The sequence below is a fragment of the Cherax quadricarinatus genome, chromosome 67 (assembly GCF_038502225.1).
Source record: "Cherax quadricarinatus isolate ZL_2023a chromosome 67, ASM3850222v1, whole genome shotgun sequence".
Lineage (NCBI taxonomy): Eukaryota > Metazoa > Arthropoda > Malacostraca > Decapoda > Parastacidae > Cherax > Cherax quadricarinatus.
This window is the reverse complement of record NC_091358.1, coordinates 20,830,753-20,902,841: the sequence shown is the minus strand read 5'-3', so window position 1 is coordinate 20,902,841 and position 72,089 is coordinate 20,830,753. Positions and strand designations below refer to the sequence as shown.

General features: G+C 42.2%; 1 long non-coding RNA gene across 1 annotated transcript; it reads left to right on the top strand.

Moving 5' to 3' along the window:
* The first annotated feature begins 39,276 nt into the window (after positions 1–39,276).
* On the top strand, positions 39,277–68,896 carry LOC138854700 (uncharacterized). The gene is made up of 3 exons (XR_011393901.1): positions 39,277–39,310; positions 57,087–57,257; positions 68,804–68,896. It is a non-coding gene; the product is annotated as an uncharacterized lncRNA (long non-coding RNA).
* Positions 68,897–72,089: the final 3,193 nt, after the last annotated feature.

The window sequence follows — 72,089 nt, the reverse complement described above, 5'->3', positions numbered from 1 at the left end:
CAGCTCCTACAATGACGAACGGTCGAGCCTCAACCCTTGTTTATCAATCGCTGTATCTAGCTTTTCTAGTTTTTTTTCGTCTCCACCACAATAAATGCTATATTATCACTATAGTTGACTGGTGGAAATTTTGGAGGAAGGACGCTTTTTCTGTAGTAATAATTGCTTCTCGTTGTGTATATTGCGACCGCTGGTAACTACAGGTTACCCGAGAACCAGTCACTGGTGCCAGTTACTAGAGAACCAGACAGCGGTACCAACTACCAGAGAGCCAGTCAGTGGTACCAGTGACCAGAGAACCAATCAGTGGTACCAGTTACCAGAGAACCAATCAGTGGTACCAGTTACCAGAGAACCAGTCAGTGATACAAGATACCAGAGAACCAGTCAGTGGTACCAGTTACCAGAGAACCAGTCAGTGATACAAGATACCAGAGAACCAGTCAGTGGTACCAGTTACCAGAGAACCAGTCAGTGGTGCCAGTTACTAGAGAACCAGACAGTGGTACCAACTACCAGAGAGCCAGTCAGTGGTACTAGTTACCAGAGAGCCAGTCAGTAGTACCAGTTACCAGAGAACCAGTCAGTGGTACCAGTTATCCGAAAACCAGTCAGTGGTACCGGTTACCAGAGAACCAGTCAGTGGTACCAGTTACCAGAGAACTGGTCAGTGGTACCAGTTATCCGAGAACCAGTCAGAGGTACCAGTTACCAGAGAACCAGTCAGTGGAACCGGCTACCAGAGAACCAGTCAGTGGTACCAGTTACCAGAGAACCAGTCAGTGGTGCCAGTTACCAAAGAACAAGTGGTACCAGTTACCAGAGAACCAGCCGGTTTACCTGGAGAGAGTTCCAGGGGTCAACTCCCCCGTGGCCCGGTCTGTGGCCAAGCCTCCTGGTGGATCAGGGTCTGATCAACCAGGCTGTTACTGCTGGCTGCACGCAATCCAACGTACGAACCACAGTGGTGCCAGTTACCAGAGAACCAGTCAGTGGTACCAGTTACCAGGGAACCAGTCAGTATTGCTGGTTACCAGAGAACCAGTCTGTGGTACCAGTTACCAGAGAACAGTCAGTGGTACCGATTACCAGAGAACCAGTCAGTGGTACCAGTTACCAGAGAATAAATCAGTGGTACCAGTTACCAGAGAACCAGTCAGTGGTACCAATTACCAGAGAACCAGACAGTGTTACCAATTACCTGTGAAGGCTTACTCAGCCCTGTAACAACTTCAGTCAGTATTACCAAGGATGGCTCCTCCTCAGGAAAATTAAGGAATAGAAAAAGAAATAACAGACAATGATGAACACTATTATTTAGAAACGGAAAATGTAAAACAATTAAAAATTACATTTGAACTCAACGCTAATATAGGTATATCGTGGTAATGAGGCGTCAGGTGTTGGTGACACTGAGTGTTGTTGAAATCGTAGCCGTTGCTGATGTGTAATTACTTCAGATGACAGGAAAACAGGTTCGTTACCACTGCTATGATGAGAGGTTAGGTCCTGTGCTTGGCTTACATAACAGGTAAGTAGACTAAACATGGGACGTCTCAGGACGTTAGTCCGTCTCCTTCTATTCTTCTCGTTGGTTAGCAGGTGACCCTCTCTGTCATTCCAAGCTGTAAAGAGAGACAGGTTACACACTGCTTAAGAAATCACTCTCCATGATAAGTACAATACCTAAAAGATGTGATTATTAAAACATTTAACAGATAAAGACTGAAAGGACTAAGTTAATTATTGGTCAAAAGTGAAGCTTTCAACCAATAAGTCCACTAAAATATGATCAGGCGTGTACTTATAGTAGTGTTGGGAGCTGTGAGTTGAGTGATTTACTGTTTGACCGGAGCCCCACACGTCACCTTTCGGGGGGGGAAAGAGGGAGGGGAAGGGATAGCGGAAGCTGGACTTACCCTACCTTAACAAGTAGCCGGCAATGAAACTATTGTTACTATACACTCCCTCGCTACTCCTATCTATTGAACTTTTCCCTCATACTCCCCCATACCAAGACTTATAGTCAAGGAGTATAAGAAGAATAAGCGAGGAAAAAGTTTTAACATGTGGAAGCCATGTAAGGCAACAAATCTTCTACTGACTGTCACGACTTAACCAGTCAGAGAAATAATTGGATGAACCATTGATATACACAATATGGAACTTAAAAGCCTGGAGTGCCAATGTCCACCTCAAGAGGCGACTGTTGGTTCCCTTAAAAGTTTCTAGGTATATCAAAGGTTTGTGGTCCGTTTCTAAAATGAATTCTTTTCCCAGCAAATAAAATTTAAGCTTGGAGATACCCCACACAAGGGCCAAACATTCCATTTCTATGGTGGAGTATCTCGTTTCTGTGGGAAGGAGTTTCCGGCTTAGGAAGCATACAGGGAAGGGAGTACCATCATGGTATTGTAGTAGCACCGCACCTGAGCTAGTATTGGAGGCATCAGTTCTTAAACAAAATGTTTTATTAATATCTGGAATCTTAAGTATAGGGTCTTTCGAAAAGATACTTTTAATCTCATTAAACTTTTTCCGAGCTATGTCGGAAAGTTCAAGAGGTTCCTTCACAGACTTTTTAAGGAAGTCGGATAAGATGCCTGTAAGATCAGTAAGGTTCGGGATAAACTGTGCATAAAAATTTACAGAACCAAGAAAGCTACGCATGAGTTTCTTGGTTTTGGGGAATTTAAATTCTAATAAAGCTTTGATCTTACTGGGGAGAGGCTGCAGAGAGTTATTAGAAAGTATCAGTCCAAGATATCTAATCTTGTTATACCCAAGGAAGAATTTCTTCGGCTTGGCAGTGAGGCCATGCGAGCATAACCTACGCAAAACTGATGTTAATGTTTCGATATGTTCGTACCACGTAGATGTCATTACGTAAATGTTATCAAAATAAACTGAAACATTTGGCATATTACCCAAGACCTTTCTCATCAGTCTCACGTAGGTAGCACAGGCAGTTACCAAACCGAAGGGCATAGTTCTATACTGCATCAGTCCTTGGTGTGTAGGAAAAGCGGTGTACTGCTTAGAAGAAGGATCTAACATTACTTGATATGCCTGCACAATATCAATCTCTGAAAAGAAGGAAGCGTCATAAAATTTGTGTAGATCGCTATCTATTAAGGGCATATGTTCAGCATCCCACCGAGTTATAGCATTAAGGCCTCTGAAGTCAATAGCAAGTCTATATGAATTATCCTCCTTAACCATGACTACTGGTGAGCAATATGCAGATACTGAAGGTTCAATGATCTTTAGTTTTAATAATTTGTCTACCTCTCGGTCAAATGCATCCCTAAGGTGAACTGGAACTGGGTATAATTTCCGTTTGATAGGATTGTCCGTCACTAAGTCAATCTTATGGACTACCGTGGAGGTAACACCTGGAATATCAGTGAAGACGTCTGAAAAGTTACTCACACATTGAAGTAGTTCATGTCTCTTATGGTCATCCAAAGATTCATTAATATTAATGCTGGTTGCGCCCGAGTGGTCAAGAGTCACCAAGTCATGTAGTTCTTCATCATAGTCTAAGTTAGAGGTGTCAATTACGCACACTTTACATTCTTCAGTTGTCTTATCAAGTTCGTGTGGAAAAACTAAGTCAAAGTTATTAAGGCAGTTAACCGAATTTCTTCGGTAATATTTCTTAAGGATGTTGATATGATAAAGCTTAGGTTTCCCCTTGACTTCTATGAGGTAGTCAACTTTCCCACAAATTTTTAATACTTTATATGGACCTTTCCATGCTACTAATAATTTATTTGACTTGATAGGCAAAAGTAACAGAACTTCATCCCCTACTTTAAAACTTCTCCTCTGACTTTTGGAATCAAAATAGGTTTTGTACTGGTCCATTGACAAGCTTAGGTTTTTCGAAACTATGTCAGAGGTCTCCTCAAGTTTGGATCTAAGGTCAAGAAGAAACTGGTAAGAAGACTGAACCTCAGCATTTACTTCCTTATTAATCCATAAGTCATGAAGGATGGACAATGGGCCTCTGGCCTGTCTACCATAGAGAAGTTCAAAAGGTGAAAACCCCAAAGAGTCACTGAGAACTTCCATCATGGCAAACAAAGCACAGGGTAGGTAACGATGCCACTCCTTAGGTTTAAGGGAGCAAAGTTTCCTTAAAATGGACTTGAGAATCGAATGCTGGCGCTCAATCCTCCCATTACAGCTGGGATGATAGGATGTGGTGAAGAGAGGCTTCACTCCCAGAAGTTGGTAGAGATGTTTCATTAAGTCAGATGTGAATTGTGTCCCACGGTCAGACAAAATTTCTCTAGGGATGCCCACTCTGGAGAAGATGGACAAAAGGGCTTCAGCCACCTCTGTAGTAGTTATGGCCTTTAAGGGTACGGCTTCAGGGAAACTAAGCATAATCAACTAATGTTAATATATATCTATGTCCCCCAGATGAAAGTGGAGATAAAGGACCAACGATGTCAATAGCTACTCTTTCAAAGGGTACCGTAAAGACTGGCATTTTGACCATAGGTACTCGCCTGGTACCTCGGGAGGATGACAGTTGGCAAACTTTACACGATCTACAATAGGTAGTAACATCTGAGGACATTTTTGGCCAAAAATAGGTTTCCCTAATTTTATTTAAGGTTTGACGATGCGAGAAATGTCCGGCCACTGGCAGGTCATGAGCCATTTTAAGAACAGTCTCTCTGCATTGACTTGGAACAACTAAGATGGAATAGTCTATCTCATCTGAATTTAATTTGAATACTGACTTGTACAAGATACCTTTTATATATTCAAATTTATATGAAAAGTTTTTCCTTTGGATAACTTGATGGCAATTCTAAAGAGACGGGCAATTACGTTGTAAATTGACAAAGGAGTCCTTCGATATATCTAAAGGCTTAAAGTCAGGGAAAATCAAAGGATGGACAGTAGGAGAATCCTGGGCTTTGGTCCGAGCCCTAGTCAAGACATTTATGGTATCGGAGGTGATACCTTCACTTTCATCTAACAAGTGAACCGGTGATCCTACTTCCTCGCTTTCGAGAGTAGCATCACTGGTTTTTAATCCCACATGAATCTCGCGAGACATTGTCTTATCTGAACTTTTTGAGGGGCTTCTCTGACTCTACAGGAAGAGGATCTGAAAAGCTTATGTCGACCTTTGGTGATGAAAGGCCAACCTCAGAAGGAAGAATGGCACCTTTTACATTACCTATTAGTATGGAGCAAGAAGTGATGGGAGCTAGGACGGCTTCAGACCAACCTGTGAACCATTTAGACCTAATGTAACAACGGATGGTAGGAAAAGTGTCCGTACGGCCCAAGTAGTCTGAAAGTATAGCAGAGGAATGAGTTTAAGGTTAGGGAACACCTTATCAGAAATGACTATACATGTGCATCCAGTGTCTCGTAAAATGGTAGATACATTAAGTCCATTAACTGTTCCTGAACAGAAGGGTGCTTGGTCATTACAGTCTTTAAAACATCTTCCAACTTTTTGGACCTTTATAGAAGGGCAATCTGGACGTTTATGTCCCTTAACACCACACAAATGAGGCTTTGATTTCTTAAGGTCTGATGAACCCTTACCCTTAGGGTTCGATCCCTTTAGGTCTTCATAGGAATTGTGAGCCTCAGCATACAGGTCAGCAGCCTCAGCAACTTCCTCAGCTTTAATCAGATTACGTTCTCTGATGAATGCTCTTATCTGGTGAGGAAGAGCTGTCAGGAACTGGTCAGCAACCATGAAGTCTCTAAGAGATTCATAACTGTGATCAATTCCTGAACTCTCTATCCCAAGTCGAACAAACGAAAAAGTTTTACCTGTAACTGCTGAAAGTTCTGGCCAGGCTGTAAGGTGGCATACCTGAAATCTTTCCTGTAAGAATTAGTGGTTTTTTGATATGCTTTAAGGATTGCCTTCTTCAGTAGGTTATAATTACATATGATATCCTGCGACAAAGTTGCATAGATATTCAAGGCTGTACCAGAAAATAACATTCCTAACCTGGTAGCCCAGGTGTCAGCAGGCCATTCACAGAGGGTAGTGGTATTTTCAAACCTGATAATGTATGAAGTAATGTCTTCACCCTCTGTGAAGGGAGGTAAATTATGTGTTGGAATATGTGCACTAGCTGCATGATGTTCAATTACTCCTTCCTCTAATTGTTGTTGTGTAAGAGTTAACTTTTTATTCTCTAATTCAAGGCGAGATTTTTCGAGCTCGCGATCCTTTTCTCTCTATTAACTCATGTTCTCTAGCTTTTTCCTCACGTTCTCTATCCTTTGCTCTTTCCTCAAGTTCTCTTAATTTAACTTGTTCCTCACGTACTTTAGCTCTCTCCTCACGATCAAGTCTATCATGCTCCTTTTTATCCTCTGTTTTTCTTGATTCTCTCTCTCTATTCTTTCTCTCCTTATTCTCTTCTCTTTTGATTCTCTCTCTCTCTCTCTCTTTCTTTCAAGTCTTTCCTGGATCTTAGCACTAATGAAAGATTCTAAATTTTTCCCTGTTATTCCTAACTTCCAGCATTCATCCAAAACTGGTATTCCTCCATACTTGCAAGAATAACTTAAACTATCAGGGGAAATAAAATGGGTATTAAAGAAAATGGAGGGATCAATTCCTGCTCTGCTCAAACTGTAAATAAACCAGAGGGCTCGATCCCTACTTCAATTAAACAATATGTATTAATTAAAACGAAGGGTTCTATGCCGGCTCTGAGCAAACAATAAGTAGAATGGGGTCCCTTGACCATCCAATCTTCTCACCAACAAATCAAGAGTGTCCTACAACAGCTCGAAAAGGTGGCAGAATTAAATATTATATCGTGCCTGACTTGACTTACAATAAATTGAGATTATAACAATCACCAAATCTTTTAAATACCTGTACTGTAGTCCTACCACAGAGAATGATTACTCATGGCTGGTGGTAACCGTCTGTAGTATGCGGCGTTGAAGTTCCAATGGTAGATTCGAGATGGAGTTGAATCTTGATTCAGTAGAGTTGATCCTGGCAAGGTCACCACTTGTGAAGACTTACTCAGCCCTGTAACAACTTCAGTCAGTATTACCAAGGCTGTCTCCTCCTCAGGAAAATTAATGAATAGAAAAAGAAATAATAACAGACAATGATAAACACTATTATTTAGAAATGGAAAATGTAAAACAATAAAACATGAATGGGTATCCTAATTGAAAGAAAAATGAAACATGAAATGAAAAAAATTACATTTGAACTCAACGCTAATATAGGTATATCGTGGTAATGAGGCGTCAGGTGTTGGTGACACTGAGTGTTGTTGAAATCGTAGCCGTTGCTGATGTGGGGGGGGGTCGCAGGTGTTGGTGACCACCACTGGCTTGTTCTTCACAGAGTATAGCCGTGTGTAATTACTTCAGATGACAGGAAAACAGGTTCATTACCACTGCTATGATGAGGGGTTAGGTCCTGTGTTGGCTTACATAACAGGTAAGTAGACTAAACAAGGGACGTCTCAGGATGTTAGTCCGTCTCCTTCTATTCTTCTCGTTGGTTGGCAGGTGACCCTCTCTGTCATTCCAAGCTGTAAAGAGAGACAGATTACCCACTGCTTAAGAAATCACTCTCCATGATAAGTACAATACCTAAAAGATGTGATTATTAAAACATTTACCAGATGAAGACTGAAAGGACTAAGTTAATTATTGGTCAAAAGTGAAGCTTTCAACCAATAAGTCTACTAAAATATGATCAGGCGTGTACTTACAGTAGTGTTGGGAGCTGTGAGTCGAGTGATTTACTGTTTGACCGGAGCCCCACATATCACCTTTCGGATGGGGGGGGGAAGAGGGAGGGGAAGGGATAGCGGGAGCTAGACTGACCCTACGTTAACAAGCAGCCGGCAATGAAACTATTGTTACTATATACTCCCTCGCTACTCCTATCTATTGAACTTTTCCCTCACATTACCAAAGAACCAGTCAGTGGTACCAGTTACCAGAGAACCAGTCAGTTCAAATTCAAATTCAAATTCAAATTCAAAGTTTATTCTCTATAAGTATTACAATGCTGAGTTTACAGAAATTTGGTTATTGTGTGGTTTACATGTAGTAAAATAGTGATTACAGAGTGTACCACTAGAATGCTTAGCATGGCTAGGCATTTCGGGCAGACTTAGTTTTATTCTTAATTTTAAAATATTACAAATTATGAGGTAAGTTGGTATTATGACACTCTTCAGGTCACTTGTTCTATCTAGGCTGGAATATTGCTGCACACTTACAGCACCTTTCAAGGCAGGTGAAATTGCCGACCTAGAAAATGTACAGAGAACTTTCACGGCGCGCATAACGGAGATAAAACACCTCAATTATTGGGAGCGCTTGAGGTTCCTAAACCTGTATTCCCTGGAACGCAGGAGGGAGAGATACATGATTATATACACCTGGAAAATCCTAGAGGGACTAGTACCGAACTTGCACACGAAAATCACTCATTACGAAAGCAAAAGACTTGGCAGACGATGCACCATCCCCCCAATAAAAAGCAGGGGTGTCACTAGCACGTTAAGAGACCATACAATAAGTGTCAGGGGCCCGAGACTGTTCAACTGCCTCCCAGCACACATAAGGGGGATTACCAACAGACCCCTGGCAGTCTTCAAGCTGGCACTGGACAAGCACCTAAAGTCAGTTCCGGATCAGCCGGGCTGTAGCTCGTATGTTGGTTTGCGTGCAGCCAGCAGCAACAGCCTGGTTGATCAGGCTCTGATCCACCAGGAGGCCTGGTCTCAGACCGGGCCGCGGGGGCATTGACCCCCGAAACTCTCTCCAGGTAAACTCCAGGTATGGCTAAGTGACTAAATACTAGTTGTGAGTTTAGCAATGTAAATGTTTTTGTTTTGGCACAGTACATAGTTTCAGTATTGGAGTATCACAGGATTCATTATTTTAAGATTGAGATTAATATTTCTGTTTATGGTCAAATGAGTCAGTGAGTGTAAGTGTGAACCACCAGGAGGTATTCGTGTAGTTAGTTGACGGGGTGTATCAGGGAGATAAGATGTTTTCTAATAGTAGTTTTGAAGGTGATGAATGTGTCTGCAGTTCTAGAGTTCTCAGGTAGGGTATTCCAGATTTTAGGGCCTTTGACATACATTGAATTTTTGTAAAGGTTTAGTCGGACACGGGGAATGTCGTAGAGATGTTTGTGTCTGGTGTTATGCCTGTGGGTTCTGTCACAACTATCAAGAAAGCATTTTAGGTCAATGTTGATATTAGAGTTTAAGGCCCTGTAGATGTAGATTGCACAGTAGTAAGTGTGGATGTACTGAACAGGGAGTAAGTTTAGGTCTATGAAGAGTGGGGGGGGGTGTTGCCAGGGATGGGATTTAGTGATTATTCTTACTGCAGCTTTCTGTTGGGTTATTATTGGCTTTAGGTGTGTTGCTGCAGTTGATCCCCAAGCACAAATAGCATAGGTGAGGTATGGATAAATGAGTGGTATAGTGTGAGAAGGGCATTTTGCGGCACGTAGTATCGTATCTTCGAGAGGATCCCAACCGTTTTGGATACTTTTTTGGTTATATGCTGGATATGAGTGCTGAAATTCAGGTTGTTGTCAAGGTATAAGCCTAGGAATTTGCCCCCATTATTTCTGGTAATTAGAGTGTTGTCAATCTTAATGTTAATTTATGCATCTCCTGCTCTGCTACCAAACATAATATAGTAGGTTTTGTCAGTGTTAAGCGCAAGTTTATTGGCTGTCATCCAAGTCGATATTTTGATCAGCTCCTCATTCACAGTGGTGTTGAGGGTGGCAAGATTAGGGTGAGAGATGACATAAGTCGTGTCGTCAGCAAAGAGAATGGGTTTCAGGTGTTGGGATACGTTTGGAAGGTCATTGATGTATTTGAGGAAGAGCAGGGGACCAAGGACACTTCCCTGCGGAACTCCAGTATCAAGTGGCCGTGTTGCTGATGCTGTGTCTTTAATGGTGACATATTGATACCTATTAGTAATGTAAGATTTGAAATAAGCAAACGCATGGCCTCTTATACCATAATGATCAAGTTTGTGGAGTAGGATGTCGTGGTCTACTGTGTCAAAAGCTTTTCTTAGGTCAATAAAAATTCCTAGTGGATATTCCTTATTTTCCAATGCTGTGTAAAGCAGATCTAGCATTTTTATGATTGCATCATTAGTGCTTTTATTTTTCCTGAATCCAAATTGGCAGGGGTTGAGTATGTTTTGAGCCGTTATAAATGAATACAGTCTCCTGTGCACGAGTTTCTCAAAGATTTTGGATAGCAATGGTAAGTTAGATATTGGCCTATAGTTGTTTAAGTCTATAGGGTCACCACCTTTATGTATTGGTGTAACCCTTGCCATCTTGAGTAGTTTCGGGAAGGTGCTAGTCTCTAGTGACTTGTTAAAGAGTAATGAAATAGCATGCAGAAGGACATGGGCCGCTTGCTTGTACAGTAATGGTGGGACATGAGACAGATTCCCCGAGTTATTTTTAAGTGACTTTATAATCTCGGTGACTTCCGTGGGCTCAGTTGGTGCAAGATAGAAGGAACTAGGGAAATTCCCATTTAGGTAGTCCCCGGCATGGGCATTGGTATGTGGGATTTTACTGGCGAGATTAGATCCTATGGTTGAGAAGAAGTCGTTTATCTTGTTAGCTGTGTCAGTGGGATGTAGTGGTGTTTCATTAGGTTTAGTTAGGACAATATTCTTGGTTTTTCAGTTTGTGGGTGCCCAGAATCTGAGAGAGTGTTTTCCAGGTCTTTTTTATATCTCCTCTAGTGTCTGTGAATCTACTGGAGTAGTATAGTTGTTTGGCTTTCTTTATTACTTTAGTGAGAACTGATGAAAAGTGTTTAAGAATATCTTTGTGTATTAAGCCCTGTCTATATTGCTTTTCATATTGGTGTTTCTTGTCAATGGATTTCAGAATGGTGCTGGTTAGCCATGGGCAACCAACCCGTTTCTTTGTGATCTGTTTCGTTTTTATAAGACAATGTTTGTTGTATAGTCTAAGTAATTTGTTAAGAAAAATGTCTGTCTAGTCATCAATACCATTGGCAGTGGTATCAGTTACCAAAGAACTAGTCAGTGGTACCAGTTACCAGAGAACTAGTCAGTGGTACCGGTTACCAGAGAACCAGTCAGTGATACCAGTTACCAGAGAACCAGTCAGTGGTGCCGGTTGCCAGAGAACCAGTCAGTGATACCAGTTACCAGAGAACCAGTCAGTGGTACCGGTTACCAGAGAACCAGTCAGTGATGCCAGTTACCAGAGAACCAGTCAGTGGTACCGGTTGCCAGAGAACCAGTCAGTGATGCCAGTTACCAGAGAACCAGTCAGTTTACCTGGAGTTTACCTGGAGAGAGTTTCGGGGGTCAACGCCCCCGCGGCCCGGTCTGTGACCAGGCCTCCTGGTGGATCAGCGCCTGATCAACCAGGCTGTTGCTGCTGGCTGCACGCAAACCAACGTACGAGCCACAGCCCGGCTGATCAGGAACTGACTTTAGGTGCTTATCCAGTGCCAGCTTGAAGACTGCCAGGGGTCTGTTGGTAATCCCCCTTATGTGTGCTGGGAGGCAGTTGAACAGTCTCGGGCCCCTGACACTTATTGTATGGTCTCTTAACGTGCTAGTGACACCCCTGCTTTTCATTGGGGGGATGGTGCATCGTCTGCCAAGTCTTTTGCTTTCGTAGTGAGTGATTTTCGTGTGCAAGTTCGGTACTAGTCCCTCTAGGATTTTCCAGGTGTATATAATCATGTATCTTTCCCTCCTGCGTTCCAGGGAATACAGGTTTAGGAACCTCAAGCGCTCCCAATAATTGAGGTGTTTTATCTCCGTTATGCACGCCGTGAAAGTTCTCTGTACATTATCTAGGTCTGCAATTTCACCTGCCTTGAAAGGTGCTGTTAGTGTGCAGCAATATTCCAGCCTAGATAGAACAAGTAACCTGAAGAGTGTCATCATGGGCTTGGCCTCCCTAGTTTTGAAGGTTCTCATTATCCATCCTGTCATTTTTCTAGCAGATGCGATTGATACAATGTTATGGTCCTTGAAGGTGAGATCCTCCGACATGATCACTCCCAGGTCTTTGACGTTGGTGTTTCGCTCTATTTCGTGGCCAGAATTTGTTTTGTGCTCTGATGAAGATTTAATTTCCTCATGTTTACCATATCTGAGTAATTGAAATTTCTCATCGTTGAACTTCATATTGTTTTCTGCAGCCCACTGAAAGATTTGGTTGATGTCCGCCTGGAGCCTTGCAGTGTCTGCAATGGAAGACACTGCCATGCAGATTCGGGTGTCATCTGCAAAGGAAGACACGGTGCTGTGGCTGACATCCTTGTCTATGTCGGATATGAGGATGAGGAACAAGATGGGAGCTAGTACTGTGCCTTGTGGAACAGAGCTTTTCACCGTAGCTGCCTCGGACTTTACTCTGTTGACGACTACTCTCTGTGTTCTGTTAGTGAGGAAATTATAGATCCATCGACCGACTTTTCCTGTTATTCCTTTAGCGAGCATTTTGTGCGCTATTACGCCATGGTCACACTTGTCGAAGGCTTTTGCAAAGTCTGTATATATTACATCTGCATTCTTTTTGTCTTCTAGTGCATTTAGGACCTTGTCGTAGTGATCCAGTAGTTGAGACAGACAGGAGCGACCTGTTCTAAACCCATGTTGCCCTGGGTTGTGTAACTGATGGGTTTCTAGATGGGTGGTGATCTTGCTTCTTAGGACCCTTTCAAAGATTTTTATGATATGGGATGTTAGTGCTATTGGTCTGTAGTTCTTTGCTGTTGCTTTACTGCCCCCTTTGTGGAGTGGGGCTATGTCTGTTGTTTTTAGTAACTGAGGGACGACCCCCGTGTCCATGCTCCCTCTCCATAGGATGGAAAAGGCTCGTGATAGGGGCTTCTTGCAGTTCTTGATGAACACAGAGTTCCATGAGTCTGGCCCTGGGGCAGAGTGCATGGGCATGTCATTTATCGCCTGTTCGAAGTCATTTGGCGTCAGGATAACATCGGATAGGCTTGTGTTAATCAAATTTTGTGGCTCTCTCATAAAAAATTCATTTTGATCTTCGACTCTCAGTCTGGTTAGCGGCTTGCTAAAAACTGAGTCATATTGGGACTTGAGTAGCTCACTCATTTCCTTGCTGTCATCTGTAACTGAGGGACGACCCCCGTGTCCATGCTCCCTCTCCATAGGATGGAAAAGGCTCGTGATAGGGGCTTCTTGCAGTTCTTGATGAACACAGAGTTCCATGAGTCTGGCCCTGGGGCAGAGTGCATGGGCATGTCATTTATCGCCTGTTCGAAGTCATTTGGCGTCAGGATAACATCGGATAGGCTTGTGTTAATCAAATTTTGTGGCTCTCTCATAAAAAATTCATTTTGATCTTCGACTCTCAGTCTGGTTAGCGGCTTGCTAAAAACTGAGTCATATTGGGACTTGAGTAGCTCACTCATTTCCTTGCTGTCATCTGTGTAGGACCCATCTTGTTTAAGTAGGGGCCCAATACTGGGCGTTGTTCTCGATTTTGATTTGGCATAGGAGAAGAAATACTTTGGGTTTCTTTCGATTTCATTTATAGCTTTTAGTTCTTCCCGCGATTCCTGACTCCTAAAGGATTCTTTTAGCTTAAGTTCGATGCTTGCTATTTCTCTGACCAGTGTCTCCCTGCGCATTTAAGATATATTGACCTCTTTTAGCCGCTCTGTTATTCTTTTCCGTCGCCTGTAAAGGGAGCGCCTGTCTCTTTCTATTTTACATCTACTCCTCCTTTTTCTTAGAGGAATAAGCCTTGTGCATACATCGAGTGCCACCGAGTTAATCTGTTCTAGGCATAAGTTTGGGTCTGTGTTGCTTAGAATATCTTCCCAGCTTATATCGATTAGGACTTGGTTTACTTGGTCCCACTTTATGTTTTTGTTATTGAAGTTGAATTTGGTGAATGCTCCCTCGTGACTAGTCTCATTTTGTCGGTCTGGGGCTCCTCGCATACATGTCTGAACCTCAATTATGTTGTGATCTGAGTATATTGTTTTTGATATGGTGACATTTCTTATCAGATCATCATTGTTAGTGAAGATGAGGTCTAGTGTATTCTCCAGTCTAGTAGGCTCTATTATTTGCTGGTTTAAATTGAATTTTGTGCAGAGATTTAAAAGCTCGTGTGAGTGTGAGTTTTCATCAGAGCTGCCTCCTGGTGTTATTACTGCAACAATATTATTTGCTATATTCCTCCATTTTAGGTGCCTTAAGTTGAAATCCCCCAGGAGCAAGATGTTGGGTGCAGGAGCTGGAAGATTTTCCAGACAGTGGTCAATTTTTAACAGCTGTTCCTGGAATTGCTGGGATGTTGCATCCGGAGGCTTGTAGACTACCACAATGACTAGGTTTTGGTTCTCGACCTTTACTGCTAAAACTTCCACTACGTCATTTGAGGCATTAAGCAGTTCTGTGCAAACAAGTGACTCTGCAATGTACAGGCCAACCCCCCCCCCCCCTTTTGCCTGTTCACTCTGTCACATCTGTATAGGTTGTAACCTGGGATCCATATTTCATTGTCCAAGTGATCCTTTATGTGGGTCTCAGTGAAAGCCGCGAACATTGCCTTTCCCTCTGCAAGCAGTCCACGGATGAAAGGTATTTTGTTGTTTGTTGCTGGCTTTAGACCCTGTATATTTGCAAAGAAGAATGTTATCAGTGATATAAATTACCAGAGAACCAGTCAGTGGTACCAGTTACCAGAGAACCAGTCAGTGGTTCCGGTTACCAGAGAACCAGTCAGTGATATCAATTACCAGAGAACTAGTCAGTGGTACCAGTTACCAGAGAACCAGTCATTGTTACCGGTTACCAGAGAACCAGTCAGTGATACCAGTTACCAGAGAACCAGTCAGTGGAACCGGTTATCAGAGAACAAGTCATTGATATCAATTACCAGAGAACTAGTCAGTGATACCAGTTACCAGAGAACCAGTCAGTGGTACCTTTTACCAGATAACCAGTCAGTGATACCAGTTACCAGAGAACCAGTCAGTGGTACTGGTTACCAGAGAACCAGTCAGTGATACCAGTTACCAGAGAACCAGTCAGTGGTACCAGTTACCAGAGAACCAGTCAGTGGTACCAGTTACCAGAGAACCAATCAGTTTACCTGGAGTTTACCTGGAGAGAGTTCCGGGGGTCAACGCCCCCGCGGCCCGGTCTGAGACCAGGCCTCCTGGTGGATCAGAGCCTGATCAACCAGGCTGTTGCTGCTGGCTGCACGCAAACCAACGTACGAGCCACAGCCCGGCTGATCCGGAACTGACTTTAGGTGTTTGTCCAGTGCCAGCTTGAAGACTGCCAGGGGTCTGTTGGTAATCCCCCTTATGTGTGCTGGGAGGCAGTTGAACAGTCTCGGGCCCCTGACACTTATTGTATGGTCTCTTAACGTACTAGTGACACCCCTGCTTTTCATTGGGGGGATGGTGCATCGTCTGCCAAGTCTTTTGCTTTCGTAGTGAGTGATTTTCGTGTGCAAGTTCGGTACTAGTCCCTCTAGGATTTTCCAGGTGTATATAATCATGTATCTTTCCCTCCTGCGTTCCAGGGAATACAGGTTTAGGAACCTCAAGCGCTCCCAATAATTGAGGTGTTTTATCTCCGTTATGCGCGCCGTGAAAGTTCTCTGTACATTTTCTAGGTCGGCAATTTCACCTGCCTTGAAAGGTGCTGTTAGTGTGCAGCAATATTCCAGCCTAGATAGAACAAGTAACCTGAAGAGTGTCATCATGGGCTTGGCCTCCCTAGTTTTGAAGGTTCTCATTATCCATCCTGTCATTTTTCTAGCAGATGCGATTGATACAATGTTATGGTCCTTGAAGGTGAGATCCTCCGACATGATCACTCCCAGGTCTTTGACGTTGGTGTTTCGCTCTATTTTGTGGCCGAATTTGTTTTGTACTCTGATGAAGATTTAATTTCCTCATGTTTACCATATCTGAGTAATTGAAATTTCTCATCGTTGAACTTCATATTGTTTTCTGCAGCCCACTGAAAGATTTGGTTGATGTCTGCCTGGAGCTCTGCAGTGTCTGCAATGGAAGACACTGTCATGCAGATTCGGGTGTCATCTGCAAAGGAAGACACGGTGCTGTGGCTGACATCCTTGTCTATGTCGGATATAAGGATGAGGAACAAGATGGGAGCAAGTACTGTGCCTTGTGGAACAGAGCTTTTTACCGTAGCTGCCTCGGACTTTACTCTGTTGACGACTACTCTCTGTGTTCTGTTAGTGAGGAAATTATAGATCCATCGACCGACTTTTCCTGTTATTCCTTTAGCACGCATTTTGTGCGCTATTACGCCATGGTCACACTTGTCGAAGGCTTTTGCAAAGTCTGTATATATTACATCTGCATTCTTTTTGTCTTCTAGTGCATTTAGGACCTTGTCGTAGTGGTCCAATAGTTGAGACAGACAGGAGCGACCTGTTCTAAACCCATGTTGCCCTGGGTTGTGTAACTGATGGGTTTCTAGATGCGTGGTGATCTTGCTTCTTAGGACCCTTTCAAAGATTTTTATGATATGGGATGTTAGTGCTATTGGTCTGTAGTTCTTTGCTGTTGCTTTACTGCCCCCTTTGTGGAGTGGGGCTATGTCTGTTGTTTTTAGTAACTGTGGGACGACCCCCGTGTCCATGCTCCCTCTCCATAGGATGGAAAAGGCTCGTGATAGGGGCTTCTTGCAGTTCTTGATGAACACAGAGTTCCATGAGTCTGGCCCTGGGGCAGAGTGCATGGGCATGTCATTTATCGCCTGTTCGAAGTCATTTGGCGTCAGGATAACATCGGATAGGCTTGTGTTAATCAAATTTTGTGGCTCTCTCATAAAAAATTTATTTTGATCTTCGACTCTCAGTCTGGTTAGCGGCTTGCTAAAAACTGAGTCATATTGGGACTTGAGTAGCTCACTCATTTCCTTGCTGTCATCTGTGTAGGACCCATCTTGTTTAAGTAGGGGCCCAATACTGGACGTTGTTCTCGATTTTGATTTGGCATAGGAGAAGAAATACTTTGGGTTTCTTTCGATTTCATTTATGGCTTTTAGTTCTTCCCGCGATTCCTGACTCCTAAAGGATTCTTTTAGCTTAAGTTCGATGCTTGCTATTTCTCTGACCAGTGTCTCCCTACGCATTTCAGATATATTGACCTCTTTTAGCCGCTCTGTTATTCTTTTCCGTCGCCTGTAAAGGGAGCGCCTGTCTCTTTCTGTTTTACATCTACTCCTCCTTTTTCTTAGAGGAATAAGCCTTGTGCATACATCGAGTGCCACCGAGTTAATCTGTTCTAGGCATAAGTTGGGGTCTGTGTTGCTTAGTATATCTTCCCAGCTTATATCGGTTAGGACTTGGTTTACTTGGTCCCACTTTATGTTTTTGTTATTGAAGTTGAATTTGGTGAATGCTCCCTCGTGACTAATCTCATTATGGCGGTCTGGGGCTCCGCGCATACATGACTGAACCTCAATTATGTTGTGATCTGAGTATATTGTTTTTGATATGGTGATATTTCTTATCAGATCATCATTGTTAGTGAAGATGAGGTCTAGTGTATTCTCCAGTCTAGTAGGCTCTATTATTTGCTGGTTTAAATTGAATTTTGTGCAGAGATTTAAAAGCTCGCGTGAGTGTGAGTTTTCATCAGAGCTGCCTCCTGGTGTTATTACTGCAACAATATTATTTGCTATATTCCTCCATTTTAGGTGCCTTAAGTTGAAATCCCCCAGGAGCAAGATGTTGGGTGCAGGAGCTGGAAGGTTTTCCAGACAGTGGTCAATTTTTAACAGCTGTTCCTGGAATTGCTGGGATGTTGCATCCGGAGGCTTGTAGACTACCACAATGACTAGGTTTTGGTTCTCGACCTTTACTGCTAAAACTTCCACTACATCATTTGAGGCATTTAGCAGTTCTGTGCAAACAAGTGACTCTGCAATGTACAGGCCAACCCCCCCCCCTTTTGCCTGTTCACTCTGTCACATCTGTATAGGTTGTAACCTGGGATCCATATTTCGTTGTCCAAGTGATCCTTTATGTGGGTCTCAGTGAAAGCCGCGAACATTGCCTTTGCCTCTGCAAGCAGTCCACGGATGAAAGGTATTTTGTTGTTTGTTGCTGGCTTTAGACCCTGTATATTTGCAAAGAAGAATGTTATCGGACTGGTGGTATTGTTGGTACTGGGGGGGGATTTTTTTTCCGGCATTAGTATCTGTATCTGTTGGTTTGGAGTGGAGGCCATCGACTGTGGTTCCACTCCAGGAATGACTGGATTTGGTGTACGATTTCTGCCATTTCCTGCCAGTTTTTTTTCCTTCCTGGCACTAAAAAACCTCTCCCTCTTGAGTGGCTGTGGCTACCCAGGTTTTCCCATGGCCTGGATGTTTTGTATCTTTTTGTCCCCTTTAGATGGTATGCCTGGCAATTTAAGTTATAGCACAGTCTTTCCTGTACTGAAGAGGTACACAGTTCAGGGTGAAAAAGCTTACAGGAAGGGAGTTTGCATTTTCCTGTTGTCATATGGGCATGGCATTTCCTAGGGTGGTCATAGTTGCACGTCCCATCTGTTTTTCCAGATTTCCCATGCCAGCAGATACCGAGTGCATAGTATGTGCACAGGCTTGGTTTCCGTTTGCCTTGGGTTTCTGTGACTGTATTCCCTGTTGGTGCATGTTTCCCTGTCTTACTTCTATCCTCCCTAGCACCAACAATGGAGCTCCCACCAGTTGTTTTTGGTACCAGTGGTACCAGTTAGCAGAGAACCAGTCAGTGGTACCAGTTACCAGAGAACCAGTCAGTGGTACCAGTTACCAGAGAACCAATCAGTGGTACCAGTTACCAGAGAACCAGTCAGTGGTACCAGTTACCAGAGAATCAGTCAGTGGTACCAGTTACCCGAGAACCAATCAGTGGTACCAGTTACCAGAGAACCAATCAGTGGTACCAGTTACCAGAGAACCAGTCAGTGGTACCAGTTACCCGAGAATCAGTCAGTGGTACCAGTTACCAGAACAAGTTTTAATTCACTTTCCTCTCAACAGATGGAGCACCAATGCACTTCAGAGAATTAATTCAGGATGTTTATTTACCAATTTATCCTCATATTCAGTACATATACACTCCTCAGTATATGTATATATTGAGGGATACACATTTCAGTGTATATATGTGCTGAGAGATACGTATATTATTATTATTATTATTATTATTATTATTATTATTATTATTATTATTATTATTATTATTATTATTATTATTATTTGGTCTCTTCAGCCGTTCAAAGTAACCGGAAAAAATGTGTATTTATTTCCTGCTTTAAAAATTAATGAAAATACCAAAGGATAATGTAAATATATTTTTTTGTTTCATTGAATGTACTTATAGAACAATGAGCTGCTTCCCTGGTATATAATAAATCACAGACCACCATTGAAAGATTAAACTATTTCTCCTTAACACAATCGTGATGAATGATGATTTGTTGACAACTGTACAATTTTCTTAACGTTACATTTGCTATTACAATATGAATACAATTGGTAAATTATATTTCTAATAATTTTAGTTCAACTGTGAATGTTAAATAAATTTAAAAATTTCTGGCGTGTGGGAAGTCCTGTTGTTGTTGACTCAACTTTTGGGTTTCTGGCAGTCTAATTCAAATTCAAAATTCTTTTTACTTTGTACAAAATAATGTAGTTTATATGTTGTAAAACATTGTTAAGCATAAAAAAAGCCACTTGTAGTATGTATTGTATTCCTGGCAAACTAATTATATTGTTCCAAAGTTACTTTACGTTTAGACAGACTATTCAGTGGATTTCTTATGAAGTCAATTTGAGTCAAATTCAAATTTATTTTTGTTGTTAATAGCCCGTGGGCTAAAACTTAGGATATGTTTTATTGGCACGTTTCGCCCCTGGGATCAGGGATGAAACGTGTTCAGTGCTTACTGATGTACTGTTAAACACAACCTTCCTGTCTTATAAACTGGGTTTTATATACCTGGAGTATACCTGGAGTATACCTGGAGAGGGTTTCGGGGATCAACGCCCCCGAGGCCCGGTCTGTGGCCAGGCTTCATGGTGTCACTCTTCAGCTCAGGAAAGACTAAGTTATAACTTACAGTGCCAGGCACACCACCTCAAGGGGACACTACACAGAACATCCAGATTTTTTTTTTTATATTTTATTGAAAAGACATACATAGTACATAAAAATAAACGACAAATTACATAGTGAAAACAGTGATGAAAAATTCTGCATAGTACATGTACTTTCCAATTAACATATTACATCTGAAAAACAAATCTGTACAGTAAACAATGACCGCTCCAATCCTTGAAGTAATGACATTATGTCTGGAACACTAAATCTAACCTAAAGACTCCTTGGCAGGTACATCTCATTCCTGATTGTACATCATGCCACGGAATGTACACCTTACATTGTACATCCTGCCACGGAATGTACACCTTACATTGTACATCCTGCCCCGGAATGTACACCTTACATTGTACATCCTGCCACGGAATGTACACCTTACATTGTACATCCTGCCACGGAATGTACACCTTACATTGTACATCCTGCCACGGAATGTACATCTTACATTGTACATCCTGCCACGGAATGTACACCTTACATTGTACATCCTGCCACGGAATGTACACCTTACATTGTACATCCTGCCCCGGAATGTACACCTTACATTGTACATCCTGCCACGGAATGTACACCTTACATTGTACATCCTGCCACGGAATGTACACCTTACATTGTACATCCTGCCACGGAATGTACACCTTACATTGTACATCCTGCCACAGAATGTACACCTTACATTGTACATCCTGCCACGGAATGTACACCTTACATTGTACATCCTGCCACAGAATGTACACCTTACATTCTGAAAACACTACCCCCCTCCTTCTTGCATGTCAATCCACCTGACACGTAACAATCCACCTGACACGTAACAATCCACCTGACACGTAACAATCCACCTGACACGTAACAATCCACCTGACACGTAACAATCCACCTGACACGTAACAATCCACCTGACACGTAACAATCCACCTGACACGTAACAATCCACCTGACACGTAACAATCCACCTGACACGTAACAATCTTTATATATAACTGTATATTGTATGAAATACTTTCATTATTCCATATTGAACAACATGATACCTTCAGTATCACTCAGTATATTGATATAATATAAAAATCAATTCTACATGATTCATGTACAACGTATATCTACTAAACACCCAAACATATCACCTTCTCCAGGAAGGTATAAATATATACATATGTTACATACACTTTACAACACAACAAGTGAAACTACACAAACCTAATACTATGTCATCCATCAATTACCCTATAATATATATCAACTCAACGGTAACCTAAACCTACGGGCTCTATAGAGCTCCCATGAAAAAACAATATGTAATAAGAAAACAGGATAAGTCAAGCTTTCTAAAAATATTTCGCCCATATCATTAAAACCAGTACTAAGATGTAAGTCTGTTAGCACAAAACATAACAGTGCATGACCTTAACACGTCGATAAATACTGAAGCCTTCCTACCACACGCAATACTTCATGTGTATATATATATTTCACATTCACACAGTGCACCCACATTGTCATTACATTACACACATACCAATAATTTCGTTGCAGATATATAATATTCCATCACAATACGACGTCTGTCGTCCTTTGTCAATTACATAATTAATAATTAAATTGAAGAACTTGTATCGTTCACAACACACAACCCGCTCATCACACAGTCAAAGGCACTTATATCTCAGTACTATTCTCATTCTCTTCCACACTAAACCCTTTCACACTGTCCTCATCGGGAAGCCAGCCCGCCGCGACCCCTTACATTGCTAACATCCAGATTATGGAGACACCTGGGTAGCCACAGCCACTCTAGGAAGGTTTTTTACCGCCAGGAGGGAAAGCTGGCAGGTAATGACAGAAATCATACACCAACTCTGATCATTTCTGGAGTGGAGTCACAGTCAGTGACCTCCACTCCAACACAACAGATATTAGTGCCAGGGTAAAAAGATCTTCCCCCATACCACCGATACGACGATATTCATCTTTGCAAATATACAGGGTCTAAATCCAACAACAAACAACAAAATACCTCTCATCCGTGGACTGCTCACAGAGTCAAACGTAATGTTCGTGGTTTTCACAGAGACCCACATAAAGGATCACTTGGACAACGAAATATGGATCCCAGGTTACAACCTATACAGATGTGACAGAGTGAACAGGCAAAACGGGGGGGGGGGGGGTTGGCCTGTACGTCATAGAGTCACTTATTTGCTGGGAACTACTAAACATCTCAAATGATATGGTTGAAGTTTCGGCAGTAAAGATCGAGAACCAAAAACCTGGTCATTATTGTAGTCTACAAGCCTCCGGATGCAACTTCCCAACAATTCCAGGAACAACTTTTGAAAATTGACCACTGTCTGGAAAATCTTCCAGCTCCTGCACCCAACATCTTGCTCCTGGGGGATTTCAACTTTAGGCACCTAAAATGGAAGAATATAGCAAATAATGTGGTAGCAGAGATAACACCAGGAGGCAGCTCAGATGAAAGCTTACACCCACACGAGCTTTTAAATCTCTGCACAAAATTCAACTTAAACCAGCAAATAATAGAGCCTACTAGACTGGAGAATACACTAGACCTCATCTTCACTAACAATGATGATCTGATAAGAAATGTCACCATATCAAAAACAATATACTCGGATCACAACATAATCGAGGTTCAGACATGTATGCGCGGAGCCCCAGACCGACATAATGAGATTAGTCAGGAGGGAGCCTTCACCAAATTTAACTTCAATAACAAGAACATAAAGTGGGACCAAGTCAAGTAAGTAAGTTTATTCAGGTATACACAAATACAGTTGTGACCATGGCGTAATAGCGCACAAAATGCGTGCTAAAGGAATAACAGGAAAAGTCGGTCGATGGATCTATAATTTCCTCACTAACAGAACACAGAGAGTAGTCGTCAACAGAGTAAAGTCCGAGGCAGCTACGGTGAAAAGCTCTGTTCCACAAGGCACAGTACTCGCTCCCATCTTGTTCCTCATCCTTATATCCGACATAGACAAGGATGTCAGCCACAGCACCGTGTCTTCCTTTGCAGATGACACCCGAATCTACATGACAGTGTCTTCCATTGCAGACACTGCAAAGCTCCAGGCAGACATCAACCAAATCTTTCAGTGGGCTGCAGAAAACAATATGAAGTTCAACGATGAGAAATTTCAATTACTCAGATATGGTAAACATGAGGAAATTAAATCTTCATCAGAGTACAAAACAAATTCTGGCCACAAAATAGAGCGAAACACCAACGTCAAAGACCTGGGAGTGATCATGTCGGAGGATCTCACCTTCAAGGACCATAACATTGTATCAATCGCATCTGCTAGAAAAATGACAGGATGGATAATGAGAACCTTCAAAACTAGGGAGGCCAAGCCCATGATGACACTCTTCAGGTCACTTGTTCTATCTAGGCTGGAATATTGCTGCACACTAACAGCACCTTTCAAGGCAGGTGAAATTGCCGACCTAGAAAATGTACAGAGAACTTTCACGGCGCGCATAACGGAGATAAAACACCTCAATTATTGGGAGCGCTTGAGGTTCCTAAACCTGTATTCCCTGGAACGCAGGAGGGAGAGATACATGATTATATACACCTGGAAAATCCTAGAGGGACTAGTACCGAACTTGCACACGAAAATCACTCACTACGAAAGCAAAAGACTTGGCAGACGATGCACCATCCCCCCAATGAAAAGCAGGGGTGTCACTAGCACGTTAAGAGACCATACAATAAGTGTCAGGGGCCCGAGACTGTTCAACTGCCTCCCAGCACACATAAGGGGGATTACCAACAGACCCCTGGCAGTCTTCAAGCTGGCACTGGACAAGCACCTAAAGTCAGTTCCGGATCAGCCGGGCTGTGGCTCGTACGTTGGTTTGCGTGCAGCCAGCAGCAAAAGCCTGGTTGATCAGGCTCTGATCCACCAGGAGGCCTGGTCACAGACCGGGCCGCGGGGGCGTTGACCCCCGGAACTCTCTCCAGGTAAACTCCAGGTAATACATAGCAGCATATGTGTAGAGAACCTGGGATAACCCAAAAAAGTCAGAGTGACTTATTTCCATTGGGGTTCCTAAATGATGTAAACTGGGAAAATAACTTAACAACACGGATCCAAACTTATGTCTAGAACAAATTAACTCTGTGGCACTCGAGGTATGGTCAAGGGAAATGAAGAGAAGATGTAAACTAGAAAGAGAGAGGCGATCCCTATACAGGGAAAGTCAAAGAATAACAGAGCGGCTAAAAGAAGCCAATATAGCCGTAATGCAAAGGGAGACACTGCTCAGAGAAATAGCAAAAACTGAACTTAAGCCAAAGGAATCTTGCATGAGACAAGAAACGCGGGAAGAACTAAAAGCCATAAATGAAACTGAAAGAAACCCAAAATATTTATTTTCTTATACCAAATCAAAATCGAGAACAACGTCCAGTATTGGGCCCCTACTTAAACAAGATGGGTCCTACACAGATGACAGCAAGGAAATGAGTGAGCTACTCAAGTCCCAATATGACTCAGTTTTTAGCAAGCCGCTAACCAGACTGAGAGTCGAAGATCAAAATGAATTTTTTATGAGAGAGCCACAAAATTTGGTTAACACAAGCCTATCCGATGTTATCCTGACGCCAAATGACTTCGAACAGGCGATAAATGACATGCCCATGCACTCTGCCCCAGGGCCAGACTCATGGAACTCCGTGTTCATCAAGAACTGCAAGAAGCCCCTATCACGAGCTTTTACCATCCTATGGAGAGGGAGCATGGACACGGGGGTCGTCCCACAGTTACTAAAAACAACAGACAAATGTGACAATAAAACAATAGCTTAAAACTACAGACCGACAGCGCTAACATATAAAGTCTTTGAAAGGGTTCTAAGAAGCAAGATCGCCACTCAACTAGACACCTATCAGTTACACAACCCAGGGCAACATGGGTTCAGAGCAGGTCGCTGCTGTCTGTCCCAGCTACTGCATGTATATGTTTATACGCTCGTGTGCATGTGTCTGTGAGTGCGCTCTCGTGCTCACCTTTTTGTGGTTGCAGGGGGAGTCTTAGCTCCTGGTCCCGCCTCTTCACTGGTTGCTACTGGGCCCTCTCTCTCACTGCTCCATGAGCTTTATCTAACCTCGTCTTAAAACTATGTATGGTTCTCGCCTCCACTACGTCACTTTCTAGGCTATTCCACTGCCTGACAACTCTATGACTGAAGAATGTTAGAGCCCAGGAAGCAGAGCAGCCATGTTTTATCATCACACTTCTGGACTTGATGTGACTACTTGAAGAACATTACCACTTGTCAGGTCAAGCTGCTGTAGTACTCGAAAGTTTTAGGCTATGACTTGTTTATTACTTGACAAACTAGTATTTGGAAATTTTAACCCTTTCAGGGTCCATGCCATAGTTTTACGGCTTTGAGTTGAGGGTCCAAACTGTAGATCTACGCCATGAGCTCACCTCACTCTGATAAGCTGTGAGTGGTAAATTTGGCCTAGTGAGTGATGTGGAGCAGTGCCGCGTGCCTCGTGCCTCGTGCCTCGTGCCTCGTGCCTCGTGCCTCGTGCCTCGTGCCTCGTGCCGCGTGCCTCGTTAAACAAGATGGGTCCTACACAGATGACAGCAAGAAAATGAGTGAGCTACTCAAGTCCCAATATGACTCAGTTTTTAGCAAGCCGCTAACCAGACTGAGAGTCGAAGATCAAAATGAATTTTTTATGAGAGAGCCACAAAATTTGGTTAACAAAAGCCTATCCGATGTTATCCTGACGCTAAATGACTTCGAACAGGCGATAAATGACATGCCCATGCACTCTGCCCCAGGGCCAGACTCATGGAACTCCGTGTTCATCAAGAACTGCAAGAAGCCCCTATCACGAGCCTTTTCTATCCTATGGAGAAGGAGCATGGACACGGGGGTCGTCCCACAGTTACTAAAAACAACAGACATAGCCCCACTCCACAAAGGGGGCAGTAAAGCAACAGCAAAGAACTACAGACCAATAGCACTAACATCCCATATCATAAAAATCTTTGAAAGGGTCCTAAGAAGCAAGATCACCACCCATCTAGAAACCCATCAGTTACACAACCCAGGGCAACATGGGTTTAGAACAGGTCGCTCCTGTCTGTCTCAACTATTGGATCACTACGACAAGGTCCTAAATGCACTAGAAGATAAAAAGAATGCAGATGTAATATATACAGACTTTGCAAAAGCCTTCGACAAGTGTGACCATGGCGTAATAGCGCACAAAATGCGTCCTAAAGGAATAACAGGAAAAGTCGGTCGATGGATCTATAATTTCCTCACTAACAGAACACAGAGAGTAGTCGTCAACAGAGTAAAGTCCGAGGCAGCTACGGTGAAAAGCTCTGTTCCACAAGGCACAGTACTCGCTCCCATCTTGTTCCTCATCCTCATATCCGACATTGACAAGGATGTCAGCCACAGCACCGTGTCTTCCATTGCAGATGACACCCGAATCTGCATGACAGTGTCTTCCATTGCAGACACTGCAAGGCTCCAGGCAGACATCAACCGAATCTTTCAGTGGGCTGTAGAAAACAATATGAAGTTCAACAATGAGAAATTTCAATTACTCAGATATGGTAAACACGAGGAAATTAAGTCTTCATCAGAGTACAAAACAAATTCTGGCCACAAAATAGAGCGAAACACCAACGTCAAAGACCTGGGAGTGATCATGTCGGAGGATCTCACCTTCAAGGACCATAACATTGTATCAATCGCATCTGCTAGAAAAATGACAAGATGGATAATGAGAACCTTCAAAACTAGGGAGGCCAAGCCCATGATGACACTCTTCAGGTCACTTGTTCTATCTAGGCTGGAATATTGCTGCACACTAACAGCACCTTTTAAGGCAGGTGAAATTGCTGACCTAGAAAATGTACAGAGAACCTTCACGGTGCGCATAACGGAGATAAAACACCTCAATTACTGGGAGTGCTTGAGGTTCCTGAACCTGTATTCCCTGGAACGCAGGCAGGAGAGATACATGATTATATACACCTGGAAAATCCTAGAGGGACTAGTACCGAACTTGCACACGAAAATCACTCACTACGAAAGCAAAAGACTTGGCAGACGATGCAACATCCCCCCAATGAAAAGCAGGGGTGTCACTAGCACGTTAAGAGACCATACAGTAAGTGTCAAGGGCCTGAGACTGTTCAACTGCCTCCCAGCATACATAAGGGGGATTACCAACAGACCCCTGGCAATCTTCAAGCTGGCACTGGACAAGCACCTAAAGTCGGTTCCTGACCAGCCGGGCTGTGGATCGTACGTTGGTTTGCGTGCAGCCAGCAGCAACAGCCTGGTTGATCAGGCTCTGATCCACCAGGAGGCCTGGTCACAGACCGGGCCGCGGGGGCGTTGACCCCCGGAACTCTCTCCAGGTAAACTCCAGGTAACCTCCCTTTGATTCATCTGAGTCTTCAACTTCCAATTGTGACCTCTTGTTTCTGTCCCCTCCCTGGAACATCCTGTCTTTGTCCACCTTGTCTATTCCATGCAGTATTTTATATGTCGTTATCATGTCTCCCCTGACCCTCCTGTCCTCCAGTGTCGTCAGGCCGATTTCCCTTAACCTTTCTTCATAGGACATTCCCCTTAGCTCTGGAACTAACCTTGTCGCAAACCTTTGCACTTTCTCTAGTTTCTTGACGTGCTTTATCAAGTGCGGGTTCCAAACAGGTGCTGCATACTCCAGTATGGGCCTGACGTACACGGTGTACACTGTCTTGAACGGTTCCTTACTAAGGCATCGGAACGCTTTTCTCAGGTTTGCCAGGCGCCCATATGCTGCAGCAGTTATCTGATTGATGTGTGCTTCCGGAGACATGCTCGGTGTTATACTCACCCCAAGATCTTTCTCCTTGAGAGAGGTTTGCAGTCTTTGGCCACCTAGTCTATACTCCGTCTGCGGTCTTCTGTGCCCTTCCCCGATTTTCATGACTTTGCATTTGGCGGGGTTAAATCTGAGAAGCCAGTTGCTGGACCAGGTGTCCAGTCTGTCCAGGTCTCTTTGAAGTCCTGCCTGATCCTCATCTGATTTAATTCTCGTCATTAACTTCACATCATCTGCGAACAGGGACACTTCTGAGTCTAACCCTTCCATCATGTCGTTCACATATACCAAAAATAGCACGTGTGTGTATGTGTGTGCGCGCGCGCTCGTGTGGGTGTATGACCCACTTAATATTTGTATTTATAACTCATTACAATTGTGACCAGGTGTGGACGTATCAGTGGTTCATTACTTTGTAATTTGTTCATGACTGTAACCATGTATAGGAGTGAGGCTGATTCATTACCTCTGTAACTTGCCGTGACTGTGACCAGATCTACCCGGAGTTCATTACCTTTGTAACTAGTTCAGCTATCATAACTTTGGGGTCCAGTCACTGGACCCATTATGTACCTTTGTAAACTTCTGACTACCACCCACAGGATGGGTATGGGGTGACTACCACCCACAGGATGGGTATGAGGTGACTACCACCCACAGGATGGGTATGGGGTGACTACCACCAACAGGATGGGTATGAGGTGACTACCACCCACAGGATGGGTATGGGGTGACTACCACCAACAGGATGGGTATGGGGTGACTACCACCAACAGGATGGGTATGGGGTGACTACCACCCACAGGATGGGTATGGGGTGACTACCACCCACAGGATGGGTATGGGGTGACTACCACCAACAGGATGGGTATGAGGTGACTACCACCCACAGGATGGGTATGGCGTGACTACCGCCCACAGGATGGGTATGGGGTGACTACCACCCACAGGATGGGTATGGTGTGACTACCACCCACAGGTTGGATATAGTGTGACTACCACCCACAGGATGGGTATGGTGTGACTACCGCCCACAGGATGGGTATGGTGTGACTACCGCCCACAGGATGGGTATGGTGTGACTACCGCCCACAGGATGGGTATGGGGTGACTACCACTCACAGGATGGGTATGGGGTGATTATACCACCCACAGGATGGGTATGGGGTGACTACCTGGAGTTTACCTGGAGAGAGTTCCGGGGGTCAACGCCCCCGCGGCCCGGTCTGTGACCAGGCCTCCTGGTGGATCAGAGCCTGATCAACCAGGCTGTTACTGCTGGCTGCACGCAAACCAACGTACGTACCAGCTGATACATGGCAGCCGCAGCAAGCAACAACAAGGCTGCTCCTATATCTTGCCGTTCCCTGGGCCTATCCAAACTCCAGTGATGGCCAAATTTGCAAGTACTGCTGCAACAACATGCAAGTAACCTATAGTGACATAAAAACTGACGGTGACGACAACGAAATGGACTAAATATGACAAAAGAGGGACCGGCATTCAAGTACCAGACCTGCTGCCAGACGTGAACCAGACATGAGACGTTTTCCACTACAATGAAATAACTGAGCTCCATATCAACTGCTCCAGTGTTTAACGGGAAGACAACATGGCAGAAAACCTGATCAACTAAATCTCCAAGGAAATGACAGGTCTGTAGGACTTTTTTCTTCAGTGCCAAACGAGGGAAAGAATTGAGCCTTTAAACATGGCTGACCGGCATCCAAACACCAGCTACTGCCAGACGTACAACTAGCGAAGTGAAATTCTCATCTTTACTGACGTTCATCTGTTGACAGTAGCATCATATCTGTACCACCATCATATCACCTGTACCAGTGCTAACGAGAGGGAAACACAGGAGACATCGTCAAATCAACAGTACAAAACTCCAAGGTTATAGGTCGGATATCCCTCAGTGCCAGCCGTGAGAAAGAAGTGAATAGTTAAACAGTCAAGGTTAATGTTTTAGTAGCTGACCTATATTCAGCTGACCAGTGTACAGTGAGAGAATCATAGCAGAAAACGCCAAATATATATATAAACTCAAGGAAAGTCAGGTTGTAGGTGGCGTTACTCCCCTCAGTGTTTTAAAAATGGCTGAGTCAGCAGATCAGGTCAGGCAGACAACAACACCACACAACCCCCGATAAATGGAATTGAGGGGGATTTGGAAGGATAAAACCATGGATTAAACCTTTCTGATCTACCAGAATGGAAAGGAGTTAGAAGTTAATTGGTGAAGCCGGACTGTGAAGTGAGATGGGAAGGGGAGTGTGTAATAAGGGGTTAACTGTAAGGGTTTTGTGAAGTTAAGGGAAAAGTGAGCAGTGAAGAGGGTTTTGAAGAGGAAATTTTACTAGTAATTCAGTGGTGATTGCTAAAGCAGATACTAAGTGTACTAGGGTATATGAGTAAAAGAGCGAAGAGTGAAAATGGCAGGCATTAGGGGGGTACAGGCTGCCATAATTATATTTATATTTCTTCTTCAATTCCATGAAGAAAGAAATCAGTCATGGGGGCTGGAAAAGGTGAATGGAGTAACAGCGCCCTGGACAGTAAAAGCCCAACAGCTGCCATCCTACCAGAAAAGTAAATGTCACTATCGCCGCAAGGTATGGCAACACCGCATACCCAAACAAAAACAGTGGCACACAGCTCTTATTGTAGCGCTCTTAAGTGGTGATATCCAAATTAATCCAGGACCTCAAACTATTGTGCAGAGGCAAAACAGACAGATAAATGACGGCGATAATGACGGTCTAGTAGCTAGGGATGATAACCTTAACTCCATATGTAATGCATACATAGGTCAATGTGAGCCAATACAGCCATTATTATCTCAAACACTACCAAACAGGTGCATACACTGTACTAAAGTACGCATGAAAAACAGAAAAGGCACCTATGTAAAATGTGTAAGGGGTGGGTGCATGATGGATGTATGTACAATTATAACAACGGTGCCAGAATTCATTTTGTGTGTAACAAATGCACTTTGGCACAGTTACCCTTTAGCAGTGATGACGTTGATTTACCTAATTTTAATACAAATGACCCATTGCCATATATTGATGATTATGATTGTTTTATGAAAACAGGCCTTCACTTTATTCATGTCAATGCAAGATCACTTCTTCCTAAATTGGCAGAGATTAGGATTCTAGCTAACAAAATTAGGGCGGCAGTTATAACCATCTCTGAATCTTGGTTGGATGATACGGTGACTGACGACGAGGTCAAAATAGATGGTTACAATATAAAACGCTTAGATAGGAACAGAAAGGGTGGTGGAGTATGTGCCTACATTAGAAATGACTTAGCTTACAACCCAAGACCTGATTTAAATAACAATAAACTGGAGATTCTATGGTTTGAAGTGCTGCTTCCTAAGACCAAACCCATCTTAGTAAGAACTAGTTACCGCCCTCCCACCCAGGACCAGTTCTTAGAAAACTTTTCCAGTCTTGTCCGGAGTTGAAAACAATTGCGAGACAATAATACTGGGCGACTTCAATATCTGTTTTCAGCAACAAAATAACGGGCTATGCAAAAGGTATAAGCAAATTCTAGGATTAAATAGTTACACTCAACTAATTAATACTCCAACCCGGATCACACAGTTCTCAGCCACCCTAATTGACCACATACTTTGTAACCGCTCTGAGAACATTAGTCAGTCAGGCGTCATTACCACAGGTCTTAGTGATCATTTCATCATTTACTGCATCAGGAAAATCACTAGGGATAGGATAGGCCTACACAGGACAATAAAAATGAGGTCAACTAGAAACTACAGTAAAGAAACACTGGTAAATAGGCTACACAATTGTGACTGGACAGAGATAACAAGTTGCACGGACGTAAACGATGCCTGGGAAAAATTCAAAACAATGTTCACTACCATCCTTGATAATATTGCACCAGTTAAAGAGGTTAGAATTAAACGAAGAACTGAACCCTGGATGAATACTGAGATATTAGATAATATGAAATTCAGAGACCAGCTGCTAAAAAGATTTAAAGCAAACAGACAGGATATTGCAGCACTAAATGAATTCCAAAGGGTGAGGAACAGAGTACAGAGACTTATAAAAGGAGCAAAGGCAAAGCACTACTGCTCAAAAATTGAAGAGTATAAGCATAACCCCAGAAAGCTCTGGCAACAACTAAAACAGTTGGGGTATAGCCATAAGCCAGTAGATAGGTCTAACATAGTACTCACTGTCGATAATGAGGTATGCCACGAAACATCTAAGGTGGCAAATTGCTTTAATTCCTACTACACATCTGTTGCATCAACACTAGTAAGTAAACTACCAGCTGCATCAAATACCTTTAACACAGACTCTGATAAGTTTCAAACATACTATACCAATAAAGGGGTAACCCCAAACAGTTGTCAACTAGTAAGTGTATCTCATGACTTTATTCAAAAAGAACTAAGCAGGTTAAACCCAACTAAGAGCACAGGCCCTGATAACATCCCGTCTAAGTTCCTAAAAGATGGTGCTTCTGAACTGTCAATCCCTATTGCTCACATAATAAATCTATCAATCACCACTAATACCGTATCGGAGGGGTTCAAGGAGGCCAGAGTTACTCCTATCTTCAAGAAAAATAGTAGGTCTGATGTCAGCAATTATAGGCCTGTTAGTATACTCAGTATAATATCTAAAATTCTAGAGAGGGCGGTGTATTCTCAAGTAGTTAAGTACCTTAATGACAACAACATTCTCCATAGCTATCAATCGGGCTTTAGAAGATCCTACTCAACCGACACCTCCCTTATTAATCTGATGGGTTACCTGAGAACCGAAATGTCAAAGGGGAACCTCATAGGTATGGTAACCTTAGACCTGCAAAAGGCCTTCGATACTGTCAGCCACAATATATTATGTAATAAACTTCAAGCTATCGGTATAGGTTCTGTAGACTGGTTTAAGTCCTACCTTAGCAACAGGAGACAAATAGTCAAAATCAACAAAACAGAATCAGAACCCCTGCCGATAACATGTGGAGTTCCCCAAGGTAGTATTCTAGGTCCCTTATTATTCTTATGTTATGTCAATGATATGCCTATCAGTGTCAAGTACAAACTCCTCCTGTATGCAGATGACAGTGCTCTGTTAGTGTCAGGTAAAGACCCACAAGATATTGCTAATGTTTTAACACTGGAACTGGAGTCCTGCAGCAAATGGTTAGTAGACCACAAACTATCATTACACCTAGGGAAAACTGAAGCCATTCTCTTTGGCACGAAACATAAACTGAGAAGGGTAAATAATTTTAATGTTCAATGTAATGGGGAGCCCATCACTTTGGTTTCCTCAGTAAAATATCTGGGAATCCCCTTTGACCCATGCATGTCAGAAGAATTGATAGGGAACAGTGTAGTAAAGAAAGCGAATGCCAGACTGAAGTTCCTATATAGACAAGCAAAGTGTCTACCTACTGAGGCTCGCAGGACCCTATGTCTAGCCCTTATACAATGCCATATGGATTACACTTGCTCTTCTTGGTACTCTGCCTTGACAAAAAAACTGAAAGATAGACTGCAAATCATCCAGAACAAAATCGTAAGATTCATCCTGGGGCTGGGACCAAGAGAACATGTAGGCCAGGATGAATTACAGCAGTTGGATATGCTGAATGTTGAAGACAGAGTAAAACAACTGAAGCTAAATCATGTTTATAAAATTGCTCACAAACAATGTCCAGAATATCTTGCTGTCAATTTTGTCAAGGTTGGGAACCAAAGCAATCATAGTACTAGGGGGGGAGAGCACAACTTTGTAGTAGCCACAGTCAGTGGCCAGGCGTCAAACACCTTTTATTGTACAGCAATAAAGGAATGGAACAGACTACCCGCACATGTCAAAGCCAGTCATAGCATGAACCAGTTCAAGAAGAGTGCCAAAAGGAGTCTGATGAATGTAGCTACGGAAAGGGAGGGGAATGGTTTTCTATTTTTTAGCTAACATACGTGTAAATTTTACCATATTCCTAGTAATGACCCTCGTATTGTAGATAGTCTTAATGACCCTCGTGTAGTAGATAGTCTTAATGACCCTCGTGTAGTAGACAGTCTTAATGACCCTCGTGTAGTAGATAGTCTTTTTAGTATGATAATAAGATGTTATCTTCATTGTAGAATAATAAGAAAATATTATAACCTTTATATTATAATAATAAGGTAAAAGGACCACAATGGAAATAAGTCACTCTGTCTGACTTTTTTGGGTTATCCCAGGTTATCCCAGGTTCTCTACACATATGTTGGGTTATCCCAGGTTATCCCAGGTTCTCTACACATATGCTGCTATGTATGATAATTCTATGTAACTCTTATACCTGAATAAACTTACTTACTTACTTTACTTACTTACTTACTTACTTACTTACGAGCCACAGCCCGGCTGGTCAGGAACCGAGTTTAGGTGCTTGTCCAGTGCCACCCACAGGATGGGTATGGTGTGACTACCACCCACAGGATGGTTATGGTGTGACTACCACCCACAGGATGGGTATGGTGTGACTACCACCCACAGGATGGGTATGGTGTGACTACCACCCACAGGATGGGTATGGTGTGACTACCACCCACAGGATGGGTATGGTGTGACTAACCCCCACAGGTTGGATATGGTGTGACTACCACCCACAGGATGGGTATGGTGTGACTACCACCCACAGGATGGGTATGGTGTGACTACCACCCACAGGATGGGTATGGTGTGACTACCACCCACAGGATGGGTATGGTGTGACTACAACCCACAGGTTGGATATGGTGTGACTACCACCCACAGGATGGGTATGGTGTGACTACCACCCACAGGATGGGTATGAGGTGACTACCACCCACAGGATGGGTATGGTGTGACTACAACCCACAGGTTGGATATGGTGTGACTACCACCCACAGGATGGGTATGGTGTGACTACCACCCACAGGATGGGTATGAGGTGACTACCACCCACAGGATGGGTATGAGGTGACTACCACCCACAGGATGGGTATGAGGTGACTACCACCCACAGGATGGGTATGGTGTGACTACCACCCACAGGATGGGTATGGTGTGACTACCACCCACAGGATGGGTATGGTGTGACTACCACCCACAGGATGGGTATGGTGTGACTACCACCCACAGGATGGGTATGAGGTGACTACCACCCACAGGATGGGTATGAGGTGACTACCACCCACAGGATGGGTATGGTGTGACTACCACCCACAGGATGGGTATGGGGTGACTACCACCCACAGGATGGGTATGGTGTGACTACCACCCACAGGATGGGTATGGGGTGACTACCACCCACAGGATGGGTATGGTGTGACTACCACCCACAGGATGGGTATGGTGTGACTACCACCCACAGGATGGGTATGGTGTGACTACCACCCACAGGATGGGTATGGTGTGACTACCACCCACAGGATGGGTATGGGGTGACTACCACCCACAGGATGGGTATGGCGTGACTACCACCCACAGGATGGGTATGGTGTGACTACCACCCACAGGATGGGTATGAGGTGACTACCACCCACAGGATGGGTATGGTGTGACTACCACCCACAGGATGGGTATGGTGTGACTACCACCCACAGGATGGGTATGGGGTGACTACCACCCACAGGATGGGTATGGTGTGACTACCACCCACAGGATGGGTATGGTGTGACTACCACCCACAGGTTGGATATGGTGTGACTACCACCCACAGGATGGGTATGGGGTGACTACCACCCACAGGATGGGTATGGTGTGACTACCACCCACAGGATGGGTACGGTGTGACTACCACCCACAGGATGGGTATGGGGTGACTAATAAAGATATTAAACTAACTAAAAACTAAAACTATTGGATCACTACGACAAGGTCCTAGATGCACTAGAAGACAAAAAGAATGCAGATGTAATATATACAGACTTTGCAAAAGCCTTCGACAAGTGTGACCATGGCGTAATAGCGCACAAAATGCGTGCTAAAGGAATAACAGGAAAAGTCGGTCGATGGATCTATAATTTCCTCACTAACAGAACACAGAGAGTAGTCGTCAACAGAGTAAAGTCCGAGGCAGCTACGGTGAAAAGCTCTGTTCCACAAGGCACAGTACTAGCTCCCATCTTGTTCCTCATCCTCATATCCGACATAGACAAGGATGTCAGCCACAGCACCGTGTCTTCCTTTGCAGATGACACCCGAATCTGCATGACAGTGTCTTCCATTGCAGACACTGCAAGGCTCCAGGCAGACATCAACCAAATCTTTCAGTGGGCTGCAGAAAACAATATGAAGTTCAACGATGAGAAATTTCAATTACTCAGATATGGTAAACATGAGGAAATTAAATCTTCATCAGAGTACAAAACAAATTCTGGCCACAAAATAGAGCGAAACACCAACGTCAAAGACCTGGGAGTGATCATGTCGGAGGATCTCACCTTCAAGGACCATAACATTGTATCAATCGCATCTGCTAGAAAAATGACAGGATGGATAATGAGAACCTTCAAAACTAGGGAGGCCAAGCCCATGATGACACTCTTCAGGTCATTCTTCTATCTAGGCTGGAATATTGCTGCACACTAACAGCACCTTTCAAGGCAGGTGAAATTGCCGACCTAGAAAATGTACAGAGAACTTTCACGGCGCGCATAACGGAGATAAAACACCTCAATTAATGGGAGCGCTTGAGGTTCCTAAACCTGTATTCCCTGGAACGCAGGAGGGAGAGATACATGATTATATACACCTGGAAAATCCTAGAGGGACTAGTACCGAACTTGCACACGAAAATCACTCACTACGAAAGCAAAAGACTTGGCAGACGATGCACCATCCCCCCAGTGAAAAGCAGGGGTGTCACTAGCACGTTAAGAGACCATACAATAAGTGTCAGGGGCCCGAGACTGTTCAACTGCCTCCCAGCACACATAAGGGGGATTACCAACAGACCCCTGGCAGTCTTCAAGCTGGCACTGGACAAGCACCTAAAGTCAGTTCCGGATCAGCCGGGCTGTGGCTCGTACGTTGGTTTGTGCGCAGCCAGCAGCAACAGCCTGGTTGATCAGGCTCTGATCCACCAGGAGGCCTGGTCACAGAGCGGGCCGCGGGGGCGTTGACCCCGGAACTCTCTCCAGGTAAACTCCAGGTCCAGGTAATAGGAATATCTCCCAGGAAATAGAAATATTTCCCAGAAAATCGGAATATCTCCCGGGAAATAGGAATATTTTACTAGGATATAAGAATATCTTCCAAGAAACAGAAATATTTCCCAGGAAATAGGAATATCTAACAGGAAATAGGAATATATGCCAGGAAAAATTAATATTTCCCAGGAAATAGGAACATTTCCCAGGAAATAGGAATATTTCCCTGGAAAAATTAATATTTCCCAGGAAATAGGAACATTTCCAAGGAAATAGGAACAAGTGCCAGAAAAAGGAATATTTCCCAGGAAATAGGAATATTTCCCAGGAAATAAAAACATTTCCCAGGAAATAGAAACATTTCCCAGGAAATTTGAATATTTCCCAGGAAATATAAATATTTCCCAGGAAACAGAAATATTTCCCAGGAAATAGAAATATTTCCCAGGAAACAGAAATATTTCCCAGGAAACAGAAATGTTTCCCAGGAAACAGAAATATTTCCCAGGAAATAGAAATATTTCCCAGGAAACAGAAATATTTCCCAGGAAACAGAAATGTTTCTCAGGAAACAGAAATATTTCCCAGGAAATAGAAATATTTCCCAGGAAACAGAAATATTTCCCAGGAAAGAGAAATATTTCCCAGGAAATAGAAATATTTCCCAGGAAATAGAAATATTTCCCAGGAAACAGAAATATTTCCCATGAAATATGAATGTTTACCAAGATATAGAAATATTTCCCAGGAAACAGAAATATTTCCCAGGAAACAGAAATATTTCCCAGGAAATAGAAATATTTCCCAGGAAATAAAAATATTTCCCAGGAAACAGAGATATTTCCCAGGAAACAGAAATATTTCCCAGGAAACAGAAATATTTCCCAGGAAACAGAAATATTTCCCAGGAAACAGAAATATTTCCCAGGAAATAGAAATATTTCCCAGGAACCAGAAATATTTCCCAGGAAACAGAAATATTTCCCAGGAAACAGAAATATTTCCTAGGAAATAGGAATATTTCCAAGGAAACAGAAATATTTCCCAGGAAACGGAAATATTTCCCAGGAAACAGAAATATTTCCTAGGAAATAGAAATATTTCCCAGGAAACAGAAATATTTCCCAGGAAATAGAAATATTTCCCAGGATACAGAAATATTTCCCAGGAAATAGAAATATTTCCCAGGAAACAGAAATATTTCCCAGGAAATAGAAATATTTCCCAGGAAATAGAAATATTTCCCAGGAAACAGAAATATTTCCCAGGAAACAGAAATATTTCCCAGGAAATAGAAATATTTCCCAGGAAATAGAAATATTTCCCAGGAAGCAGAAATATTTCCCAGGAAACAGAAATATTTCCCATGAAATATGAATGTTTCCCAGGAAATAGAAATATTTCCCAGGGAACAGAAATATTTCCCAGGAAATAGAAATATTTCCCAGGAAATAGAAATATTTCCCAGGAAATAGAAATATTTCCCTGGAAACAGAAATATTTCCCAGGATACAGAAATATTTCCCAGGAAACAGAAATATTTCCCAGGAAATAGAAATATTTCCCAGGAAATAGAAATATTTCCCAGGAAACAGAAATATTTCCCAGGAAACAGAAATATTTCCCAGGAAACAGAAATATTTCCCAGGAAATAGAAATATTCCCAGGAAACAGAAATATTTCCCAGGAAACAGAAATATTTCCCAGGAAATAGAAATATTTCCCAGGAAATAGAAATATTTCCCAGGAAACAGAAATATTTCCCAGGAAATAGAAATATTTCCCAGGAAACAGAAATATTTCCCAGGAAACAGAAATATTTCCCAGGAAATAAAAATATTTCCCAGGAAATAAAAATATTTCCCAGGAAATAAAAATATTTCCCAGGAAGCAGAAATATTTCCCAGGAAATAAAAATATTTCCCAGGAAGCAGAAATATTTCCCAGGAAATAAAAATATTTCCCCTGGAGATAAGGTTAATTAAGGTTGGAGAGTTTTTGTTGCCCTTAACAACCACAACAATCAGGGGTGAGAATTTCTTTTCAGTTGGTTTTTTGTTTTTTCTGTCAAAAATATGGTTTAACAGGTTTATTATCTTGGTTTAACATGTTAATTAACTCGTGGTGGAGGAGCCTGAGTGGTTTAATTTGCAGTTAAAACATTTAATAAGTAGATAATGTTACTGTTTTGTGAATTTTTTGGTTTATCTTAAAAATGTGGTTTAGCGGGCTTATTAACTTGGTTTAACGTGTTAATTAACATGTTGGAAAGTAGTCTTAGTGGTTTATTTAGTAATTTATGTTAATTGTGACGTGTTAGTCGAGTATTGGGAATTTTTGACTTAGTATTTAATGTGGTTTAACATGTGTAAGATATATTAACTTGGTTTATCGTGTTAATTAACGTGTTTATGTAGTAGCCTGAGGGGTTTAATTAGTAATTAAGACGCAAATAAGTAGATAATTAAATCACTACAACTACATAAAATTATCGGGTTTAAAAAATATATGGTTTAAATTCTTAATGTGGTTTAACATGTTAATTTACACGTTCATGGAGGAGCCTGAGTGGTTTAATTAATAATTAAGTCGTTTATTAAGACTTGCTAATCAAGAACTTATTTATAAATTTTTGGTTTGGTGTTAAAACTGGTTTATTAAAGTGTTTTTTAACTTGGTTTAACGTATTAATTAAATGTTTATTGAGCATTGCGAGTGGTTTAATTATTTAAGATGTACTAGTCAAGAAGTTATTGTAATTTATTGGTTTGGTGTTAAAACTGGTTTAAAATGGTTTATAACGTGGTTTAACGTGTTGATTAACCTGTTTTGATGGTATATGAGCCACTAGATATCTGATAGTGGTGTTCAACGAGCCACTGTAACTGATAGTGGTGTTCAGTAAGCCACTATAACTGATAGACGTGTTCAGTGAACCACTAGATAACGCATAGTGGTGTTCAATGAACCACTAGATAACTGATACTGGTGTTCAATGAACCACTAGATAAGTCATAGTGGTCAATGAACCACTAGATAACTGATAGTTGTGTTCAATGAACCACTAGATAACTGATAGTGATGTTCAATGAACCACCAGATAACTCATGGTGGTGTTCAGTGAACCACTAGATAACTCATAGTGGAGTTCAATGAACCACTAGATAACTGATAGTGGTGTTCAGTGAGCCACTATAACTGATAGTGGTGCTCAGTGAGCCACTATAACTGATAGTGGTGCTCAGTGAGCCACTATAACTGATAGTGGTGCTCAGTGAACCACTAGATAACTGATAGGATGGATAATGAGAACCTTCAAAACTAGGGAGGCCAAGCCCATGATGACACTCTTCAGGTCACTTGTTCTATCTAGGCTGGAATATTGCTGCACACTAACAGCACCTTTCAAGGCAGGTGAAATTGCCGACCTAGAAAATGTACAGAGAACTTTCACGGCGCGCATAACGGAGATAAAACACCTCAATTACTGGGAGCGCTTGAGGTTCCTAAACTTGTATTCCCTGGAATGCAGGCGAGAGAGATACATGATTATATACACCTGGAAAATCCTAGAGGGATTAGTACCGAACTTGCACACGAAAATCACTCTCTACGAAAGCAAAAGACTTGGCAGACGATGCACCATCCCCCCAATGAAAAGCAGGGGTGTCACTAGCACGTTAAGAGACCATACAATAAGTGTCAGGGGCCCGAGACTGTTCAACTGCCTCCCAGCACACATAAGGGGGATTACCAACAGACCCCTGGCAGTCTTCAAGCTGGCACTGGACAAGCACCTAAAGTCGGTTCCTGACCAGCCGGGCTGTGGCTCGTACGTTGGTTTGCGTGCAGCCAGCAGTAACAGCCTGGTTGATCAGGCTCTGATCCACCAGGAGGCCTGGTCACAGACCGGGCCGCGGGGGCGTTGACCCCCGGAACTCTCTCCAGGTAAACTCCAGGTAAACTATAGCTGATAGTGGTGTTCAAAGCCACTATAACTGATAGACGTGTTCAGTGAACCACTAGATAATGCATAGTGGTGTTCAATGAACCACCAGATAACTCATGGTGGTGTTCAGTGAACCACTAAATAACTCATAGTGGTGTTCAATGAACCACTAGATAACATAATGGTGTTCAGTGAACCACTAGATAACTGACAGTGGTGTTCAGTGAACCAGTAGATAACTGATAGTGGTGTTCAATGAACCACTAGATAACTCATAGCTGATAGTGGTGCTCAGTGTAGTTCATGAAGCGCTATAACTGATAGTGACGTTCAGTGTACCACTAGATAACTCATAATGGTGTTCAATGAACCACTAGATAACTGATAGTGGTGTTCAATGAACCACTAGATAACTCATAATGGTGTTCAATGAACCACTAAATAACTGATAGTGGTGTTCAATGAACCACTAGATAACTCATAGTGGTGTTCAATGAACCACTAGATAACTCATAATGGTGTTCAATGAACCACTAGATAATGGATAGTGGTGTTCAGTGAGCCACCATAACTGATAGTGGCATTCAATGAGCCACTATAACTGATAGTGGTGCTCAATGAGCCACTAGATAACTGACAGTGGTGTTCAATGAACCACTAGATAACTGATAGTGGTGTTCAATGAACCACTAGATAACTGATAGTGGTGCTCAATGAGCCACTATAACTGATAGTGGTGTTCAATGAACCACTAGATAAATGATACTGGTGTTCAATGAACCACTAGATAACTGATAATGGTGTTCAATGAGCCACTAGATAACTGATAGTGGTGTTCAGTGAACCACTAGATAACTGACACTGGTGTTCAATGAACCACTAGATAACTGATAGTGGTGTTCAGTGAGCCACTAGATAACTGATAGTGGTGTTCTGTGAACCACTAGATAACTGATAGTGGTGTTCAATGAACCACTAGATAACAGATAGTGGTGTTCAGCGAGCCACTAGATAACTGATAGTGGTGTTCAATGAACCACTAGATAACTGATAGTGGTGTTCATTGAACCACTAGATAACTGATAGTGGTGTTCATTGAACCACTAGATAACTGATAGTGGGGTTCAGTGAGCCACTATAACTGATAGTGGTGTTCAATGAACCACTAGATAACTGATAGTGGTGTTCAATGAACCACTAGATAACTGATAGTGGTGTTCAATGAACCACTAGATAACTGATAGTGGTGTTCAATGAACCACTAGATAACTGATAGTGGTGTTCAGTGTACCACTAGATAATTGATAGTGGCATTCAGTGTACCACTAGGTAACTGATTGTGGTGTTCAGTGAACCACTAGATAACTCATAGTGGTGTTCAGTGAACCACTAGATAATGGATAGTGGTGTTCAGTGAACCACTAGATAACTCATAGTGGTGTTCAGTGAACCACTAGATAATGGATAGTGGTGTTCAGTGAACCACTAGTAACTGATAGTGGTGTTCAATGAGCCACTAGATAACTGACAGTGGTGTTTTGTGAACCACTAGATAGTGGTGTTCATTGAACCACTAGTAGCTGATAGTGGCGTTCAATGAGCCACTAGATAACCGATAGTGGTGTTCAATGAACCACTAGATAACTGATAATGGTGTTCAGTGAGCCACTATAACTGATAGTGGTGCTCAGTGTACCACTAGATAGCTGATATTGGCGTTCAGTGTACCACTAGATAACTGATAGTGGTGTTCAATGAACCACTAGATATCTCATTGTGGTATTCAATGAATCACTAGATAACTGATAGTAATGTTCAGTGAACCACTAGATAACTGATAGTGGTGTTCTATGAACCAATAGTAACTGATAGTGGTGTTCTATGAACCACTAGATAACTGATAGTGGTGTTCTGTGAACCACTAGATAACTGATAATGGCATTCAATGAACCACTAGGTAACAGATAGTGGTGTTCAGCGAGCCACTAGATAACTGATAGTAATGTTCAGTGAACCACTAGATAACTGATAGTGGTGTTCTATGAACCAATAGTAACTGATAGTGGTGTTCTATGAACCACTAGATAACTGATAGTGGTGTTCTGTGAACCACTAGATAACTGATAATGGCATTCAATGAACCACTAGGTAACAGATAGTGGTGTTCAGCGAGCGACTAGATAACTGATATTGGTGTTCAATGAACCACTAGATAACTGATAGTGGTGTTCAATGGGCCACTAGATAACTGATAGTGGTGTTCAGTGAGCCAATATAACTGATAGTGGTGTTCAATGAGCTACTAGATATCTGATAGTGGTGTTCAGTGAGCCAATATAACTGATAGTGGTGTTCAATGAACCACTATAACTGATAGTGGTGTTCAGTGAGCCACTATAACTGATAGTGGTGTTCAATGAACTACTAGATATCTGATAGTGGTGTTCAGTGAGCCAATATAATTGATAGTGGTGTTTGATTAACCACTAGATAACTGATAGTGGTGTTCAGTAAGCCAGTATAACTGATAGTGTTCAGTGAACCACTAGATAACCAATTGTGGTGTTCAATGAGCCACTAGGTAACTGATAGTGGTGTTCAGTGAACCACTAGATAACTGATAGTGGTGTTCAGTGAGCCACTATATCATATAGTAGTGTTCAGCAAGCCACTATAACTGATAGTGATGTTCAGGGAGCCACTATAACTGATGGTAGTGTTCAGTGAGCCACTATAACTGATAGTGATGTTCTATGAGCCACTTTAACTGATAGTGATGTTCTATGAGCCACTATAACTGATAGTAGTGGCCAGTGAGCCACTATAGCCGATAGCAGTGGTCAATGAGCCACTATAACTGATAGTGGTGTTCAGTGAGCCACTATAACTGATAGTAGTGTTCAATGACCCGCATTTTAAGAATCACAGTGGCATACACAGTGTGGTAAGGCATGGTGAGGCTGCCAGTTCGGACAAAAAAAGCAGCTGAAAAATATGTGCAGGAATTCAAGGAGTACATAGACACTGAAAAATTAGAACCCCAACAAGTGTTTAACTGTGACAAAACAGGCCTGTTTTGGAAGAAAATGCCAAATAGGACCTACATTACTCAGGAGGAAAAAGCACTCCCAGGACACAAGCCTATGATAAAAAGGCCAACTCTAATGTTTTGTAGTAATGCTAGTGGGGATTGCAAAGTGAAGCCTCTACTTGTGTATCACTCTGAAACTCCCAGAGTGGTCAAGAAAAACAATGTTGTCAAGGCTAATTTGTGTGTGATGTGGAGGGCGAACAGTAAGGTATGGGTCACTAGAGACATTTTCTATGAATGGTTCTATCGTGTGTTTGGCCCCACTGTGAGAAATTACCTCCTGAAAAATAAATTGGACCTCAAGTGCCTCCTGGTATTAGACAATGCTCCTGCTCATCCTTCAGACTTGCTGGAGCAAGTTGAGCTTCATAAAAGTGAAGTTTTTGCCTCCTAACACCACTCCTCTCCTCCAGCCCATGGACCAGTAGGTCATTTCAAATTTCAAAAAACTGCACACCAAAGCAGTGTTTCAAAATTGCTTTGATGTGACCTCAGACACTCAATTGACCCTAAGAGAGTTTTGGAAAGATCACTTTAGTATCTTCATTTGCATAAACCTTATAGGAAAGGGTTGGGAGGGAGTGACTAACAGGACCTTGAACTCTGCTTGGAGGAAATTGTGGCCAGAATGTGTACAAGAGAGGTATTTTGAAGGGTTTGGGGCTAACCCTCAGCAGCCTATGCCAGTTGTGGAATCTGTTGTGGCATTGGGGAAGTCCTTGGGGTTTGAAGTTAGTGGGGAGTATGTGAAAGAGTTAAGATAAGATTTCGTTCAGATTTTTAACCCCGGAGGGTTAGCCACCCAGGATAACCAAAGAAAGTTAGTGCGTCATCGAGGACTGTCTAACTTATTTCCATTGGGGTCCTTAATCTTGTCCCCCAGGATGCGACCCACACCAGTCAACTAACACCCAGGTACCTATTTGCTGCTAGGTGAACAGGACAATAGGTGTAAGGAAACGTGTCGGAATTTCCACCAGCCGGGAATCGAACCCGGGCCCTCCGTGTGTGAAGCGGGAGCTTTAGCCACCAGACCACCGGTGGAGGACGACGATGAGGAACTAACCACTGATGAGCTGCAAGAGCATCTGCAACAGCAAGAGACCCCAACTGAGGAAATTGCTTCAGAGGAGGGGAGAGAGAGATGGAGGAAGTTGCCTTCTTCAACGATTAAGGAAATTTGTGCAAAGTGGATTGACGTGCAAACCTTTATGGATGAAAATCACCCTGACACAGCTATTGAAAGCCTTGCTGGTGACTTTTACAATGACAATGTTGTGGCCCATTTTAGGAAAATCTTAAAGGAATGCCAGGTACAGAGCTCTATGGACAGATTTTTGGTATGACAGAGGTCCTGTAACTGTCAAGTTGTTTCCAGTGGCATTAAAAAATGAAGGGAAGTAACCCCAGAAAAGGACTTGGTACCTAAAGTCCTTATGGAAGGGGATTCCCTTTCCAAACAATAATACACCTCCATCTCCCCTCCTCCCATCTGATCACTCACCAGTAAATCTTCAATAAAGGTAAGTGTCATTTTTTCTTCATGTAGAATTTATTATGCATGTATCCTTGTTTTTCTGTGTAGGAAAATGTATATTACATGTGAATTTTTTTTTTTATTTCATACTTTGGGGTGTCTGGAACGGATTAATTGGATTTCCATTATTTCTTATGGGGAAAATTAATTCGTCTAACGATAAATTTGGCTAAGGACAAGCTGTCTGGAATAGATTAACCCTTTGACTGTTTACGCCGTATAAATACGTCTTATGCGCCACTGTTTCTGATGTATTTATACGCACAAACTCTAGCGGCTTCAAATCAAGCGGGAAAGGCCTGGTAGGCCTACATGAGAGAGAATGGGTCTCAGTGGTCGGTGTGCACCCTGTGAAAAAAATCTGGGACCCAGCGGTGCATTGTGGGAACGCCATCTTGGTAGTCCATTTTCACCATGCCTCTCGGTAAGATGTTCCTCACTCCTCAGCGGATTGGAGGTCTTTTGTTCCCAAGTGATAGCTCAAACAGCGATGAAAATGTCAGTGACAGTGAATTCCAGGGTTTTGAAGTGAGTGTGACAGGAAAAAGTGCCCAGGATAACGTAATTAGTGATGAAAACCCAGATGACCCACAACCTTCCACCTCTGGTGCTGGGCCGGCTTGTTCACGTTCACGTTCGCCTGTACCAGGACCAAAGAGGAAACTATTTGGTCGTATACAACACCCAAATGTTAGCAGTGAATGTGATAATGATAGTGATAGTGATTTCAAGGTCATTGAAAGCAGTTCTAGTGACAGTCAGGGTGAATATTCCCCAGTGAAGTGGCAGTATGTACGACGTAGCATGCGGTCTGGTAGTGTTTCATATGCTGTTCCAAGGGGAAGGAGAAACTCTGGGAGTACATCCTGTGGCCCTACACCACGTTCTGATAGTGAAGATGACGATATTGTTACGATGGGTATGAATGATGTGAGTGAGGGAGCAGGCAGTGGTGGTGATAGTGATGGTGGCACGGCCCATGTGGCACCAGCAGCGGGCCACGCTACTACCCACGCTGCTGACTCTGCACAACAACCAGCCTCACCCGACCCCACACTCCCACAACCTGCACAACCACAACCACAACCACAGTACAATATCCAGAACCCACCAGCAGACCACATCTGGGATTGGCAGGACGGTGACGAGTTTGTTCCCAGTCCCCATGACTTTGATGAAACACAAAGTGGAATAAAGCCATCATGTCCACTTGGGAGCAATGCTAGTGAACTGGACTGCTTTGAGTTATTCTTCGATGAACCCCTGATGGACATCATTGTCAGGGAAACCAACTCATACTATGATTACACCATGGCAAATACAATTCTCTCACCAAAATCACGGCTACACCAGTGGAAGGAGACAACTGTGGCAGAGATGTACCTGTTTTTTGCCACAATAATGCTTATGCCACATGTGTATAAGCACATTGTCACCACATACTGGGCAACAGAACGCCTGATTTCAACTCCAGGTTTTAGTGATATTGTAGGTGTCAATTGTTTCCTGATACTGTTATGTATGTTACACTTTTCAGACAAAACCAGGCCTGACAGAACCGACAGGTTATATAAGATCAGGCGTGTGTTTATGTACATGAAACAAAAGTGCTGCATGTATTTTTTTCCCTTCAGGAAGCTTTTTATTGACGAGTCCTTGATTTTATTCGAAGGAAGACTCTCATTCAAGCAATATATACCAAGCAAGAGGAAACGCTTTGGTATAAAGTTATTTGTACTGTGTGATTGCAGAAGTGGTCTAGTTTTGGATATCATTGTGTACACTGGCAGTAATACTTTGAGAGATACCATGAAGTTATTGGGTGTCTCTGGTGATGTGGTTAGAACAATGATGGAACCATATCTTGGTAAGTGGCATATGTTATTTACTTATAACTGGTACACAAGCCCCTTACTCAGTGTTTTCTTGCGAGTGAACTTGACAGACGTGTGTGGCACAGTGCATGGTAATCGTAAACATATGCCAAGGTTCGACGCTGGCACTCGCAGAGGTGAGGTGCAAGCCTTTGCTGCCAGTGACATCATGGCATTTCGGTGGCATGACAAACGTGATGTCACATTGTTGACATCAGTTCACCCAAACGAAATGGCACACAGTGGCAGGCACAACAGAGAGACCAATGAACCCATTCTAAAGCCTGCAGCTGTCATGGACTACAACCTCAATATGCGCTTAGTGGACAAATGTGGCATGCAGATTGGGTTTGCAGATTGTGTACGCAAGAGTTTTAAGTGGTATATAAAACTTTTTTTTCCATCTTGTTGATATCTCCATGCTAAATGCTTATAACATATACAAGTTGAGGACCAACAAAACACCAAAATAGGGTGAATTTTGTTTGTCAGTCATCAGACAAATAATCGCAAAGTACCAAGGAGCAACACCTGCAATAGACCAGCACCCACGAAATTACCAACACACGTCATCTCGTTTCAGGCCTGGTGATCACTACCCCATACAACTGCCTCCTACTAATGCCAAGAAAAATGCTCAGAAGAGGTGTTATGTATGTACACATACCACAAAACGCCCACAAACATGCAGAGACACTCGTTTTATGTGTGAGGAGTGTCAAGTGCCACTCTGCATATACCCATGTTTCAAAGAGTTCCACAAGCTGCAGCAGTTCTAGGAACGTGTTTGGTGACTGTACATATGTATATATATTATGGAACAATAGTAATAAACATTGTTTTGTATTGTTTGTTTGTGTAAACAAAGTGTATACACAAACTAATAGTGATAAAGTGTGTTCAGTTATTGTATTGTAAACAATGAGTGTATATTTGAACAATGCACCTTACACTGGTCTCACAGGCCACATAAGTTACTTGGAAAAGAAAAATATTGAAAAATGCAAGAAACTTTTGAATTAGAGTAAATAAAAGAATACCGGGTGGGCGTCAGTCGCCGCTGTTGCCGTACGCACCTCACTTTCTGCAAACTTTGCGGCTCTATATCTCGGTAAGTACTGATGGCAAAAAATTTTTTTTAGGCTTGAAACACTCAGAAAAATATTCCTAACATTTTCATAAGAAAAAATAATTTTTTTTTTTCAAATATTTTGCGACATAGAATGACAGTTTCAGAAAGGGGCCTACGACAGTCAAAGGGTTAATATCGTTGGTCAAGGGTCCACTGTAATTTACGTGTAATAAAGATAGGGGATTTCAGGCAAACTATTTCTAAGGCTTAAAGATCGCTAGCGCATTCAGCTCACACACCAAGGACCATGGTTCAGTTTCCAATCTGGGTGGAAACACTAGGACGTGTTTCTTTAAGATACCTGCTGTCCATATTTGCCTAGCTGTAAAATGGGTACCTGGGTGTTAATGGACTGGTGTGGGCCACATCCTGGGTGTTAGTGGACTGGTGTGGGTTGCATCCTAGGTGTTAGTGGACTGGTATGGGTTGCATCCTGGGACAAAACTGACCTAATTTGCAGGAAATGCTCAGCATAACAAGGGACTTTCTATATAGTAGTATGCCACTGATGTCAGCTTTGGTCTGTATACCTTGTACATATACTGGTATACCTTGTACAAGTACTTGTATATCTTGTACATGTACTTGTATACCTTGTACATGTACTGGTAGTAAATAAAGATATTATTATTATTATTATTATTATTATTATTATTATTATTATTATTATTATTATTATTATTATTAACTAGACATAAACTGTTAAGTAGATGTTAAGCAGTTATCTTGGGTCTGCATTTAACTTAACTAGAGGTGTAAGTTCAGTAAGAAAGGAAGTTAATGAACAATGGTAGTTACCAAAAAAAATATGTACATATGCATTACAAAATGATTCACTGATCTTCAGTTTTGTTGAGTGATTGTGATGGTGTCAAATGCAATGTTTGCAGCATTCACAGAGACCCACATTAAGGATCATTATGACAACGAAATATAGATCCCAGGTTATAACCTATTCTGATGTGACAGACTAAACAGGCAATAAGGGGAGGTTGGCTTGTATGTCACAGAGTCGCTCATTTGCACTGAACTACTAAACACCTCAAATGATGTAGTTGAAGTTTTGGTGGTAAAGATTGAAAACCAAAACCTTGTCATTGTGGTGGTATACAAGCCTCCAGATGCATCTTCCCAGCAATTCCAGGAGCAGCTTGAGAAAATTGACCACTGTCTGGAAAATCTCCCAACTCCTGCCCCAAACATCTTATTACTAGGAGATTTCAACCTGAGACACCTAAAATGGAGGAGTATAGCAAACAATGTTTTTAGCAGAGATCACCCCGGGAGGCAGCTCAGATGAAAATTCACACACATGTGAACTATTAAATCTCTGCAACAAATTCACCTTAACCCTTTCAGGGTTTGTGCCGTACTAGTATGGCTTACGCACCAGGGTTGGTGCCATACTAGTATGCGTAAATTCTAGCTGCTTCAAATTAAGCAGGAAACAGCTGATAGGCCTAGATGTGAGAGAATGGATCTGTGTGGTGAGTGTGCACGGTAGGAAAAAATTTTGGGACCCAGTGGCACATTGTGGGAACGCCATTTTAGTACACCTTGTTCACCATGCCTTGTGGTAAGAAACTCCTCACTCCTTGGCGAATTGGGGCACTTTTGTTCCCCAGTGACAGTACTAATACAGATGGAAGTGCCAGTGAAGATGAGTTTCAAGGTTTTGATGAGGTTGTGACCGAAACTAATGACCATAATACCGGTAATAGTGAGGAAAACCCAGATGATCCTCAGCCTTCCACCTCTAATGCTGGGCCATCTTATTCACATTCAGTTGTACCAGAACCAAAGAGGAAACTCCAATTTTCCCATATCTTGGACTCAGTTCCAGTAGCGATAGTGAAGTGGAATATTCTCTAGTGAAGCGTCAGTATATACTACGGTATATGTGCTCTGGTAGTGTGCCATATGCTATTCCAAGGGGAAGGAGTACATCTTGGAGTACATCCCATGGCTGTACAACAGGGACAGATAGTGAAAATGAAGATGATAGTGTTGCAGTGTGCATGTGGTGGTGGTGCCAGCTGTGAGGCACCAGCAGTGGGCCATGCTGCCACCCACGCCACTGCCTCAACTGGTCTATAACAAAGGCCACCATCCCCACCCACCCACCACAGCAGCCTCCACAACCACAACCTCTACAACCACAACCACCTGTCCATATCCAGTACTCACCAACAGACGGCACCTGGGATTGGGAGGAAGCTGCCAATTTTGTTCCAAATCCTCATCAGTTTGATGAAAGCCAAAGTGGAATACAGCCATCTTGTACACTTGGGAACAATGCCACTGAACTGGAATGTTTTGAGTTATTCTTTGACGAACCCCTGATGGAAATTATTGTCAGGGAAAGCAACAGATACTTCGAGTACATCATTGCAAACACAATACTGTCGCCAAACTCATGCCTACACCAGTGGAAGGAGACAACTGTGGTTGAGATGTATCTTTTGTTTGCCACAATAATGTTTATGCCACATGTGTATAAGCACAGAGTGATATCATACTGGTCAACAGACCACCTGATTGCAACCCCAGGTTTAAGTGATATAATGTTAGGTTAACCCAGGATAACCACAGATAGTTACCCAGGATGAACAATAAAATGGTATAAAATACCGACAGGTTGTTAGGTAAGACACATATGCAACAGTTAGGTATCTTTATTTCGAAACGTTTCGCCTACACAGTAGGCTTCTTCAGTCGAGTACAGAAAAGTTGATAGAAGCAGAAGAGACTTGCAGACGATGTAATCAGTCCATCACCCTTGAAGTTTTGAGGTGGTCAGTCCCTCAGTCTGGAGAAGAGCATTGTTCCATAGTTCAGACTATGGAACAATGCTCTTCTCCAGACTGAGGGACTGACCACCTCAAAACTTCAAGGGTGATGGACTGATTACATTGTCTGCAAGTCTCTTCTGCTTCTATCAACTTTTCTGTACTCGACTGAAGAAGCCTACTGTGTAGGCGAAACATTTCGAAATGAAGATACCTAACTGTTGCATATGTGTCTTACCTAGCAACAGTTACCCAGGATAACCACAGATAGTTACCCAGGATAACCACAGATAGTTATGCCAGGATAACCACAGATAGTTACCCAGGATACCCACAGATAGTTATGCCAGGATAACCACAGATAGTTACCCAGGATACCCACGGATAGTTACCCAGGATAACCACAGAGTTACCCAGGATAACCACAGATAGTTACCCAGGATAACCACAGATAGTTATGCCAGGATAACCACAGATAGTTACCCAGGATACCCACAGATAGTTATGCCAGGATAACCACAGATAGTTACCCAGGATACCCACGGATAGTTACCCAGGATAACCACAGATAGTTACCCAGGATAACCACAGATAGTTACCCAGGATAACCACAGATAGTTATGCCAGGATAACCACAGATAGTTATCCCAGGATAACCATGGATAGTTACCCAGGATACCCACAGATAGTTACCCAGGATAACCACAGATAGTTACCCAGGATAACCACAGATAGTTATCCCAGGATAACCACAGATAGTTACCCAGGATACCCACAGATAGTTACCCAGGATAACCACAGGTAGTTACCCAGGATAACCACAGATAGTTATGCCAGGATAACCACAGATAGTTACCCAGGATACCCACGGATAGTTACCCAGGATAACCACAGAGTTACCCAGGATAACCACAGATAGTTACCCAGGATAACCACAGATAGTTATGCCAGGATAACCACAGATAGTTACCCAGGATACCCACAGATAGTTATGCCAGGATAACCACAGATAGTTACCCAGGATACCCACGGATAGTTACCCAGGATAACCACAGATAGTTACCCAGGATAACCACAGATAGTTACCCAGGATAACCACAGATAGTTATGCCAGGATAACCACAGATAGTTATCCCAGGATAACCATGGATAGTTACCCAGGATACCCACAGATAGTTACCCAGGATAACCACAGATAGTTACCCAGGATAACCACAGATAGTTATCCCAGGATAACCACAGATAGTTACCCAGGATACCCACAGATAGTTACCCAGGATAACCACAGGTAGTTACCCAGGATAACCACAGATAGTTATCCCAGGATAACCATGGATAGTTACCCAGGATACCCAAAGATAGTTACCCAGGATACTCACAGATAGTTACCCAGGATAACCACAGATAGTTACCCAGGATAACCACAGATAGTTATGCCAGGATAACCACAGATAGTTATCTCAGGATAACCACAGATAGTTACTCAGGATACCCACAGATAGTTACCCAGGATAACCAGAGATAGTTATGCCAGGATAGCAACAGATAGTTTCCCAGGACAACCTCAGATAGTTACCTAGGATAGCCAGAGATAGTTATGCCAGGATAACAACAGATAGTTACCCAGGACAACCACAGATAGTTACCCAGGATAACCACAGATAGTTACCCAGGATAACCAGAGATAGTTATGCCAGGATAGCAACAGATAGTTACCCAGGACATCCACAAATAGTTACCCAGGATAACCAGAGATAGTTATGCCAGGATAACAATGGATAGTTACCCAGGACAACCACAGATAGTTACCCAGGATAACCACAGATAGTTACCCAGGATAACCAGAGATAGTTATGCCAGGTTAACAACAGATAGCTACCCAGGACAACCACAGATAGTTACCCAGGATAACCACAGACAAGCCTGGTCCAGGACCAGCAGCAGCAACCTGGTTGACCAGACAAGCACCAAATAAGCCTGGTCCAGGTCCAGCAGCACCAACAACCTGGTTGACCAGACAAGCACCAAACAAGCCTGGTCCAGGACCAGCAGCAGCAACAACCTGGTTGACCAGACAAGCACCAGACAAGCCTGGTCCAGGACCAGCATCTGCAACAACCTGGTTGACCAGACAAGCCTGGTCTAGGACCAGCATCTGCAACAACCTGGTTGACCAGACAAGCACCAAACAAGCCTGGTCCAGGACCAGCATCTGCAACAACCTGGTTGACCAGACAAGCACCAGACAAGCCTGGTCTAGGACCAGGCTCTGGGAGTAGGAAAGCCCATCAATGGTTTTGAGTGAATTTACCTGTCTTTTCTGTTTCCAACAAAGAATTTACATGTAAATTGCCTAGTAATTTTTGTTTTCATCACAGGAAATTTTCCGTAGACCATCGATTAAGATGTGATCTTTTATGGTAGATAAGACACATAGGCAACAGTTAGGCAACTTTATTCCGAAACGTTTCGCCTACACAGTAGGCTTCTTCAGTCGAGTACTGTGTAAGTGAAATGTTTCGGAATAAAGTTGCCTAAATGTTGCCTGTGTCTTATCTACCAACCTGTCGGTATTGTATACCATTTGAAAGTGATCTTTTATGTTGTTTTCTATACACACTATTGTAAAACCAGCATATTTTCGATCACTCCATGAAGCTCCTCTGTGACTGTACAACTCTAGGGGAAAATATTTAAAGCTGTGCGAGGCTGAACTGGCGTAGCTTCCCCTTCATCTTGTGGGCATGCTTACAGCCAGCCTGTGGGTCAGGCCATTGTCTTTGTAAAGTAGGCCTAGTTTCCTCTCCTGCCTCCCCTATCCCACCTCTCATGTCTCAGTGCTCCAACATACACATCCTATACGAGTTTGTGAATTGGTTTTTGATCTTTTGTTACCGTATAAACTTAGCTTAAGTTGTAATGAATGACTGTTGATGAATAAATAGAAAGTTCCCAAAATTAACAGATCCAGTGTTTTACCGCTGAGCTACTGGAGTTTACCTGGAGTTTACCTGGAGAGAGTTTCGGGGGTCAACGCCCCCGCGGCCCGGTCTGTGACCAGGCCTCCTGGTGGATCAGCGCCTGATCAACCAGGCTGTTGCTGCTGGCTGCACGCAAGCCAACGTACGAGCCACAGCCCGGCTGATCAGGAACTGACTTTAGGTGCTTGTCCAGTGCCAGCTTGAAGACTGCCAGGGGTCTGTTGGTAATCCCCCTTATGTGTGCTGGGAGGCAGTTGAACAGTCTCGGGCCCCTGACACTTATTGTATGGTCTCTTAACGTGCTAGTGACACCCCTGCTTTTCATTGGGGGGATGGTGCATCGTCTGCCAACATTAACATTAGAACAGAAAGTTTCACAGATGGCTCTGCTGTATCCTGGTAGCTCAGCAGTAAAGTAAACCATACCACGGATCGCGGGTTCTATCCCCATCCGTGGTATGGTTTTTTGCAATCGTGTCATTACGATTTCGTGAGTCATGTAGTCAGCATTAAAGTACTGGATCTGTTATTCTTGGGACCACAGTTCAAGCCTCCTGTCCACTTTTCTGTTTATTCATTACCATATGTTGTATCTGCATAGTAACCATGGCAACCAGAATTCATGTGAATGATGCCATAAGTGGCAAGAAAAACTAAGCATTTAAGTTTTAGTGTTATGAAGAAAATCGAGATATTAAATAAACTTAACAGTGGTGCAGGAGACGGTGAGAGCTTATGGACTTTAAGCATCAGTTCATTTACTTAAAAAGAATAAGACAAATATATTGGCTTGTGTAATGAATAACCCAGGTTGTCACTACCTGAAAACACACATAGATCACAACAGGTAAATAAAACTGAAAACTTATTGACTGAGTAGAGTGAACAATAAACAAAGAAAGGTGCGCCACTTAATTTCACCTTAATAATTGAAAAAGCCTTAGAGTGCTATAACACAGTGTGTGATGAGGAACAAACACTTGAACAAGTGTGTTTAGCACTGGCTGCTTCCACAACTTTAAGTTATGTAATAAGTTACATAATAGTAAGTTTTCTGGTGAAAGTGCTTCAGCTGACCACACAATAGCAAGTAATTTCCCTGATGAATTGCAGAAAATTATTTTTGAGGATGGCTACCAATCACAGCAAGTGTTTAATGTTGATAACACAAGTGTATTTTGGAAGATAATGCCAGCAAGAACTTACATCAGTCAGCAAGAGGAAAGTTCACCGGGCTTCAAGGCAGCACAGGATCATTTTACCTTGTTCCTCTGGGGTAATGCATCAGGTGATTTCCAGTGTAAGCCCATGATTATTTACCACTCCAGATTCCTCATGGTGTGAAAAGTGTAGATAAAAGCACCTTACCAGTAATTTGGAGGTCAAACCAGTCAGCATGGATGACAGGAATACTTTATTGACTGGTTTAAGCATCACTTTATTCCTGAAATCAAGTTTTACCACCAAGAACCTTACACTCAAAGTTTTCTTCACTCTTGATAATTCCTCTACTCATCCAGAAGCACTTCCATGTTGCTGCTAAACTAGCAGACTTTTTCACTGAAGAGGACCCTGACAAATCTAGAAGCTCTACTCTGAAACAAGGTCTAGGGCATCTGATGGTGCGAGATGCATTACAGAATTTTTCATTACTCCAGTACAACCATCAGTTTTAGTGACAGAGTCTCAACCATCCACCTTAGCAAACAATCCACAACTATCCACCTCTGCCCAGTAGGGGCACAGCATCCCTCTCCACTATAACACCAGCAGCCACAATTTAACCCTTAACCTGCCCAAACATAGATCTACGTTCACGTGCGTGGCGCTCCAATCTTTATTTTCTCCATTTGAAAACATGTAAAAAAAAGTAGATCTACTTTCGGAGGCTGTGCACGTGAACATAAATCTACGTTTGGACAGTTTAAGGGTTAAGGTAAGAAATATTACTTCTATAACATTTGTAGTCTTAACCAATACACAAAACATATTACATTATGATACCTAAAAAAAAAATTGTTTGTCATTTTTGGGGATCGAACGTAAACCCTTTTTTCTCATATGTTCTTCAGTTTGTTTCAGATGATTTTTGTCTTAGTTGCTTTTTTCATGAATGTAACTACTGCCATAATTGATGGTCAGCTGTACATGTAAATTGTTTAGTTGTTTTTGTTTTCCAACAGAATTTACATGTAAATCACCTAGCTGTTTCTGTTTTTAACAGAATTTACATGTAAATTGCCTAATTTACATTTGTAAGTCACCTGGTTGTTTCTGTTTTTAACAGAATTTACATGTAAATTGCCTAATCATTTCTGTTTTCAACAATTTACATGCAAATTGTCCTGTTGTTTCAGTTTTTAACAGAAAATTTACATGTAAATTTTTATTTTAATTATTTCTTTGTAACAGAATTTGTGTAAATCGTCTAGTCATTTTTATTTTCCAACAGAGAAGCGAGATGTAAATCTTCTGGTGGTTTTGCCGGCAGCAGCAGCATCAGGTGGTGATGATGGTGGCATCGCAGGGAGTGCCATGGTTGTGAAGGATGGCATCCTCAGTGCCACAGCGAGATGATGTGGAGCGCTGGACCGTCGAACAAGTAGCAGCCTGGCTCCAGCAGGTACAGTGCCCTCTACCAGGATAGTCTTTAACCCTCAGTGGTGCCATCTACCAGGATAGCCTTTAACCCACAGTGGTGCCATCTACCAGGATAGTCTTTAACCCACAGTGGTGCCATCTACCAGGATAGTGTTTAACCCTTTGACCTTTTTGGTTGTATATATACGTCTTTCGAGCCAGTGTTTCGGACGTATATATACTCAATAATTCTAGCAGCTTCAAATCAAGCAGGAGAAAGCTGGTAGGCCCACATGTGAGAGAATGGGTCTGTGTGGTCAGTATGCATCACATAAAAAAAAATCCTGCAGCACACAATGCATAACGAGAAAAAAAAAACTGGCTGTTTTTTTGGATTAAAATGCCGACTTTGAGGTGTATTTTCGTATAGTATTTATCATTGTATTCTCATTTTCATGGTCTCACGTGATAAAATGGAAAACATATTGCAGAAATAGAGATGATTTTGATTAGTTTCATGTTACAAAAAATGTGATTCTAAAAGCTTAGAGATCTCCAGTGAATACTAGAAAGGACTGCCCTTCTAGCATCCAGCCTGTTACTGGGTTATCGTAACAAGTAGTCAGTATCCTTGTCCAATTATCCATTAAATTCAGTATGAATTATTAGTGCTTTAGGATTACAACTGGTAGGCTACTAACTAGAGAAATTAAAATTTAATAAATTTATTAAGTCTAGAGGTATATTATCAAATTAAATTAAATTAAATTAATCACAGTAATCAAAATAATATCACTTTTCTCGAGTTCAATATTATTGTGCTGAAAGCACATATCACATTTATAATTCTTAAGTACCGTCTGGTACATTAACATTTAATAAGATATTACAAATATGTACAAGTAAGTTTGTGTATGCGTGTAAGTGCTCTAAGTAGTTCACTATGTCTCACGACTCGACTAGACTTAAACAAGTGACTGACAAAGTCCTCACATAAACTAACTTCTTGACCGACTGGCAACCAGAACAGTCTGCTTGAACACTGAAAAGAATGCTAAGCCCAATAGCCATATAACAAGCGACTGCGACACAATCAGGATCAAGGAGATAATATAACGACACTAAGTAGGGACCATCAGCAGATCCTCCACAAAAGTTACAAAACTCCCATACTACTGAATCTAAGTTCAGCATAGGAAAAACCCTGACTGTGACAATACACAGAAACCAGTACAAATTAGGTCATAAGCTACAGCTCGGGACCTGAGATGCTCAGAGTGTCTATGTGACACACAACCTCAGTACAACGTCGAAAATCACTAAGTCTATACAAGATTCTGTGAACAGAGTTCTACAGAACTAACAAGAATAATGAGACAGACAATCTGTCCAACCACCAAGCGAGTCTAGAGCAGACTGCATACTTCACGAGAGGTGAGGACACCCCCCCCCTCGATCACGTGATAGCCCCGTGGACAGCACAGCTCAGAAGCCGGCAGTATAACGAGCGACAAGCGATAATTACAGTAGTTTGACAATCAAGACTTGAACTGAGCACATATTATGTACATCCTAACAACATAAGTCAAATAAGAATATAAAGCAATATATTTACGATTTAGCTATTATCGCAAATATAAGCAATATAAAATTATATGAAAAGATAATATACATTATATATATACATAATAATCATTGTAACCCATTCAGGGGTTGCAACATTTCACAATGAAAACGACCTTGAAATTGAGCTCAAAGTAGCAGAAATGTTCGATTTTTACCAATGTTCAAGAGTAAGCAACTCACATCACACGTCCAATACACGTCAACTGGGGAGTCTGATATTCTTTCACTAGTGCACTGATATTATTTATACCATTTTTACAATAATGCAGTAGTCTGCATAACAGTAAATTTTGTTGATAAATTAGACACTTGAGCAACTCTTGGGTATCTTTATTGAGGAAACGTTTCACCACACAGTGGCTTCATCAGTCCATACGTAGGAAAAACTTGAAGAACAGGAGGAGAATGAGGTAATCAGTCCCTCAACCTTGAGTCGATGTGTTCAGTCCATCAGTCTTGAGTAGACTGATGGACTGAACACATCGACTCAAGGTTGAGGGACTGATTACCTCATTCTCCTCCTGTTCTTCAAGTTTCTCCTACGTATGGACTGATGAAGCCACTGTGTGGCGAAACGTTTCCTCAATAAAGATACCCAAGAGTTGCTCATGTGTCTAATTTATCAACATGTCGGTTCTCTGAACCATCCATCTACAAAGTAAATTTTGTATTTTTTGTATGAATAAAAAATCAAAATAGAAAGCAACAGTAATATAAGAGGGACCTAAAGACATGACTAATGAACAGAGGATATGTTATTTTAGTGCCAAGAATGTCTATATTATTTATTCTGGACCCTATTTTGAAATTGGCATTTTTTTTTTAATTTGTGTAAAATTGGCCAAATTGCCAATTTCTGACCACTTTATTGGGTAGTTCAAATCGATAAATGGGCGGTTTCTTTTACTCAGTTGATTAGAAAATATGGAGTTCTAAAGAAATAGCCATGAGTTTGGTCAACTGGAACAACGGAATTGGCCAAAAACAGGGCTCAAAGTCGGCGAAATCGCAGATGCGTATATGTTGCCGAGACCGCTAACTTCGCGGAGCGTAATTCTGAGTTTTCTACCAAATTTAAGACTTTTGGTGTCATTACCATCGGGAAAAGATTCTCTATCATTTCATAAGAAAAAATAATTTTTCTTTTTTCCAAAAATTTTGCGACATAGAATGACAGTTTCAAAAAGGGGCTTGCGACAGTCAAAGGGTTAACCCTCAGTGGTGCCATCTACCAGGATAGTCTCCAGTCCACAGTGGTGCCATCCACCAGGATAGTCTCTTGTCCACAGTGGTGCCATCCACCAGGATAGTCTCTTGTCCACAGTGGTGCCATCCACCAGGATAATCTCCAGTCCACAGTGGTGCTATCCACCAGGATAGTCTAGTCCACAGTGGTGCCATCCACCAGGATATTCTCTAGTCGGCAGTGGTGCCATCCACCAGGATAGTCTCTTGTCCACAGTGGTGCCATCCACCAGGATAATCTCCAGTCCACAGTGGTGCCATCCACCAGGATAGTCTAGTCCACAGTGGTGCCATCCACCAGGATATTCTCTAGTTGGCAGTGGTGCCATCCACCAGGATAGTCTCTAGTCCACAGTGGTGCCATCCACCAGGATAGTCTCTAGTCTTCATTTGGTACTACCATTAGTTCTACTAAGATAAGATAAGATAAGATAAGATTTCGTTCGGATTTTTAACCCCGGAGGGTTAGCCACCCAGGATAACCCAAGAAAGTCAGTGCGTCATCGAGGACTGTCTAACTTATTTCCATTGGAGTCCTTAATCTTGTCCCCCAGGATGCGACCCACACCAGTCGACTAACACCCAGGTACCTATTTGCTGCTAGGTGAACAGGACAACAGGTGTAAGGAAACGTGTCAAAATGTTTCCACCCACCGGGAATCGAACCCGGGCCCTCCGTGTGTGAAGCGGGAGCTTTAGCCACCAGGCCACCGGGCCACTACTGTTACTATTATTATTACTACTCTTACTATTATTATTACTTCTGTTACTATTATTATTACTACTGTTACTATTATTATTACTAGTGTTACTCTTATTATTACTTCTGTTACTATTATTATTACTATTGTTACTATTTTATTACTACTGTTACTATTAATATTACTTCTGTTAGTATTATTATTACTACTGTTACTATTATTATTACTACTGTTACTATTATTACTACAGTTATTATTGCTACTATTAGTATTACAGGTCCACATCCTTTTATCTGAAATTACAAAATTCAAAAAGTTTAGAAAATCGAAGTTTTTTTGTGGAGTGTGGAGCGTAAGTCATCTCAGCGCTGGGTCACGTTGCCACGTGGCAGCATTGTGGAGTGTGGAGCATAAGTCATCTCAGCGCTGGGTCACGTCGCCACGTGGCGGCATTGTGGAGTGTGGAGCGTAAGTCATCTCAGCGCTGGGTCACGTCGCCATGTGGCGGCATTGTGGAGTGTGGAGCATAAGTCATCTCAGCGCTGGGTCACGTCGCCACGTGGCGGCATTGTGGAGTGTGGAGCATAAGTCATCTCAGCGCTGGGTCACGTCGCCACGTGGCGGCATTGTGGAGTGTGGAGTGTAAGTCATCTCAGCGCTGGGTCACGTCGCCACATGGTGGCATTGTGGAGTGTGGAGCGTAAGTCATCTCAGCGCTGGGTCACGTCGCCACATGGCAGCATTGTGGAGTGTGGAGCGTAAGTCATCTCAGCGCTGGGTCACGTCGCCACGTGGTGGCGTTGAGAATCATTCTGAAATTTGAAAAAGTCTGAAATTCAAAATAATACTGGCCCCAAGGGTTTTGGATAAAGAGATGTGGACCTGTACTACTACTGTTACTACTACTACTACTGTTATTACCACTACTACTGTTGTTACAACTACTGTTACTACAACTATTACTACTGTTATTACTGCTACTGTTAATAAACTACTGCTACAGTTATTACTACTACATACTGTTACTACAACTACTGCTACTGTTGATACAACTACTTCTACTGTTATTACTACTACTGTTACTACAACTACTGCTACTGTTATTACTACTTCTGTTAATAAATTATTGCTGCTATTACTTCTACTGTTGTTACAACTACTTCTACTGTTATTATTACTACTGTTACTACTACTACTGTTCCTTTTACCATTGGTACTATTAATACCACTGTTTTTCATCAACACAATAGTGTACGTCAACACACTATTTTTCCTGCCTTCAAATTTGGCACCAGAGGCCTGATAAGCCTAGGCACTATAAAATGGGTCTTAACACTCAGTTTGTGCAGTATTAAAAAAGTCTTGGACCACTTAGTACCTTGTGGAAGCACCAGTTCGATTGAGTGCCAGCTAGAACAAACAGCACGGCAGACACCAGGGATTCACTGATACCATGTCAGACGAACACTCCCCTTTTAAGAGGAAAGTGATGTTGACCCTGAGTTTAGTGGCTTTGAGTTGGAAATATCCATAAGTGGTCAATGAAATATCAAAAACCTTCATAATAACCCATGTGCAACTATGTGCCACATCCTTTCAGTTTTGATGTGATTGGTAGTGTTGTCCTGTCAGAATGTCCTATAACCTATGCAGTAAGTAGAGAGAGAGAGAGAGAGAGTTCTGCAACATGTGTAATACATCTTTGGCTGGCTAGATGTCTCTGGCTGGCTACTTCTTGCTAACTGGCTAGCTCTGTCTGTCTCTTGTCTCATAGAGAGCCTCTAATGAGCCAGAATCAAGGCGGAGGTACTCATAAGTACAGTTATCATACATAGTGTAAATTACCCACCAGGATAACCCAAAAAAGTCAGACAGAGTGCTATACTGTGCTTGTAGATATAATGCATAAGCATGACTGTGGCAAATACAGTGGTACCTCGAGTTTTGAACAGTTCCCAACTCGAACAATTATGTAAGTGTATTTTTATAAGTGTTTTTGTAAGTGTATTTTTGGGGGTCTGAAATGGACTAATCTAATTTACATTATTCTTTATGGGAACAAATTCATTTGGTATCGGCAATCGAACAGCCTTCTAAAACGAATTAAGTTCGTAACTCAAGGTACCACTGTAATCCGCATTTCCACTTGTTCATATGTGACGATTCTGTAATATGTGTAATACCTGTTGGTTCATGAGCAGCTCTCTCTGAGACAGAGAGACAAACAAAGACAGGCAGATAGAGAAAGACAGGCAGTCAGATGGAGATAAACATAGAGATAGACAGATACAGACATGCTTATTCGTGTGGAACAGTGAAAACAAACAAAAAATCATACACTTAGTTTCACTGGGATCACCATCAACAGTGTGGAGTACCACTTTGTCTGTCACTGAGTTTCAAGTAGTTTCATATACTCCGGGACAGAAGGTCCCCATATCAACAGATTTTATATCAGTGGTTTCAGTTATCCACACTTTATTTTGGCCAAAAATTAACCCTCAATTTTTCTTAGTAATGGCCTCAAAGTGCAAAATTGGAGAAGCTGGCAGTTCTTCAAAGCCTAAGAGAAGCCAGGAAGTGCTTCCCATCAGTGAAAAAGTGTTAATTCTAGATGTATTTTGCATAATTTACCAATTAAACTTTATCAGAGGTATGTATGTAAATGAAAAATGAATTATACATAGGGTTTGCTACTATCCACAGTTTTGGATATCCACGTCAGGTCTTGGAACATATCCTCGCGGATAAGGGGGGACTACTATACAGCCTCTCCTCACTTACTGACATACTCGTTTATCGATGACTCGGACTTACGAGAGGCTCTCTGACCAGTATGCATACCTAAATAATGTATATAGGAGCTGATATCTTCTATTCTGTTTATTACAATATGTGTGCAGTACACTGCTGTGTAAGCATTTAAAAATATACCAGAAATGTTATAAATGGTGCAAAAGTGATATTAAAATAGTAATATCAAAAATGGTTGACACAAACCCACTACCATTATAGTATGCTCCTTACTTAGCGATGAATCCGTTTACTGATGTGGTCTTAGGAACAGAACTCCATCGTTAAGGGAGGAGAGGCTGTACTTCTAAAAACATTGTTGGGGCCTATAAATAATTTGTATATTTCTAGACAATAGTATGTGACCAAGACAGGTGAACATGTTCATCTGTCAGTGTGTTTCTGACTGTTTGATTACTATTTCCGTACCTAATAATAGTGTTGGAACAAAGATTGGCTATAAAAATCACAAGAACTACTATAAATTATACTGTAGTTACCAGAACATAAAATAAAAAAAAACGAGAAAAGAAGGTATATCGGCAACATTTCTGCAAGTGGAAGGACTCCACGTTGCCATCACATGAGCATCTAGGTGAGTGACATAAATGTCATTCACCTTTGTACAAACATTGTATCATGCTGCAATATAGCATCTTATCTCTCTTTTCATCAATCAGGCAAAGAAATAAATCTTTGTCTTTGTGTGCTGTTTAGGGGAGTTGGAAGCCGCATTTCATATATGAGAGAGAGTTTATTGCTTCTGAAGGACTAACGAATACTTAATAAATGCTTCTAGAGAATACTTAATAAATGCTAGAGAATCTACTCCTACCTTATCTCCCAAAACATAAAAAGTCTAGTGAAATTGCATTTATCCCTACTTCATTCAGTTTGGTAACAGAGCTACAGATGTCCCTCTTAACATAATGATAAACGGATCACCTATCACAAAGCTAACAGAGGGAAAATTCTTAGGAATCCACCTTGATAATAGACTCAAATTTCATACACATATACAACAAATTTCTAAGAAAATTTCCAAGACTGTAGGCATACTATCGAAGATACGGTACTATGCTCCACAGTCAGCCCTCCTGGCCCTATATCACTCTCTTATTTACCCCTATCTCACCTATGGAATTTGTGCATGGGGCTCAACAACAAGTAACCATCTCAGACCACTAATTACCCAACAAAAGGCTGCAGTTAGAATGATAACAAATTCTCACTACAGGCAGCACACTCCACCAATATTCAATACACTAAACCTACTCACCATACAAAACATCCATACTTATTACTGCACCTATTACATACATAGAACACTTAACTCTGATATTAACCCTCCCCTCAAACATCTCCTTGCCAACCTCAACAGAACACATGACCATAACACAAGGCACAGATCACTCTTTGATGTTCCTCGTGTCCATCTCACACTATGCAAAAACTCAATGCACTCACTATTCTAGCTATAGTGGACCCAGAGATATTGTCTGGGGAAGTTTACAGTTAAGATCAAAGGTGAAAATAGCATTGAGTAGGTTTACTAAAATAATGTGGTATCTAATTTAATTAAAAACTCAAAAAATTTTGTTGCAGTCTGAAGTAGTCATGTAGGCTAATCCACATTTAGTGGGTGAGAAAAAAATATGTTGTGCAGTTTGAAATTTTGCAGGTTGAAGGTCACAAAAAAGTAAGTTTTTTTGTTTGACCTCTGAGGTCAAAAAGGGTCTAGATAAATGTTTTAGAGCTACTCTTGAGTTTCAGAATGTTATGTTTATCAGCTCTGTATGTCCCATACAAGCGGAGATATAGCTCTGTATGTCCCATACAAGCGGAGATATTTCATTTCAAAATTTCACATGACCTGCTAAAAATGATCTTTTCGTCAAAGTTCCATGACCTGTATCTCTGGAACTGTTTGAGCTCCAGACTTGGAACAAAATCCAGTCTCATTTTCTCACTGAGATCTGTAAATGTGTCAGTTATGAGGATGATGCAGACAGGTTCAGTGAAATGATTTAGTTAAAGTGACGTAGAATGTCCCACTCGCAGATCTACTTTTCCTGTGCTGTTTGTGCCTGGGGATCCACAACAGCAAATCACCTTAAGCCAATAATAACTCAACACAAAGCTGCAACCCACAACTTTTCAAAGACCTAAACCTACTCCCAATACAAAATATTCACTCTTACTACTATGGATCCTACATATACAGAACAATAAATTTTAATTTTAATCCTACCTGAAGCACTTTTGATAGTTACCACAGAACTCATAAACATAATACTAGACACAAAAATCTCAGTGATATGCTCTGTGTCCTGCTAAATCTTTATAAAAACTCAATGTACATAAACAAACCCAAACTCTGGAACTCCCTGCCAGAAATTTCCAGAGCCTCAATATCTGCCAGCATCTTCAAAATTGAAATTACTGTAAAAAAAAGCACCTTCTTTCGCTGACATATCCCTGGTCACAGACCCTGGTCACAGACCCTGGTCACAGACCCTGGTCACAGACCCTGGTCACAGACCCTGGTCACAGACCCTGGTCACAGACCCTGGTCACAGACCCTGGTCACAGACCCTGGTCACAGACCCTGGTCACAGACCCTGGTCACAGACCCTGGTCACAGACCCTGGTCACAGACCCTGGTCATAGACCCTGGTCACAGACCCTGGTCACAGACCCTGGTCACAGACCTTGGTCACAGACCCTGGTCACAGACCCTGGTCACAGACCGGGCTGTGGAGGCGTTGATCCCCGAAACCCTTTCCAGGTATACTCTTCAGGTATATCCCAACAACAACTAAATATGATAAAACTGTACATCCATATTCTCATTTCTTCCAGCTTATGAAAAACTTGATATTCTTATTCTCATTATCTGTAATTCTCACAGCCATTAAATATATTGAATGTGTTTCATCCATGTTAATATGTTAGTATCCTCACTCTCTGTAATCATAAGCCAAACTGTAATCCTTAAAACAATTAAACTCACAATTACAGTGGACCCCCGCATAACGATTACCTCCGAATGCGACCAATTATGTAAGTGTATTTATGTAAGTGCGTTTGTACGTGTATGTTTGGGGGTCTGAAATGGACTAATCTACTTCACAATATTCCTTATGGGAACAAATTCGGTCAGTACTGGCACCTGAACATACTTCTGGAGTGAAAAAATATCGTTAACCGGGGGTCCACTGTATATAGCATGTATTAAAACTGTTCAGTTCTCTGGTGTTTGTTGTAATACCTAAACTTATTGTTACAATCACTTAGATAATATATATAGACAATCAATTTATTATTGCCTTAGTAGTCTTAAGTTTGCCTGAAATATTTGCATATTAACCCTTTGACTGTTTTGGTCGTATATATACGCCTTACGAGCCACCGTTTTTGACGTATATACAGTGGACCCCCGGTTAACGAACTTTTTTCATTCCAGTAGTATGTTCAGGTGCCAGTACTGACCGAATTTTTTCCCATAAGGAATATTGTGAAGTAGATTAGTCCATTTCAGACCCCCAAACATACACGTACAAACGCACTTACATAAATACACTTACATAATTGGTCGCATTTGGAGGTGATCGTTAAGCGGGGGTCCACTGTATACTCATAAATTCTAGCGGCTTCAAATCAAGCAGGAGAAAGCTGGTAGGCCCACATGTGAGAGAATGGGTCTGTGTGGTCAGTGTGCACCATATAAAAAAAATCCTGCAGCATGCAGTGCATAATGAGAAAAAAAAACTGACCGTTTTTTTTAACCCGTAAATGGTCCAAGCAGATCTACGTTCACATGTGTAGTGCTACAAAAGTAGATCTAAGTTTTTTACATATTTTCAAATGTAACAAAAAAAAAAAAGTAGATCAAAGTTTTTTTACACATTTTCAAATGTAAAAAAACAAAAAGAAGATCTACTTTTTTTACATACTTTCAAATGTTGAAAAAACGTATATATACGTTTGGACCATTTACGGGTTAATTAAAATGCCGACTTTGTGGTCTATTTTCGTATAGTATTTATGGTTGTATTCTCGTTTTCTTGGTCTCATTTGATAAAATGGAAAACATATTATAGAAATAGAGGTGATTTTGATTGGTTTTACTATGAAAAGAACCTAGAAATGGAGCTCGAAGTAGGGGAAATGTTTGATTTTTGCCGATGTTCAAAAGTAAACAAATGATGTCATTTTCCAATAAATGTCCAAGTAGCCATTCTAATATACAGTCACGAATGGGTTGACATTATTTATACAATTATTACAATATTGCAGTAGTCTGCATAACAGTAAATCTTCTATTTTTTGTTTGAATAAAAATTCAAAATAGATAGCAAGAGTAATATCAGAGGGGCCTGGAGACGTGACTGATGAACAAAGAAAATGTTGTTTTAGAGCCAGGAATGTCTGCATTGTTCATTCTGGATCCTACTTTGAAATTGTCATATTTTTTAATTTTCATGAAATTGGCCAAATTGCAAATTTCTGACCACGTTATTAGGTAGTTGAAATTGGTAAATGGTCAGTTTCTTGTACTCAGTCGATAGAAAAAAATGGAGTTCTGAAGAAATAGCTATTAGTTTGGTCGACTGGAACAATGGAATTAGCTGAAAATAGGGCTCAAAGTGGGCGAAATTGCTGATTCGTAAATATCACTGAGGTCGCTAACTTCGCGAGAGCGTAATTCCATCAGTTTTCCATCAAATTTCGTTCTTTTAGTGTCATTACAATCGGGAAAAGATTCTCTATCATTTCATAAGATTTTTTTTTTCGGAAATTTTGCGACACCAGGAGACACCTCAAGATTTGGGGTTGCGACAGTCAAGGGGTTAAGGGACTTCCTGCATGTACACCTCAATGTTATTTATCTCTGTACAAACCTTGTTTTGTGATAAAATGAAGAATTTTTAATTGTTTTTCTCTGTTTTTTCAGTTATTTTTAATTATTTTTCACTGTTTTTTCAGTTTTTATTTTTTCACAGTTTTTCAATTGTTTTTAATTGTTTTTCACTTTTTCAGTTATTTTTAAATTTTTCAGTTTTTCACTTATTTTTAATTGTTTATCACAGTTTTTCAGTTGTTTTTTATTGTTTTTCACAGTTTTTCAATTGTTTTTAATTGTTTATCACAGTTTTTCAATTGTTTTTAGTTGTTTTTTACTGTTTTTCAATTATTCTTAATTGTTTTTTGCTCATTTTAGGTTGAACTCTCTGATTGCTGTGAAGTTTGTCTGCGAAGGGGCATTGATGGGCACTCCTTCATGGTACGTTCATGCCCCTTCATACCCTTCACTGCTCTTCACTACCCTTCACTACCCTCACTTTCCTTCACTCATAATGAATGGTATCTGGCGGGGTGAATAATACTCTTTGGAGGCGAAGTCTTTATTGGTGTTGGTGATACAAGCAGCGTGTCTGGGCTTGTCCTGGGAGCCAGGCCACGAGCCTGGTGGTAGAGAGAGGAAGTGCACTAGGCTTGTCCTGGGAGCCAGGCCACGAGCCTGGTGGTAGAGAGAGGAAGTGCACTAGGCTTGTCCTGGGAGCCAGGCCACGAGCCTGGTGGTAGAGAGAGGAAGTGCACTAGGCTTGTCCTGGGAGCCAGGCCACGAGCTTGGTGGCAGAGAGAGGAAGTACACTAGGCTCGCTCTGGATGCCTAGTCCTGAGCCTGGTGGGAGAGAGGAAGTGCACTAGGCTTGTCCTGGATGCTAGGTCCTGAGCCTGGTGGGAGAGAGAGGAAGTGCACTAGGCTTGTCCTGGATGCTAGGTGCTGAGCCTGGTGGGAGAGAGAGGAAGTGCACTAGGCTTGTCCTGGATGCTAGGTCCTGAGCCTGGTGGGAGAGAGAGGAAGTGCACTAGGCTTGTCTTGGATGCTAGGTCCTGAGCCTGGTGGGAGAGAGAGGAAGTGCACTAGGCTTGTCCTGGATGCCTGGTCCTGAGCCTGGTGGGAGAGAGAGGAAGTTCACTAGGCTTGTTGTGGATGCTTGGTCCTGAGCCTGGTGGGAGAGAGAGGAAGTGCACTAGGCTTGTCCTGGGTGCCTGGTCCTGAGCCTGGTGAGAGAGAGAGGAAGTGCACTAGGCTTGTTGTGGATGCCTGGTCCTGAGCCTGGTGGGAGAGACAGGAAGTGCACTAGGCTTGCCCTGGGAGCGGGATCAGGGGGGTGTCTGCTGTCTGCTAGAATAGTGAGGGGGGATCAGGGGGATGTCTGCTGACTGATAGAATGGTGAGGGGAATCAGGGGGGTGTCTGCTGACTGATAGAATGCTGAGGGGGATCAGGGGGATGTCTGCTGACTGATAGAATAGTGAGGGGGGTCAGGGGGTGTCTGCTGTCTGCTAGAATAATGAGGGGGGATCAGGGGGGTCTGCTGACTGATAGAATGGTGAGGGGGATCAGGGGGATGTCTGCTGACTGATAGAGTAGTGAGGGGGGTCAGGGGGGTGTCTGCTGACTGATAGAATAGTGAGGGGGATCAGGGGGGTGTCTGCTGACTGATAGAATAGTGAGGGGGATCAGGGTGGTGTCTGCTGTCTGATAGAATAGTGAGGAGGATCAGGGGGATGTCTGCTGACTGATATAGTGAGGGGGGATCAGGGGGGGTGTCTGCTGACTGATATAGTGAGGAGGATCAGGGGGGGGTGTCTGCTGACTGATAGTATAGTGAGGAGGATCAGGGGGGTGTCTGCTGACTGACAGAATAGTGAGGGGGGATCAGGGGGGGTGTCTGCTGACTGATAGAATAGTGAGGAGGATCAGGGGGGTATCTGCTGACTGATAGAATAGTGAGGAGGATCAGGGGGGTGTCTGCTGACTGATAGAATAGTGAGGAGGATCAGGGGGGTGCCTGCTGACTGACAGAATAGTGAGGGGGGGATCAGGGGGTGTGTCTGCTGACTGACAGAATAGTGAGAGGGATCAGGGGGCTGCTGTAGGGTGAGGTGAAGGTAGGCCTATGTCCATCAGGTCGCAGCAGAAGTCGACCAGCACAGCTCCTCTATTGGCAGTTATTGGAAACAGGTACAGTGGACCCCCGCATAACGATGGCATCACATAGCGATTATTTCGCATACCGCTTACTTTAATTGCAAAAATTTTGCCTCGCATACCGCTTAAAAACCCGCTTACCGATTTTCGTCCGAGACGCTTCCAATGTGCGGCCTGAGCCACGCTCACATGTTCCGCCGGTGGCATTGTTTACCAGCCAGCCTCCGCAATAACATCCAAGCATACAATCGGAATATTTCGTATTATTACAGTGTTTTCGGTGCTGTTTCTGGAAAATAAGTGACCATGGGCCCCAAGAAAGCTTCTAGTGCCAACCCTGTGGTAAAAAGGGTGAGAATTAGTATGGAAATTAAGAAAGATTTTGAAGGGTTTGGGGCTAACCCTGAGAAGCCTATGCCAGTTGTGGAATCCATTGTGCCTACTTCAAAAATTAAGGAAATGTGTGCACAGTGGGTTGAACTGCAAACCTTTATGGATGAAAATCACCCTGACACAGCTGTTGCAAGCCGTGCTGGTGACTATTTCAATGACAATGTTGTGGCCCATTTTAGACAAATCGTAAAGGAACGGGAGGTACAGAGCTCTATGGACAGATTTGTTGTGCGACAGAGGTCCAGTGACTCTCAAGCTGGTCCTAGTGGCATTAAAAGAAGAAGGGAAGTAACCCCGGAAAAGGACTTGCTACCTCAAGTCCTAATGGAAGGGGATTCCCCTTCTAAACAGTAAGAAGATAATGCTCTCCCCTCCTCCCATCCCATCAATCATCACCAGATCTTCAATAAAAGTAAGTGTCATGTAAGTGTGCATGCCTTTTTCAGTTTGTGTGTATTAAAATTAACATTTCATGTGGTAAAAAAATTTTTTTTTCATACTTTTGGGTGTCTTGCACGGATTAATTTTATTTCCATTATTTCTTATGGGGAAAATTCATTCACATAACGATTATTTCGCATAACGATTACCCCTCTTGCACGGATTAAAATCGTTAACCGGGGGTCCACTGTATTGGGTAGGCATACCCAACTGTACACTTCCCTTCACTTCATTACTCTTCACTACTGTACACTACACTACCTTTCACTTGAGTACCCTTCACTATTCATTTCACTACCTCTCAGTACCCTTCACTTCACTACCTTGCACTTCCCTTCACTAAATTTCCATTCACTTCAATCTTTTCCTTCCCTTCACTGCACTTCCATTCACTACAATTCATTACCCTTCCCTATGCTTCACTACCCTTCACTACACCTCACTTCCCTTCACTACCATTTTCTACACTTCACTACACCTCTCTTCCCTATCTTAACCCTTCACTACACTTCACTACCCTTTGCTACACTTCACTTCCCTTCATCCTTTTCTATACTTCACTACACTTTGCTTCCCTTTTCTACACTTCTCTTCACTACACTTCACTTCCCCTTCATTACTCTGCTACACTTCACTGCACTTCCCTTCACTACACTTCATTACCCTTCACT